Below are 72,089 nucleotides of genomic sequence, written 5' to 3'. Positions count from 1 at the left end.
GACTTAAAGGAAGCTAAAATTAAAGCTTTCTGCTTTAGAAGAGTGGAATGGAGTCTGTTCAGTTGAGAATATGTTCTTCAGAAAGCCAAAGGTGTGGCCATGTGAAAAAATGGAAAAGAAGCTCCAGTGATGGCTGTAGCACCACAAGAAGGCTGATGCCAATAGCACAGAAACCTGTTGGAAGCAGGAAGCATGGAACAGAGTTAATAATGTTTAGACGATCAAAGAAACACTTAGAAAGCATAGAGCTGCAGGAGAAAACTAAAAAATATATTAGACTCATGTTCACCTATTTGGGAACTGTTTTTTTTTCCTCAGATGATGCAGATGAGGTAAAAGAAGCATTTTGAAGTGAAGTAGCAATGGCTGAAACCACTTTAAAAATCAACAAAATGAACACTATGGGACCAGGGAGCATTTATGTAAGACTTCTTAGGAAATTTAGGATGAAATGTCTCAGCTATTGTAATATATAACCTGTGACTTAAAAGGAATAGATAAAGGAAACAAAGTCATTCAGCAATCTGAAAGGCTTTCCCAACAAGAAATATAGCCTAGGACTCTTACTGAAGACAAGATACCTGTCGGGGGATGTTACCGAAACCCATATAAGGTCATGAATGATATGCAGAACATGAACATGGAATGATTCTTTTTTTTTCTCTCAATAAAGAACAGAACACCAAACACAACTAGCAGGCAATGTGGTTCAGAAAAAGCAAAAGGATGTACTGTTACCTGCAACACACATTGAGATAGTTGAGCTCCCAGACACAGTAAGTCACGAATGACAAAGTTTTAAAGTGGTTCAAATGTGATTGGACTAACCACTCAATAAAACAGAGCAAGTAAAAATAAAATATCCATGAAAGGCATTCAAAACAAATATACTACTTCTAGCTTTGATAATCTCTGAGCTGTGAATGTCTAGGCATTATATGAGAAGGGAAACAGTTTTTTCCTCCCCTGCTCTCATAGTCTTAATATTATTATTATTATTTCATTATTATTATTAGAGAAGACAGGATACTGGACCTGCTGGAAACAGAATCAGAATCAGTGCATCCTTCTCTATATAACAGGAAAGAACATAGCAGTACTAAAACCTCTAAATATTCAAATTCCGTGAGTTGGCCTCACTTATCATGAGTTTTCAGTCTTTATCAATTAACTTGTTTGGCCTCACAGTTCCTTGAACCTATCTTAATTCACCAGAAACATCAGGTGCTTATGTGGTATGGGAGCTGCGGCTTTAAGAAATAAAGATTTGATATTATTACAAAAGCTTGCAGTGAGAGTACAACCATAGTACCTCCTGCAGTCTGAGATTGTGCAGACTGAACGACTTCAGAACTGAGGCATGGACTCTGCCTGACCCATGACTGTTCTTGGCTATGGCAGCTGTTACATGCAAAGAAATGAAATTACAGGTGCCACACAATAAGGAAGTCACAGCATTGCTCTCTTTCCACCTTTAATAAAATATATTAACTAATGTGTACACTATATGTAAGCTAAATGCATTTCTCAGACATGTTACATATTAAAATAATACATTATATTAATTATAACCCACCATTCACGTTTAAGAATAAAATCTAAATACAATTAAGTTTTATAGTATCTCTATATGTTAAATTTCATAATTATATTTTTATTTGTGATACACTTAATAAATCTCAAGATGTTATTAATAAACTTGAATATGAGCATAAGGAAACGGAAACAAAATACTTCTCTATCAGCATGTAAGATCTACAGCAGAGGCAGTTCCATACAAATTTGGTGTAATTTTGCATATTTTGTTTTGCTTTTTGAACAAAACAATATTTCAATATTTTTAGGGTGATAAATATAATTATCCATTGAAAATTTATTCATTCTTTTGCTATTGAGAGAAAGAGCATTTTGAATTGAAAGACACCTCCCACTGAGTTTGAACTTCCTATCTCTAAATCATATGGTGCTATCAGTGCAATTTTCTCATTTGATCTAAACCATTACAACGAGCCTCAATATTTTTCGAGTATCTATAATTGCTGAAGGGAGACAGAACACTTTAAAACATAATTTGAAATAAGCAGTTTTAAATAATGACTCTTATTTGTTACAAACTGATGGAAATTGGAAGACAAGTTAAGTTAAAGCAGATAAATCTCCCATTTCTCCTTTCTGTGCAACAAGAGGGATGGGAAAGCTTACATTTTGGTGGTGGTTTAAGGGGGGCATACAGTTCTTTTCTAATATCTTCACAAATTCACTTGGTCTGATTTTGACTAAGTTAGAGTGTGCGTATACCATGGGGTCTCTCTCTCCTTCGTTCCTCTGAAACATCTGGTCAGTGACAGGTTTCCAGACTAGATGGATAACAGCTCTGATCTGAGACTGCAATTTCTCTCTTCTAATCCCCAGCAGCCTACTTGATTGATCCTAGAGCTATGCTGCATAAAGATTAATATTCTATTTGTTGAGTATCAAACAGCAGTAACTGATATCCAGCAGGCATCGCAGATGAGTTGGGGAGAATCCTCAATCTCGAGTTGACAGTCACGCATGCGACACTCTTCTACAGAATGCTGAGAGGAAAACTGCAGGGGAAGAGAAGGGAAGAAATACACCCAAAGAGAATTGAGGCCCTGTGTAGAGGGTTGTCTTGGGGGATAGGCACCCCTTCAAAATGTCTTCTCATTTTGAAGCTGGATTTGCAAAATCCAGTGGTGGGAAAACTGCCTCGCACAATTATCACATTCCTAGCCCTACTAAGCATTTTTAACCTAGTGCTCCTTCTTTATTGCTCTGAGCCCACAAGACTCTGTCAGCCTAAATAAAGATTTATAATCTGTTGCTTTCTAATTAGGGCTGTTTGAGCAGATGTACTTGAAGAAAGTTACTCACCCTTAATACTGTACGTTGGACTGTGTCATTCTTTTGAGTGAAGTAATACAGTGGTAATGATAACACATTATTTTGTACTATAGCTGCATAAGCTGAACTAACAAATATCAAAAATGAAAGCTAGCAGCAGGTTCTTTATCTCTGAAGAATCTACAAAGTTTTGATCAGTGGATTTCTTTCAAGTGGTAAACAGCTTGTATAGTCATGTCTCAGTGACTGAGCAGCCCCTTTTATTCTGAAGGTAGTTCTGCTTTCTTTGCAAATGAAAGTCAGTTGATCTGAACTGTGCTTTTGTTGGTGTAGAATAGAGTTTCAGTGCAATAAACACTTTCACAGCACTCACAGAAAAGCTCCTCCTGGCATTAGAGACATTAATCCTCTATTAATTTTAATGATTCCCTACAATACTATTTATTTTAAAAATTAAAACTAAAAATGAGGGCATAATCTAAAGCAAAGTTTCTGCTGGAAAGCAGACTGCTCAAAAAATGTACTTACCCTCATTTATTTCAATATCTGAAAAACTAACTTTCTTCTTCTGAGGAAAAGGAATAAATGTTTCTAATCTTGCGGACTCAGGAAGGTTTGAAGGTAGAGGTTTGAGTGTCTCTTTTCGATCCAAGTTGACCATTGAGAATACTAATGTTAGGCAATTGCTTGGCATCCTTCAATTAGCTGCCCATGGAGTCCCTTGTGCTTCCAGTGGTCTCACCCTCTGTTCAAAGCCTTGAGACTACTACTGCTTTTGGTAGGCTGACTTTATTCTTCCTACCCCACACCTATTTCTTCCTTGCTTAGCCATTAAATATCTGGTCATTTGATAATGTTTAGATGAAACTGAGAAACGACTGTCAGCTAGGTGGTTAAAACAGATAATAAATATTTTCTGGAGATAGAAGGATGCCTCTCCTATGGGTATGTTTTGACAGTATTGTTACTACTCACAAAGAAAACTTTCAGATATTGTAATTTAAGTGACTGTAATCTTTTCTTTGGGATATGGTAAGCATTTGATCTTTCCAGCATAGCTACTATGAACTATACACTGAGCCCTTCACCTTGACATTTGTATCACACTTTGTTGTCTCTCTCAGATCTTGCCACCTTGCTCAGGTTCTCGCTGCAAAAAATCTGCATATACTTATTTCTGCCCTGTTTCTTACAGACATTCCTGTCACCCTCTTGTCTCAAACCCTGCTCTGTTCCCATGGCTCTTACTTGTGGGTCTTACTAGACACACGCACAAGCACACACACGCACATGCACACTCGTGCACACACACACATGTTTTTCTTGACCTGAAACCACCTGATTCTGCCTGTCCCTGGGTACACTGCGAGTCCTCGGCTTTCGAGACAGAAGGCTGATGGAGCAGTCGAGTCATTGACCTGGAACCTGCAGTAGACTGGAAAATACTCATGATTTACTCCCGAATTTCATTATGTTTGATACAGTCCAGGACAGACAACTGTTGGCGTTTTGTGGGTCTGTTTATTTAATGGAAAATAGTGTCACTCTAAAGAATTAAAATGTCCAACTCAAAACGCAGTCCTCTTGGGCAGATAAGAGCACAGGAGCTTGCTTGTTTAAAGTGCAACTTGTGTTACTTAGCAGATTTTGATTGTGTGAGTTTTCTGCTGTTTATTCATCCCTTCAAGGTAGTGTTCTGCAGGACTCATCCATGCTTATTCCGAATTGCCTCTTCTATGGGGCTGCTCTCTTTGATACAATGGCGGAAATGCATGTATATTTGCTCAGAGCAGTCTCCCTTTGCAGAGTATACGTGTGGTTTTCTTTTTTCTTTTGTGGCAGTAGATTTGTAGATTTGGCTTTTAGTATTTTCCTTTCCAACCTGGACAGCCATGTGTCTATCATAGACACACTTCCGCTGAATTAATTCATTTTGTCTGACTGAAAATTGCTTTTTAACACTTTCCTGAGTGAGCCATCATTTAATATGCAGATCAGAATTGATCACAATTTCCTTGGAGTACAGCTCTTTTACTTGGTTAGTGATTAATTCACACTGGTGACCTCCCTGAGCTCTTGGGGATACAGGTTTTGATTTTATCTTATTAGAGAATAAACACTATACAAATAACAGATTCAGATATATGAAGTATAGCAAGATTAATAGAGGACAGGCTGATCATCTGTGCTACGTGGCTTGCATTTGAAACATTCTCTTCTTCGCAAGTCATCTCTGTTTATTAACTTAGTTTATTGTTAAGAAAAGAAATGCAATCCCTCGCATAGGAAATGCCCTTGAACTTTTCACGTCCTACTAATAATACTCCAGATAGTAACACACATCAGTAAAATAATTGAACTATTAGACAGGAGGGAGTTTTTTGTTTAGATTGTTTTGTCGGTTTGTTTGGGGGTTTTTTTGTTTGGTTTTTTTTTTTTTTTTTCCTGGATGGTGAAGATGGTGCTGTCTTTAAATCCAGGTCCCTTTACTTTTTAGCTTTCTTAGGATGTCTACTGTTGTTCCTTCTGTATTATACGTTTCCGGTGCCCCTCTCACGGGTCAGAGTCCCCCGCCTCACAGTTTAGTTTCCCTGGACATACATGAGTGATGCTGCTGAGCAGAAGCTTTGGTTTTCATCCTGTTCATACAGTCCATACACTGGATTCTGAGGTATTGGACATTTCACTTTGAATTTCTCATATCGCACTCTGCTCTAAATACCCAAGCTGGTGCATCACTCACATATTACACTGTGTGCCAGAATTTTCTTTTCATCTAAAGTATGTGCTACATTCCCAGATTTTCACCTAGCTGAACTGGCAAGAGTTTCACATAGCACATCTGATAGCAATTAACCAGTGTAGCAGCCTCTGAAATGACTCTGCAATAATTGAGGCTTTGAGAAAATGGCAGGATTTCATGTAAACTTTAACCAACTTGTGTATGAGTTTCAACAGATGAGATACGAATCACATATTTTCATGGTAAACCCTTATCATTAAATCTCTCCCTCAGGCTCCACCTCTGGTGGTTTTTTCCCCCCTCAGACAGGCACCTGGCAAGATCACTAATTCCATTCACCTGCTCACAGTTGCTGTTACCACTGTGGGAAAACGATTCCACTATATTTTTAACCCTTCTGTCCCTGAACTGATTCCACCTTTCACTTCTGCAGATGCCTTGAGTCCCTGCTAAGCTTTCCTGCTGCAAAACCCATGTGGAAAATGAACAGAAGGCGGCTCTATTAAATGATGGTCAGAAACTAAAAGTGAAAGCATATGGGTATTAATTAAAGAAGCAATCAGGAATGTTTAAATTGCATATGCAACTTCCTGAAAATATTTTCTGACTGTACTTTCTGTTTGAAAAGTTTCTTAATTACAGAGTGTCATTTCTGGACTGATCTTGAGGAATACCCGCAGCCCTGTGGAGACCAAACCAGTGCTCACCTGTGTGTGCTGGGCTCAAGTTCCTGTTCTGCAGCTGGGACTCAAACCTGTGTATTTTATATTTTGGATGACTCCCATTCTCCCAAGGCTGTTGAATACACAACTCTTAGGGTGGTAGGTGCAATAACATGCCCACTTATCTGGTTTGCTTTGTTCTTTAATTACTAAAAAATACAGGAATTTTTGTTTTTTGATACAGAACTCACCATTTAAGCTTAGTCCTCTGTAAAGGGACTGCATGTGAGAACATCCAGCAAGAAAGTGTTATTAAGCATTGGAACAGGCTGCTCAGGGAAGGGGTTGAGGCACTTAAAAGACAGGTAGACATAGTGCTTAGAGATATAGTTTAGGGATGTTTTTTGTCAGAGTTAGGTTGATGGTTGGACTAGATGATCTGAAAGGTCCCTTCCAACCTAGGCAATTCTATGAGTCTAAGATGCACATCCTGTTAGGACAGTCTCCTACGCCTTCTGGATGCAGATAGATGTAGGATGCTAACTAGATCCTAAAAACCATGGAGTTTGCCAGACTGAGTGGTGGATTACAACTGAACGTAAAGGATTAGTTCAAGAAGTATTTTTGTCTCATCTTTTTAGTGGCATTTAGTTTCTGGCTTTAACTTGGCCCCTCCTTATCTTTCTGAAAAAGATTCTTATTTTTTTTTAATCTGCAATCCTACTTTGCAATGGGTGGAGGCAATTTTGGTGGGATGAAACAGCATGCTAAGCAAAGGCTTGGGCTTGTGCATACCCATTTGATGCAAGTTTGAAGTAAGTCATTAACAGTTCCCATTGGGTGATTCACTCAATTAATATTATAATACAGTATTAGTGGTGAACCCCTGCTGATCAAGGCAGGAGCGAGCAAATGCCTGTCTAGCCTGTCTCTGGCTGCGGCTCAGAGCAGCTGCTTTTGGAAAAAATGCCAGTGCAAAATGGTTCATTCCCTGATGCACTGTGCCAGCTAGCAGCATTCATCAGTTCAGGGACTTCTTCACTGAAGGTCGGCTATGCGCACCGTGTTTATATTGCTAATGAACCCATTCACCATGACTGCCTGTTCCCCTTTTTAAGCCATTTGTAATTTGCCTATTCCAGCTCCAGCATGTGGCATGCCAGGACATAGCTGGTAATGTCCTGATCTAGCCAAAAGCACTGCTAGAGATGGAGAGTGCAAATCTAGCATCATCAAGCCCACTGCTATTGTCTCAAAAAGGCATGCCCTAAGGACAATTTTCAACCTGTTCCTCCACGTATAACCCTTAGGTTAAGCATATTCTGACATGCTATAGCCAACATCTGCCCTTGGAGTTAAAATAATGTTTTAAATAAAATGATAGAACTAATCTAGACCTCTTCTTGTGTAGCACAAAAGTCTAGCAATTTAATTTTTTCCAAAGCGTATTTTGCTAGGGTGAATTTCCATTTTTTCCAGTTGAACTAAATATGCAACAGATAAATAACTGAACACTTTCTGATTTATTAATTAATTTTTTTTTCACTGGAGAAAAATATTTAAGTCACCTGAGGAATAAAACAATTATTTTACTATTTCATATTACTAGCACCCAAACAATAATCTCTTGTTCAATTAAATTCTCCATTACCTCATTAAGTATTTTTGAAGAGCAGAACAGAGGCAGAGGGAGGTCAGATAAAGAACAGTGCTTTATTTTGTGTTGCTTTTATACATATATATATATATTCTTTTTTTTTTTTTTAAATAAATAAATCTTTTTAAAAGAAGAGCTTTGGACCAAGAGTCTGGAAGTTTCTGTGGCTCATAAACCAGAGGGGGGCACCATACAGACTGATTTCCTGACAGAACTTTGGGATTATCTGCCAAAACCTGACATTTATCTTTGAAAAGCATTAATTTTAAAGGAAGTGATTATCCTATTGAGAAATTTTAATTTTTAAATGCCCAGCCTTTTCTATATTCTGTTTAGGACTTTAATCTAATTTTGTCTCTGTCCCAATCATTAACTGTAAACTTTTTTAATTGCAAAATTATTTCTGTATTAGGATTTCAATGGAAAAAAAAGTAATTATACTTACCTTGGAGTACGGACTCTCTGTCTATGATGGTCTCAAGGATTGATTTTCACTTGAGCTGAGATTAAGACTTCCCTTCAGGAGTGGTACTTGTCCACCCATATGTAGAAGGCCACATTCTCTGACCTAGTTAATCTGGACTCCCTCTGAGATCAGTAAATAGAAGCTCAATAATTGGAGACATGGTGGAAGATTAAGCATAGAAAATAGTCTTACTCCTTGTATTGAATTAATAGTTTGATTTTCTTTTTGCTTCTCCTTATGGGCACAATTTCTCACTTTTTTAACATTGTTTCATATTTAACAGTTGAAGACAATTTCACTTTCTTCTGCTGCTACTCCAGCTAACACAAGGTGGGGGAGTGGGGAAGGAAACAGAAGGGCAGAGAAAATAGCTCTCAAACTCAGGAGTTTAACATGGAGCTGAGCTGCAATTTCTTTGGGGTTTGATTTTATGCGCCCCATTACTCAGCTGCAACTCCAGTTCTGCACATTGCCCAGAACAAGGAGCTTCACAAATTCATAGATAGACAGAAAGCTGAGCAGTGGGCTGATCTTGCCCAGCCTACAGGAAGAGAAGTTACAAGTGGAAACAGTCACTAAAAGACAGAGCAATTTATATAGTCCTTGGCTTAATCTAGAAGTGATTGTATTCAACTGCAGGAGTGATATCAGACCATTTGTCAGAACCCTCTTGCGCTGCCACTAAAAGCCTACAAATATAAGACGTCATATCTTTCAGTTGTTTCTATAACAGTACAAAGTTTAGCAGACGTCTAAAGTGTTATCAGTTTTTACTGAGTAAATTATGAGGTACTAATATACTATCATTCAATGATGCTAAATATAAATTTAGGGGCTGATGCAACTACTTCCCATCTCTCAGTGAAATTCACCCTCATTTGCTGGACAACAGGAACTTCTTGGGCCAGCATAATTAACATTTGTTAAGATAAAGCAGTTGCCACCTCCTGCCTCCTTCCCCTGTCCTGAGGTTCTGGATCTGCCCAGCTGAAAGCTTTATTATTTTCCCTTTGCTTCTGTCCCCTCCCCTTCTGTGCTCCCTCCTTCTTCCTTGCTCTCTGCTTCAATCCCTCAATTTGTCAAAAATTTCATTCCAAGTATATATATGACTTTTTGGCCCAATATCTTTGCTTTAGCACAGTCATAAATATGTGAAACTTTGCCAGTATAAGAACTATTCTGACAGGTGTTAACTGGTTGTAGTTTAATGATAAACTATCACAATATGAGAAAACCTCCCACAAAAGGTGCGCGCCATGTAGCTGCACACAATACGAACCTAGCTTCACCTAGAAGAACTGAATTGTTTCCTCTCACCACTGAGTTTTCAATGAGAATTCATACTTGGCACAGCCTAAAAATGATGGATGGAATTAAAACTGGCATGAGACCACTGACATTAGCAGTATTATATCAGAGACTCATTTTGCCTCTTCTGTGGTTAAGAGTCTGGTAGTTTCTAGGTATATGTATAGATACCTCAAGAAGACCTGTGTTAGTTAACGTTATTTGGGTTTTTTTTAAAAAAAAAAAGTCAAAAAAAGCACCCAAGTCTAAGTAAGCAAACTTCAATATTAAACTTCAATATTAAGGATCATTATCCATCAAGGTAATTTGGTTGGCTCCATTCCCCTTAATGGAGCCATGCCAATCTATATCACTAAAACATTCCTTTCTGGATAGTGTTAGCAAGAATATAGTACGCAAGAGTGTGAATTATGGGCAAGGACTGCACTGTGCACAAAGGGAGAAGAAAAAAAGGGCCTTTTTGAAAGATCTTTAGAGTTTAAACAAACATCAGACAAAAGACAAAAAAATGATGCTGACAGGCAAGCAGAGAAAAAACCTCCCAGAAACAACAGCATAATAAATTAAAGAAAATATAAATCTATCAATTTTGACATGTCACAAAGACTTACTGTTTGTTTTAAAGTGATGGTAATATTCCTTTCTTTTTGAAATATCAGGAGTGAATTCCAGCCCCACTGATCTTATGGGAGACTTACCATTGGTTTCTGTAGGATCACAGTGGCAAGCAACTTCCCTGTGCTGTATGAAGCCTGAGCTACACTATCTCTGGATACAGCATAGCTATCATTAAATACCAATATATAAAAAAAAAAGTTAATTGCATATTTTTAGTGATTCCTTTTTCTCTCCTTATTTAAAAGAAGACTAATTTAAATAATAGCCTTATAAAAATGTATGCTTTCTTTTCTCTCCCTCTGGCTTTTCTATCCCCCTTCTTTGTTCAGAATAAGATGTTCATTATTTGTCCAGTAAATGAGTAATCTGTTAATTAACTGCACTTGTTATGTGATGAATATTCAATTACCATAATGGGAAGAGGAAGAAGATGTATCATACCTAAGTAAATTAATTTGTTGTTGAGCAATGAATTTCCATCCACCTGGTTGCAATTGCTCACTCAAAAAACTCTCCAGCTTTGCTATATTTGAGAATTAAAGGAGTGCACAGCCCATTTGCAGCCATATACGAAAGGTGAATACCTTTCTCTCTGTCTCTTTTAACAGTATTATTCAAACAAATTGAATTTGGAGATAACTTGTGTTCTGTGTAGTGATAAGAAAAAGAAATTACCAAGTAAATTACATTTATTTCCTGTCTTTGAAAAACGGTAGTCCTCTCATATCATGTTAACAATGAAATGAGAGGATTCCCTATGGAAAAACAGGCCAAACCCTACACGAACACTACAAAATATATTTAACATCCACGTCCCACTCTTCTTGGTGGTCTCTAAAACAGTACAAAAAGTATCCAGGGTGAAATGTTACAAAGTCAGCATAAGGGTCCTCACTCAAATCGCCAAAGGTTATCCAATTAACACAATGAAGGGTAAAGGGAACAAAGCTCAGTTCATAGCACAGAGTGGCCTAAGGATGAGACTGTCTCATGGTCCTGCCCATCCTTTTCCCTCAAATTTAGAGTGGAGTTATTATTTATGCAGCATGTCAAATTCCTCCTTTCAAGCTAACTGTGACCTGAAACCTTCCTGCTACAGCTCCACACTGCTGTTACACTGTATATTCATAGAACAGCTGCTTTCCAAGGATGACTGCTTTTTCTCTATTTACTGCCAATTAAGGATCATTGTGGTACTTAGTATGGCACACAACAGTAAGACTGGAAATGATCCAAATGTAATACATAACACTTCTCTAACCTGAAGAGAAAGAAAGAAGAAAAAACAAAACATCAAACCCCAACCAAAAACTATAGCAAAAAAATATGCGGCATTAGGGTATAGAATAGAATTACTGGTGCTATATATCATCAAGCTCTGCAGCCGAGTGCTGAGGAGGAAATAGCTCATCTGTTATTCGGGAGGGGGAGGAGAAGTCTAAACAAAACCAAACCTGCTGACATAGATTAATTTGCATGAAAATCCTATACATAAATCCTGGAGAATCTCTCCACAGGCTTAGATTTTGTGAGCAGTAACCAGCAAGTGTTAGAGGAGGAAAGGGAGTGAGGAAAGAGATTGAGTTTTATGACAAAAGTTTATTTCTTGACAGCTGGGGTTCAGTGCCATGGTTTTCAGCACTTATGACTTGGAAGAGGATGGGTTTGCTGCAACATGAAAAGGTGATGGAGGCTTATGCTATAAAATACAATGCAGAGGATGTCTGCAGACATTAGAGAGGATGCCTGGATGCCTACGAACACCCCTTGCATGCCCAATAGCTTCTCTACCAGGGTCAGTGTGGGGTGGCACAGGGATTAGTGGCAGCACCTCTGAACAGATCAGAAAATAGTTGTGGCAGGGTAAGAGATTTTGAGAGAACTTGTAAGGCACTCACCTCATCCAGGAGTGGAAATGGATGGGGGAGTTGTATTGTTCCCTGTGTTTATATCTTAATCTTGACATTTTATTTTGCCAGGTTCATGACTGTCGTTTCTTTCCACCTCCACTCACTGAAGAAATGGAATATGATTTGTCACTGCAGTTGCTTTCCCAGTCTCAAAGTCTGAGGTGCATTTTCCCGTACGGTGCCAGCAATGGTTGCAGGCGCTGTCTGTAGACACTCAGGCTGTGGCAGACACCAAACTTCCCCTGACCCTCTCTTCTGTAAAGGAAGGACAAGTGTGCTCAATGTGTGGCGGGCAACAAGTAGCAGTAGTGTCAATGTATGTCTTATCATTTCTTCTTCTTTCCAGAAAGTCTCTTCCTTCTTTGTCATCAATTGACTGCCATGCTCCTGCTCAATATTCTTTGGAAAACAAAAAAAGACACAGTCTGTAACCAGCACAAGGTCAGCAGAGAAATTTCTTTAGTCTGTGCCATTCTCCCTTCCTAGTGGCACATAGAGATGCAAGGCTGGTGAGAAAAAGCCAAGATTTGTCTGAAACTCACACTGGTGAGCACAGGGACAAACTGTCGGTGAGGTGGCAAAGGAAAAGGGAGCAAAGAGGGAGTTGTGTGGCCCGTGTTGTAAAGCTGTGCAAGTTACATAGAGGTGTACAACTACTAACTTCAGACTTACATAAGCAGATGGGAATCTAGAAATACTGTAAGTCTCCTTCGGGAGGGAGGATATCACAAATGGCAGGGATTCTCCACCTCATTGGTGCCTGGCAACTGTTAAGGACATACAAAGATTTGTTGTGGTTGTGTTGGACAGAAGTTTTTTGATTAAACATTTTGTTATTTTTTTTCTGATAATAGGATTCAGAATAAGGATCAGAGGAGCTGGTTGATCCTGATGCATTTCTGACATAAAGAAAAGTTGAAAGTTGTTTCAGTTGCTGATTAACTTTTTTGACTTTATTTCTCCAATGGAATGGGTTAGCAAAAAAATTTGAGCCTTTTTATACTCTGTTTATATTTTTACAAGTTTCCATTTGTGTTTGATTTAATTTCTGTTTTTTATAAAATAAAAAGCATCTAATGAAAAAATTACTTCTAACTTAAGCATTAGAAATCTTTTTTAGAATGCTGACAATTTTCCAAAACAAAGTCTTCTCAGGGAGGAGAAAAGGAATTGGAGAAGGGTCTTATATTCCTTTTTGTCTTTAAGGAAGCTTCTTTTATGCAGAAAAATGTCTGCCAGCTATAATAGCAATATATTCCCTTTTGTGTCATTGACTGAGAAGTATAAAAATCCCCTAGACAGTTCTGACTCTGCCTCATGATAGAGGTTAAGTTCTTTGTCAGGAAGTCATTGCATTTACGTGCTATTAAAGCAGCATGCTGCCCAGCCTCGCTCACCATATTTGGCTGCTTGAGTGTAGGTTACGTATGTTAGGATGAGGGTGATAAAGCAGTTGTAGACTGTAACATAAGGTGATTTTCTTTACTGCACAATTACGGTTTATGTTACCATAAAGCTCTTGCCAGGGATGAAAAGTTGGGGAGGATTAAAGAAAATGCTATAAAACATATCAAAGTGGATTGCATAAACAATTACCATGCTCTGGGAAATAGCTGATTAATTGACTGAAGTGAGGCATCTGCAGGATGTAGGCACTATGGATATATCAAAGGATCTCAACTGCCTCGTTTGTTTTAATAAAAGTGGCTCAATTTGTTCCAATAGTACAAAGCCTCCTGTTATACCTGGTTTTGTCATCCTCATTACTAATGGAAAGGGCACTACACCTCCAAGTACAAGAGTCTTCTCACCACCAGATCTACTTGCACATTCCCCAGTGCAGAGGCAAGAGAACAGGATTTTCTCATATCTCATAAACAGTGAAGCCAGATTTAAGGAATAAAATGGATATGCAGGGATGCTTGGAAAAACCTTTACCTGCTTCTTTGATCTCCATCTTCTCTTTGACCAATATTAGGAAAAGAAAGCTGTTATTGTCCTTTCAAGCTTATCTGGCCCTTGTGGCAGTAGTGCTTTGCAATCTTCGGTGAAAATTTTCAGCTAGATGCTGCTATCCCATTTCCTTGATAAGAAACTTAGCCACAGACAAAATGAGGCCCATATCGCAAAAGCAAGACAGTGATCTCCTGTGTAAGTGCCTAGCTCTTCCTGAAAACCATGCTAAGATTAGATACTTAAAAAATCTAGACCTAGATTGTTTGTCCATGTCACACAAGAAGCCTGTGGTAAGGCGGACAACTAAGCCAAGTTTTTTGACTCACTGTGTGTCTGACACCACAAGAAATCAAGACTTTCTGGTTCTCCTGGTTTGAGTCCATCCATTGTAGTGATAGCCCAAGAGAAGGTTTGACAGGACCACTGAACCTTCACCTACCACTGCTAAGCTCAGCTCACACTTGGTAGAAAACTGGGTGACTATTTCAGTAAATCTGGCTTATTCTTTAAAAGCTAAGAACAAAATACAACATATAAAGCACAGTAGCTCTTTCTCCTTCTTAGTCTGAACCAGAATTATACCTTCAGAATCATTGGTGTAATGAAAAAGTTACTCTTTTTTATCAGAATTCTCCTTATTTTGCCATCCTGATCTTCTTTTCAAGACAACCTTTTCTCTCTGATGGCTCCTGAGTGAATCTTTCTAGAGGAATTTGTGTCGAAAAGTAGATGTCTGCATGTCACACTTTAGGCAGTCAGCTGTGGGCTACTGAAAAAGGCATGATCACCTGAGGGGGCTTGTCTAAACCTGTAGTCTATCACTAAATGTCGCATCTAAAGCTCTGTGGAAGTATAAGTGTAGACAAATAAATATAAAAACAAAAATACAAGAGTAAACATGTTGATGACAATGCATAACTCTCTGTAGTAGTGATGTGCCACAATCTGCTGCTTTTGTCCTGTGTCGAATACTCTCACATTGCAAAAGAAAAATACATTTTTATCCTAACCTTTTACATGCTTTACTTGTTCCTAGTGCTAACTGTCCTTTGAACTTCTATTATAAAAGTTAAAAGTTAGAATTAACTCAAAATTAGCTTAGCATAATGAAATGTTTCTCTTCATCCCTTCACAATTTCTTTTCTTTATCTGTTATTCTTGCATGGTTCAGTCCTTCTGGTTCCCAACCTGGCACACTTCCCAACACCCTTGCCTGAACTATATAGTCTGCTCTTTCTAACACCTTTCCCTCATAACAGTATGTCAAATATCCACGGCTTGTTCAAATCCTCAGCCCAATGCTTAATAAGCACCTTTTAACCCAACCTAGCGATCAGTTTTGTTCCAGACATTATAGTTCTTGCCCACATAGCTAAATAACACCTATCTTGTCAGTAAGAAGTGGTCAGCATCAATTACTTGACACTTGTCTAATGAGTTGTTCAACTTGATCTCTTGCTTACACCAATTTACAGAAGAATCCTGCAGTCGAGCCTAAAAATTCAAAAAGTAAAACCAGAGATTTTATTACCAGGAAATCACATCTCTGCTTCCAAATAATAAATAAGATTTGAACATTTTATAACATCAACATTACTTTTTAATTACATCTACTTAAAAAGTAATAGATATTGTGGATAAACCAATGGCTTCTATTAGGGTTTCTTTTTTGTTCTACTAATGCATAAATTACTACACACACTGTGATAACAAATGGAAATTATTATATCTTTTTTCTTATTCTCATCACTGTTGCTGACGCAGTATGCATGTATATCACAGTAAGATGCATTCATGAGCTCACCACACCTCTGAGGGCTAAGCTCTCCAGAGTCCAAGTGCCAGAAAGAGTCTCTTCATGGTATAAGCATTTGGCTTAGTTTTCAAACATTACAATTTCATGTTTCAGCTGACCTCCAGTTGCTCAGATCCCCTTCCCCAAAGCTTCAACTACATTGCAGTTGCACCTTTCCTAGATATATGACAAATTAAACAAAAAATATGAGGGGTTGCACTGAGGTTATTCTTCCCCCAAAGAAAAAACACAGCGGACACAATTCTGCAGAGAACATGAACATGTGTATAACACCCCCACTAAACCCTTGACAGTCCATAGGATTGATCTAGTACCTTCACAAGATCAGGTCTCTTTCCCGATCCTTACTGCTTAAAAATGAATTGTCCTCTAGTTCTTCCATGGATTCAGACATTCTTATTCCTCACTTCTGCCCTTCATGGGATGGGTCTGTCCTAGATGGAAGCTGATTTTTCTGGTTTGCTTTGACCAGAAAATTATTCAGAAGAGATTGCTTTATATTGGAGACAAATGGTTGATTCTTTCTTCTTAAATCCCAAACGTCATAAGGCATGCATCTACATATGCATATGTATTTGTGTGTGTGTATATGTATTTGTGTATATAACCTATGGATCTCTGACTGTTTGGCAATTATTAAGTACATAGATTATGCAAAATCCAAAGAAGCTAAACCACCGCCATCTTGAAAGTGAAAAAGCTTGGTCCTAATCACAGTCCAAGGCTGAGTCTTACCAGGAGAGATGCTGGCCCTCTTCCACATTTTTATGTATTGATTTGTGTATAAACATGAGAGAGAGAAAGGGAATTGCACATGGATTTCCTACTGTGTTGCCATCACTAGGAAGGATATCAGGCTTGCTATGAGAGAGTTTAAATTGCAGTAAATGCTTCTGTTACTACCCTATTAAGAAAGGACAATGAAGATGAAAGTGTTGGGAATATTTTCCTGGCTAGGAAAAAAAATCTATATTCACTAGTTTTCTGGGGGATTATTGAATAAATAATTTTAAATAATGAAAAAAAAAACCCAAAACATAATAACAAAACAACCACGGAAAATGTTGAGTAACTTGAAGTGATTTGTATACATATATGGGAAGAGAGCAATTTGCTTACTCTTTCCAAGACCCTACTCGTTGCCAGGTTTTCATTTAGCTTTGTCCTTACAGCAACAGAATTCAGATTCTCTTTTGTTATTATCCCTGATATCTGTTGGAGGGACAATACAGAAGGACGTAAGCAATCCAGGAGATTCCTGCAATGCACCGATGATAACTTCCTTCTCCAAGTGACAGAGGAATCATCAAGGAGAGGTGTCAAGCTGGATCTTGTTCTCACCAACAAGGAGGGGCTGGTGGGGAATGTGAAGCTCAAGGGATGCCTTGGCTGCAATGACCGTAAGATGGTGGAGTTCAAGATCCTTAGGGCATCAAAGAGGGCACACAGTAAGCTCGCTACCCTGGAATTCAGGAGAGCAGACTTTGGCCTCTTCAGGGATCTGTTTGGTAGAGTACCATGGGATAAAGCCCTGGAGGGAAGAGGGGACCAAGAAAGCTGGTTAATATTCAAGGATCACCTCCTTCAACCTCAAGAGCGATGCATCCCAACAAAGAGAAATTTGGGCAAAAAAGCCAAGAGGACTGCATGGATGAACAAGGAGCTCCTGGACACACTCAAAATCAAAAAGGAAGCCTACAGAGGGTGGGAGAGAGGACAGGTGGCCTGGGAGGAATACAGAGAAATTGGATGAGCAGACAAGGATCAGGTTAGGAAAGATAAAGCCCTGATAGAATTAAATCTGGACAGAGACATCAAGGACAACAAACAGAGCTTCTAGAGGTATGTCAGTGATAAAAGGAAGACTAGAAAAAATGTGGGCCCTCTTGAGAAGGAAACAGGAGACTTGGTCATCCAGGCTATAGAGAAAGCTGAGGTACTCAATGACTTTTTTGCCTTGGTCTTCACCAGCAAGGGCTGTAGCCACATCGCCCAAGGTAGCCACAACACCTAAGATGCAAAAAGCAAAGGCAGAGACTGGAAGAATGAGGAACTGCCCACTGTAGGAGGGCCACAAAGATGATCAGAGGGCTGGAGTACCTCTCCTACAAAGGCAGGCTGAGAGTTGGGTTTACTCAGCCTGGAGAAGAGAAGGCTCTGGGGAGACCTTATAGTGGCCTTCCAGTACTTAAAGGGGCCTACAGGAAAGATGGGGAGGGACTCTTTATTGGGAAGTGTAGTGATAGGAGAAGGGGTAATGGTTTTAAACTCAGAGAGTGCAGATTTAGATTAGACATTAGGAAGAAATTCTTTACTGTGAGGGTGGTGAGGCACTGGAACAGGTTGCCCAGAGAAGCTGTGGATGCCCCATCCCTGGAAGTGTTCAAGGCCAGGTTGGATGTGTATTTGAGCAACCCGGTCTAGTGGGAGGTGTCCCTGCTGGTGGCAGGGGGTTTGAACTAGATGATCTTTAAGGTCCTTTCCAACCCAAACCATTCTATGTATCTATGATTTTTTGGGAAGGAATGAAGAAAAGGGACCCAGACTCTTCTCAGTGGTGCCCTCTACCATTCTACGTTTCTATGATTCTAATACTTTGTAAATTACTTAGGTTCAGCAAAATTTTGATTTCTGTAGTACTTCCCTTGTATCTTCTGCTATTTTTAAAACCTCTTTAAAATGCATATACAAATATATTTTCATAACGTAACTTGGTGCTAGAACGGTGTGACTGAAAATATTTCTAAATGTTTCATAAATCAAAGGAACTGTGAGGAATAGTTAAAAATTTAGGATGTCATCAGTGACTGTGACACATTGTAAATGATAATCAAGAAATTAAACCACTGACCCAGAAAACCAGCTCCTAATGATAGATATTGGAGTAGTACAGATTCCCCAGAGAGAAAGTAGAAAAAAAACTCCACCATCACAAACAAGAATTTATTTTACATTTTAGAAATGTGAAATGTTGTGGTTGCGAAGGGCAAATTTCAACTAGTCTTAAACAAGTATTCACAGTGGCTTAAGATATCCACAACTCTTTTTTCTACCACAATTAAATTCCATCAGCCACTGCACAAGATGCAGAACTTATATTGCAGATATATCTAGGCTAATATACCCACGCTGGTTTAGCTGTGGCAGCAGGATCCTTTTCTATAGAGGTAGAGTATGTTGACAGAAGGAGTTTTTCTGCCTCCATAGTTGTATAACTTCACTGAGCACCCAGAGGTCAGCCCATAAAGCTCTCTTTTGTCAGCGTAGCTCTGTCCACGTGGGTTTTTTGGCTGGCGCAGCTACTTTGGCAAAGAATATGTGATTTTTCACACTCTTTACTGACATAGCTGTGTGGGTAAAACATTATAGAGCAGAAGAAGCATGCACACAAAATATGTCTCTCCCTCCCCAGCCTGCCTTTTCTTTCACCTCACTACAAATTCATAACTTGAGGCATGGTTTGCTGAAGAAGGGAATAGACACAAGGAGTTTAAATTAGCACATCACTGTTACTCCCAGCTACTACTGGAAGATTATGGGATAGAGGAAATAGAAGAATGGGTGGTGCAAATAACATTTCAAGATATTTCCATGTTTCTTTTTTTGTTATGATGATGATAGACATTAATGCATTAATTAATTAATGTACAGACACGTCACTAGAAATTTTTGAGGATAGGCTCACTATGTCAAATATGCACGGGTAGGATAAAGAATCATTATCCTACTAATGGCCCACCAAAGTATGTTGGAGAGCACAGTTTTAAAGAAATGGGAGTCCCCCTACTGTGTTCATTAATCCTGGGCTCAGTTTGGGCTTCTCTGCCAGCTGTAACCAAAGGAGAAAAATAAATGTGTAGACTTTATGTCCAGGTTATCCATCCAGCCCCAGCTGGCTCCTAGGATCTGTAGCCAGGTTGGCACTCAAGGGAGAGATTTTCAAAGCACTGCTTCTTAGGACCAGGCCACTGAAATTTGATGCTTTCATGTAGAGCCAAGTAGATGTCACTACTCGTAACAGCAGGAGGGAAAACAGCAGTATCTTATTTTCAGCTCCCATTTACCCATGAGAAGCAGTAAAAATGTACTATTCCATCTTTTCCGATCCACACACCAAGTAAGCGTTCATGTGTCACTGAAGTACTATCCCAAGTGTTCAGCTGTTAAAAAATCTAGGTATTGTATTTGTCTTTTTTATGCTTGTCTGGTCCCTTGTATCTCCTGCTGAGAGCCCCTTTTTCCAGTGTATGTGGGCTGAGTCACAGTGAGCAGCTGAAATGATTCTACAGAGTGACAGAAAGTCATAGATACCAGTTTCTAGGACCAGCTATGCCTCTCTAGAGACACTTCGATTTTATCCAGCATGTTACTAAACAGCAAGTGCTAGGTAGAAATAAAATAGCTGTGCTACTTGTATGTTCCTAGACACACTCTTCTCCTCCCATTTTTTATTTCCTCTCTCATCCATTAATGCCATACTTGAACTTCTCTCAAGTGGGTCAACGAATCTCCTAAAGAAGTTACAATATCAATAAAAGGGGGCTGTACTTCAGATGAGGTTTTTCCTGATTCCTTAGCAAGACAATCCTTCATTTTGTTTCTACAAGAAATCCCTAAGAACAGGAATGTTCTGGTATGAATCAACTAGGGTGATTTACAAGAATACGAGTTTTCTGAAGAAGTTGAACAATAAGTATTTACATGAAATACATTTCTGTATAAACTGGGCAGCTAGGAAATCACTCAAATAAATTCCAACAGTTGTTCTGTGTAAATCTTTCTGTTTGGACTAGCTGACCAGCCTGGGGCGCAAGGAAGCAAGAACATCCTTTATCATATTTATTCATTAGAGTTAATTCACCTCCCAATAAAGGCCAGTTATAAATGTGTGTGTCATGAACAAAATAGGTTAAACAATAACGACTGGAAGGAAAAATAGAACATCATGAAACAGATTTCACAGTGTTTTATTTTGCATGTTATTTGCATCTTTTACCAAAAAAATCTAGTATAACATACCTGAAAAGACAACCCTAGAATTCAAAGATAATCTTTTACCATGATGGGATAAGTTCTAAGAGAGGAGTGGAGTAAAAAAACCAAAAAGAGCAACAAAGCAGGTCTACAAATACTGGAGTTAAAAAAAAAAAAGATAATTTTTTCAAGTTAGGACTGTTTGCATTCCTCTAGTCTTATTATGATAACTGAAGTCAAATTCCAGTGGATTACTGAGATTATACAAGTCTGCTGCAGTTGCTTTAACACTTGATAGCCATTGGATTGCACTTCAGCAATCCTGAAAAAAAAAAAAAAAAAGCTTGAGCTGTTTTCCATTTTGCCTCAACTGATCTGGTCAGACCAACTTGATTAAACAAGCAGCAGGGCTATTTGTCTTCTGGACTGTAGAAAGCAGGGTTTCAGTAGTATGGACTGGGGCTTATGGTATTGATCTCATCATCACGATTGACAGTGATTGCTTTCCAAGCTGGTAGCTGGATGGGAGAGAGAAAATAAAGGACAAATCCTTTGCTCAACTATAAAATGTCAGTTAACTGTCTTGGTGACAAAAACTGTTACCTACCTGGATTGTTTTACAATGAGACAGTGTAAAATGAGTAAGTAGTAGAAGACCGTTTGTTTCCTACCTTTTTAAAACCACAGTCAGTCTCTGCAGGTACTATTAAAACACATTTATTTAAGAATGGCAACCTGATAACTTTCCTAAGCATGAAGAAAAAAAAAAAAAAGCTACTAACCAGAGTGAGTTAGAATATTATTCAAATTGTAGTGAACTTTGGTCAGTGAAGAATCCAGAAGATGTGACATCATCTAGTACACTAGCACATGTTTGTATTTGAAAGTGCTCCTTTTCATTTAACTGCAACAGCAGTTGATTTATTTTGTACCCTGGCACACGACCTATAAAATACTTGATCTTGTGCTCACTCATTTTCAAAAAACATCTTCACAAGTTTTGATCATTTACTTCCACTATCTGGAGATTATTTCAGTCGAGGTCAGGAAAAGGTTGATGCCAACTATCAGGTTTTTTGTTTGTTCTTAATAATTGATGTCATGCACGGGAAAACCTCAGAGTGATAGCACTTGGCAAGAAGTATCTCTCTTTCTGCACACAAGGAAGGAACATGGGCATCTGGCATGCCTGCCTTGGTGTGCCTGGGGAGGACTGTCATAGTGCTTGGGGGGATTCTTCTGTGCCTCAGTCCTTTCCCTCTTTGGTTTCTTTCCTGATAATAAGAGCCCCAGTCAGTGCTGATTATATTGCCAATTTCACTTCATGGTAATATCACTGCTAGGTCTTATGCTAAAAACAACTGCCTCTTAGGCACAAGCATGAGGTGTATTTCACATGAACTAACAAACAAGCAGTAATGATCTTCAGGTACCTGCTACTGGTGTAGGCTGTGCCTAGACACTAACTTCATCCTGAAATGTTGTACACCAGCCCACTGCCTGTTCATACAACTTTCCAAGTCTTCCTTCACTCCTGGCATTATTACTTTATACTTCCTTTTCAGTTTCTAAGCCTGGTCCTTAATTTAGCATGCAAGATTCTTTTATATTTAAAGACTAACCATGTGCAATTTTTTTTTTTTTTTTATGTTACAGGTAGCATTTCCAAATTCTTCAAATGAAATGATTAGAAATAAGAAAATAGGTCACAACCTTGGCAACCATCTGATGTGAGACAATGTAATCTGCTAGCACACTGGTTGTCATGGAAACTGAAAATATTGGATTTTTCCTTCAATGCAACCTGTGTTTTATGCATAAATTATTAGCATATTAAATCTAAGGCGCTGACACTTCAAAGCAGACCACCCATGTGTTTTATATGTGTTCACAAGTAACTTAAACTCATTCCTATTGGCATTCAGGACAAGGTTCAGCAGCTGTTGACTCTGACAGAGGAAGGATTTTTTTAGATTGGACAGTACAGGCTTGTGCTTTTGAGCTGAAGGGATTTCAGGCTCTGTCTCCGTGGTGGTGTCCTCCCCCTCCCCAGGTACCAACCTGACCTTTATCTCCTGTAACCCTGCCCAAGCAATAACCACCCATGGTGGTCATAATGGGTGCATCTAGTCATGATGGTGGCATCCGGGGCTCAATGCGGCTTTGGGGAGACAGATAACAACACAGTAGCTAAGGGCTAACTTGGGCAATACTGGTACTGTGGTCAATATGCAAATAAGACTATAGGTCGATCATCTTACCTCTAGAAATATTGAACAGCCCAAGAGCCCTTTGAGCTCTCCTGAACAGCAACGGGCTGCACGCCAGGATCTCCCCTTGAGTAGGGATGCCCACTCAAGGTTACTTTTATTTCTCGAGATTGAGAGATTCTTTGGTGCCACAGATCCTCGGTAGGTGGCTAATAGCATGCTAAACTTTGAAGTCTTAGCTAAGTGATATAAAGAATTGATTGCTCTTATATAATCCTTTAGACATAAACTGTTGACCAAGTCTGTGACTAGGATTAGATCCAGCCACATTTAGACTTCTCTGTGAGAAGTTTAGAAAGCAAGGGGGTCCTTTCTCAACCTTTTGACTCAATGGGAGGGTCTCCCTGACCATTCTGCCTGACCCTGTCCTCTATGAAGTAAATAACCAAGTGTGGCTTGCCATCTTGAATCTTGTTAAAACACTGTCACATTTACCATCAAACTTTGTCAAATCCCTATTTTATATCAATAAATGTATTGCTGTATTGCTGCTTCTCTCTGCAAGTGAAGTGCATCACTCCACCCATGACAATCTCTTTTAGCTAATGACCCACCCAACTGTGCTCATTTCTTTTGCTTTTAGGGTCTGTACTGTCAATTATGTCATAGCTAAAAATTTGTCGGATGCAAAAACAACCTTGTGAGATATGTTGAAAATTTATGTATTGTTTGTTTTTCTTCTCATCCCCAGCTGGCATGAGAATAAGGTCTTCTGGATTCTTTGAGAGAAAGCAAACAATTATTTCACTCCTGCCCAGCCCCTTATTCCTCCCCCATCCCCCTTCCTGAACTGTCAGGAGTTAAATGCCTCTTTTAAGCTCAGGGACTAGTGCTTGTGTCTCTCTCCCATCTTGCTGAACTCCCAAATTACTAAACCATGGTCTCTCTTTCCATGTTGGCTTCCTTCAACTGTTCTGTATCTGTTTGCAGTACATATTGGTAGCAAAGAAATGGCATTTCTGAGTGGCAAAAGGTCACTTCATTTTTTTCAGTTTCCCCAGCCTGAAGCTGTGTGTGTAGTAACTTTCAATGTGGGAAGTACCCAGAGCTACAAAATGAGACCGTTAACCCATTGCCAAAGAACAACTGTCATACAGCACATAATCTGAGCTGACATCCATGTCTCTTTCTTCTGTAAAGAACATCTTGTCCTTCTCTGAAAAATTAAGAAGTCTGAAAGATGAGAACAAAGGACTGAAAAATGTTCCGAATTTCCTGTGTAGACTTTTGAAAAGAGACAGGGTGACAGCCCATCACTTTTTCCTTCCTGTAAACCTTTGGCATGGCGAAAAAAATCTCATGACCTGGAAGTTTTTTCTCATAGTGCTCACAACCCAGTTTGGCTTTCCAGTAAGAACCATCCTTCCCATTTTTCATGGGGTTCAGATTCGATCTGTAAGGGAAACATACTTGAAAGTGTATGTCAGGAGGCAGAGGAGGTGCCACACCAAGTCCCAAAATCCAACATGAATGTCCTTCTTGTGAGCAGAAGGGAATATTCATCCTAATTTATAGTGGATTCAGAAGTAATGCAAGTTATTGTTCTCAAGAAAGCCAGCAATTCTTGGCTATCTGGATCGCATTTCCATGTTTTCTATTAACAAATCATGCAAAGTGAGTAACAGAGACCAAAGAATGTCTATTTGCCTCAAATGTCTTCCCTCTCGTTCTGAAATATTTATGAAAGCTGCAAAATCAGCTCCACAAATTCTCTTCTTAAATTATATGCCCTTTGGACATGGCTAATTTACAAAAATTTCATTTACTGACATAGTGACAAATAATTCCTTAACTTACATGCTGTGTCTCTCCATGTCATCCATTTCTGACAGAGATGATCTCAAGCACTTGCTCTGAGCAGCTCCCATTGGCCTAGTCCTTATATTGCTGGTGTTAGGGGAAATATTCTGTATTCCTAAAGTTTCACCAAAACTTTCTCTTCCTCCACAGAATTTTGGTACAAAAATAGTCTATATTAACCTGAATAAATGCTTCTTGCTACAAGAACTATTTTTTTTTTTAAGAAAACACAGAAGACATATTCTTTTGCTATTCACCATAATGATTAAATAAGGTAAATGGATTTGGTTTTTAGCTCTGTCATTTTTCTGGAAACTTTTGCTGGTCTCTCTCCATAATATTAAATATTAAGGCTTGTGTAAATAAGATTCTTCTATCGAAAATAGAACGTCCCTTGAACGTATTGGATCTATTTCAACTGCAGATCAGGCCAGATACAGTTTTTTGTTGTGTTTTTGTTTGTTCCCTACCACCGCTCCCTGCCCCACCCCACCCCCCCCAAAAAAAAAAAAAAAAAAAAGCTAATGAGTAGCTGTTTAAAAGCTCCAGTTGTGGAGACTAAAGGCTTTTCACTTATTTTACTCAATGAGAAGACAAGAAGCATGCTTTCCTTTTTTCTGTTTTCTCTCCCAAGTGTTTTGGTCTGTGCAGATAGTACATGATTACGCTGTCTTCATTTCTAAAACTTTCAGTACCTTCCTGCAACTCAGTAACATGCAGAAGCAGCAATTCTGGATACTGCCTTAATGAGTGGAACAGGTTTTCCTATAATCTTTTGATATATCACTTTGGCTTTTTATGATACTGACATTTCCAATATAATTAACAGAGATGAAAAGAGTTTTACTGCAGAATCAACATAATGTCCAGATTCCATTTGTGATCCAGAAAGATGGGATTTTCTTCTCCATAGTGAGGTTTAGAAATGGCCAAGGAGAACAAGACTATGAAGTCAGACTTCAAACTATAGTTCTCTAAGTGTTTTAGGAACAAAAACACTGTTTACAAGAACATGTTTAAGTAAAAAATAGTCTTTCAACTACAGAAAAGTCAGAAATTATTTGGCTGAGACAGATTGCTTACACTATCAGCCCTGCAAGAGCCTATTCAAACATTCTGAGCACACACATAAAGCTTTCTGTGAAAGTCCACCTCATTGATGAATGATACCTACCACTTTTGTATTTGAATGACAGAACATGCAATACCTGATGTTGCTCAGATCTCTTTTTCACTTGAAAAATGTAGAATTCCTTCTGGTAATAACAAATCCTGAGTAAGCTTATGGTTTTGATAGCAGACATTTGCGTCCTGAAAGCAAGTTTGAAGTTCCTCTGGACTTCAAACCAAGATAAAAGGGCAACAAACATCAAATATGTCTTTTGTTAAATGATGATGGTTCTAGTTAATACAGTCTACTCACTTAAAATACCTGTGTTTGGCCTGCATCAGCCACTTAATAAAATTATTCAATTTGATAACTCAACCTACTGAGCAGATTTATTACCGATGATTGACATGAAACACTTTTAAATTCATTTGTATCTGTGCATAAATAACCTACAGCATGCACACACAAAACCTAAGGTGCTCAATGGTACTTGCATGCTTCCCATGGTGAAGTTGTTACTTTTCAGAGGCTCCTGAAAGTGTGAGTTGGAAGGAGCTGCCGTTACGTAAGGGCGGCTCAGTGCAATGGTGATCACACTTGGAGGTCTGCGGTGGGCTACTAGTTGCTCTGATCATCTCTACGGCAACTTGTTGATTTGAGACCAGGTACCTATGGAACTCTCACTAAGACAGCAATCTGCAACCTAGTTGTTCTTTGGGTTACACTGTCCTGGACTGATACCACAAATCTTAGCCTGCTGCATGCTTGGCAACTTCAGTGACTGTCACTCCTAATCAGTCCTGCAGAGCCACCATGCCTTGTAGCTATTCACCCTGCATCCCACGCTTGAGAGCCGGACAAACATCAGTGGGTGTTCACAGCTATCAGTTACATGTTTTGATCTCTCCCCTAGGTTCTGGGCAACATTCCCTTCAGGGCCCTGGATTTCTTAGGAACCAATGTGTAGTTTTCAAGCTCTGACCTTTTTTCTCAGTCATCCTGGAAACTACCTCATGGGGCAGCTTTTTTTAGCTGATAAAGAGGTTCTGGGGGCTTTATCATTTCCAGATCTCAATCTTGGCAAAGCAACCATAGGCATATTAACCAGGCTACTGTATTTTAGTATACTTGTTGATATGTCTCTTAGCTAGATTATTGTGTAGCGTCCCAAGTGTAACTCCCTTTAGATCTAATCTCCATAGCAAGTAATCCATCAGAAACAAACACACAGAGGCACAGGCCATAGTCATAACAATAGAATACAGTTTTGGTTTGGTTTGGTTTTTTTTTCCCCATAGTTCTCCACAGTAGCTTTCAAAACCTTCTTTATTGTTATTTTGTTTTATCAACATCGATCAGAGACCCTGGTGGCAAGCCAGAACAAAGAGGATTGATCTCAGGTTCAAATAAGAGAAAATTAGAAATGGGTAAAGCACAATGCATTAACAAGGATTTTGGCTAAATCCTATTTCCAAGTTTATTTCAGGCTACTTAACTGATTTTGGTATGTTACTGCAAATGGCTTTTCTTATGCATTTGGAGTGGGGGGGGATTTAGGTTTCATTTGTTTTTAATAATTTGAGAAGATGGTGTACTCCAGACAGAAGTATGTTTTCTTCCACACTGCTACGTACAAGTACTTACAGCTTTCTGAATTTTTATATGTATGCCTAACCCTGATTATAAATAGAAAGCAGAACAAGGAATGGGACAGTTGTTTGACAGCCAAATGCTGAAGCTTCTACACCTGAACTTCAGGGAGGAAAAAATCAAAGTATCATGAAAAGGCTGTATTGACAAGAGTAGAAAGATTCTTGGCACAGAAGTATTTCATAACACATAAAAATTTTCTGATCATTTGTATAATAAATTTTGTTTGTTTTGTTTTGTTTTGTTTTGTTTTGTTTTGTTTTGTTTTGTTTTGTTTTGTTTTGTTCTGGGGTCATCCTGATGTGTGTTCAATACTGAAGAAACCCAGGCAAACAGAAAATAACGACCCACTTTTAGCTGCTCAGAGTGGAGGGTGTAGACTGCTACTTGCGAGTTTAGCTTATTCTCAAGCTTCTCTTGCTCTAGAGAGACATCACAGACATTCATGTATAGGAAATTCTACTTGTCATATCTACGAGTGAGGTGACAGCTCTCAAACCTAATCAGTGCCTTTGGGCAAGGGCAGAGAGATGAGTTCTTGCCTGGCTTTCTGGTCCTAGAGTTGACATCTTTGATGAGCTCTTACTCACTTGAACTTCAGACCCTGTAACTAAAATATTGTCTTAGTCATCTGTCTCTTTTTATGCTATTGCATGTTTTTTCCACCAGATGGTAGGCAATAAAAGCAGGAAATGCAAGCTTATCTGATACTGTATACTTAAAAGAAATCAACCAAAATCAAATAAAGTGCAACTGTGAAGCAGTTCTCCATATGCTGGACTCCTGTTTATGCTTGCAACTAAAAGACAGCACTGGAAGAGCTCTGGTCAGTGCTTGCAGGTATTTGATTAATAGCACAAGTAAGGCCTACGTAAGCACATGGTACATACGTTATTATGTATTGAAAAGATGCTATTGTGCCTCCTATTCTGTTATTCGCTAGTTGTAAACAAAACTAATTATTATCAGGATATGCATTTTCTGTCAATTCCTTTAAGGAAAGCCATTTATTCCACTTATCCTGCTGTAACCAGATAAATGAAATTGTCTCCCCAATGTGTAAATTTCTTCTCCTGCCTTGTTAGTGCTGTCTTGTACATGAAGTACTCATTTAGTTGCAAAAACCAATTATCATCCCTGTCTGGATACATTAAGAATTTTCCTACAAGTCTTTTTCTCTCTATCACATTTTAAGCAACACTGTACATGAATTATTCATATTGCCCATCTTGCAGGCAGGTTTTTTTATTATTAAATTCGATCATAATAATAGTTATTACCACAGTCATGGCAGTTTTATGAGTATTCTTCAATGCCATTACCTGGAAAGATTTCAATCAAGACATATAAAAGATGCAAATCAATTTCCATAATAAAATTAAACTGTACCATCTACTCTTTCATCCTTGCAATAGAGTTGATTGACAACTTCTCCCTGATAGTTGCAGCTGATAACTTGTAGGTATGGTAATGGAGAATGGCAGTTTCTTTTGCTCTAGTATTCTAAGAAATTCAGTATTTTTCTTGCCTTGACAGTATTCAATGCTCATGTCTTCATGCAAACACAGTGTTTAAGATGCAAACATTCAGTTTACAAATATTCCTCCTGAACAAGACAATTATTTCTCTCTGGCTATATGAGATTTGCCTTTTACTAACCAAAGGCAGGGTAGAAAAAATGAAATTCTTTAATGAATGTTCTTATTTGTTATGCTCGGAGTAGTGCTGCTCTCCACAAAGGGATCTTTTTACAAGGAGGATGTTTTCCAGGCCATTCCCCTAACTTCATCCTGCACTTTCATTTCAAGTCTTTCTCTCTTCCTTGTTTTAGCACTGCTTTAGCACAGGTTTTAATTACCACCTGACGGTTCTTCTTTGCTTCTTTTCTATGCAAACACTTGATAACTTGTTCCTACTTCCTTGTTTGATTACCACTTCTGTTTCTCTGTATGCTCCCCATTTATCATTTCCTGGTGCTTTAGATCAAAGGTGCTGTCTAAATAAAACATAAAATGTAATGTCCACTGGTGCTGGGATTAACTTCCATATAATTTTGCCTTTACTCTGGAGGTAGATTGCATCTTGATGAAAGTTTCAAATCAGGACCCTTGACTTCAGATCCATTTACATCAATCGAAAGGCAGAGAAATGCATTCATCTTGAAGGAGTTATTCTGGAATGATGCTGGAGTAATTAAGATGAGACTATAAACAGCATTAATAGGGATAAATGGGTCTTTTCTCTTCAATTAAGCTTCAAGGAAGGCCAAACAATATGAACCATCAATCAACCCTAATACCTTGGGAAATAAAGTGATCACCATTTAGAATCAAAAGGAAATTTATTTTCATGATACAGAATCGGACAATTCTATGCATTATGTAAAGGTTAATGTTCCTATTGAAGTTTCTGGGTGGTAACTGTTCAAAATAGACTCCTGGAGTAGAGACACTCTTGCTCTGTTCTGGTTTAAAATCCTTACCCTCCTAAGAACTTCCTCTTTCATGTTCAAAAACACTTAAAAAGATAGATTACATCACACTTCAAGAAACTAAACCATGAAAGACTGAACTGATGTCTGTTATGTAATTCAATTTATTACAGTAAGGCTTCAGAATTAATGAGTGAATTACAATTTTTCCCATAAGCAATTTTTTATTCCTGCTAAGGTCATGTTAGGACTATTACTGTTATTTTTGAAGATGCATGATGAAAAATGAAATAACTGTACATTTTTCTATTTAAATTTTCTGTTTTCAAATGTATTTAGAGGTTGTCTAGATTGCCATTTAAAGTATTCACCAACCTTTAATGCTACTTGTGCATTACGGCATCTATCAAAACCACTTTCTCCTGAGAATTAATTTCTTTCTTCATCTGCAACAGACCCTGAAAAGTTTGTTGATTTTTTCCCAAATAGCTTATAGCTAAGTATTAGCCATCTGTAATAGAGCCTTAATTTCTATATTCATAACTGTCCTTCCCTAAGACCATTCTATTAGCTACGGTCATAGGTTATTCCATCGTGTTTTCAAATTTATTTTAACTCTGAATATAATGTTTGGGATTAATGGCAGTATGTAAAATATGCAGTTCATATGTACAATGAGACATTTAGAACAAATGCTGTCATCATCGCTTTGGGATAAACTGTGCCTTTTACACCACAGATCACTGGAAATTACAAGAGGTGTTAAACTGTATTTTCCAAAGGGTTGAACGTCCATTTGGATCTTGGTTGCCTTTGAAAGAAACAAGTCCCTGGCAAATGAGCTCTGGCTGATCTTGTGGTGTCAGTTTAAGATGTCTGCTAGAAGCAAGCATCTCTGTAGCAAAGCTGACAGAAGAAAAACAGATGTGCTAGACATTTCAGTCTAAAGGTTAGTGCATTAGTTTAGCAGTAAGTGGGAAATTGGGGAAAGTGCCAAGATGTATGCCTAACTGGTTGGAGTACTGGGGCACATTGCACTCCATGAAGTATGCCAGAGGAATGGTAACTGCAGGCAGACAGTTAACATTACAAATTTAGGCTACTAGTGTCTTAAACTGCTGCAGTGGTTTACTCAGACATTGAGCCAGAACCTTAGGGTTTAGGCGTTGGAAAGCCCCATAAACTACTAACAGGGAAAAAACTTCCTGTGTAAGCATGGAGGATCCATCATCAAGCTGCCACTGTGATGTAAAGCTATGCCTGCATTAGCAAACTTGACAGGTCTGAGACCGATTCTCTGTCCATGAGAGCAACTAGCACAGCATGGCCTGTGTCCACTCTTGCAGATATGAAGAGTTTCAGGTCTTAGGTACCCCTCAAACCACACCTAGGCTCTCTCTGAGAGAGATTCATGTCGCACAGACTGAAGTTGTCAGTCTATAAACCACTCAATCCCACTGTCCACACCGCCGACAATGATGTTAAACAGCATTGGTCTCAATACTCACCCCCAAGGTGCTCCACTCATCACTGGTCTCCACTTGGACAGTGAGCCATTTGCTACAAACCTTTGAGTGCAGCCAATTCCAGCCAATTCCTTATCCACCGAGTGGACCATCTGTCAATTCTATGTCTCTCCAATTTACATATTAGGATGTTGTGCAGGACAGTGTCAAATGCTTTGCACAAATGCAGGTAGATGATGTCTATTGTTCTTCTTTTATCCACCAATGCTGTAACCGCATCATAGAAGGTCACCAAATTTACCAGGCACGATTTGCCTTTAGTGAAGTCATGTTGACTGTCACCAATCACCTCCTTCTTTTCCATGTTTCTTAGCACAGTTTCCAGGAGGATCTGCTCCATGATCTTGCTGGGCACAGAGGTGAGACTGACTGGACGGTAGTTCCCCAGGGCTTCCTCTTTTTCCTTTTGAAAAACGAGGGTTGTGTTTCCCCTTTTCCAGTCAGGGGGAGCTTCACCGGACTGCTGTGACTTCTCAAATATGATGGACAGAGGCTTAGCAACTTCATCTGCCAGTTCCCTCAGGACCTGCAGATGTTTGTCATCAGGTCCCACAGACTTGTGGACCTTCAGGTTCCACAGATGGTCTCAAACCTGGTCTTCTCCCACAGTGGGCAGTTCCTCATTCTCCCAGTCCCTGCTTTTGCCTTCTGCAAAGTGGGTGATGTGGCTACAGCCCTGGCCGTTGAAGACCAAGGCAAAAAAGTCATTGAATACCTCAGTCTTCTCCATATCCTGGGTGACCAGGTCTCCCATTTCCTTCTCAAGAGGGCCCACATTTTCCCTAGTCTTCCTTTTACCACTGAGGCCTCTTCTGAATCTCACTTTTCACTCCATGGTTATTATTTATTACTCCTAGCATTGATTTTAGTGCCAATAGGTGACAATAAAAATTAATGAGGTCTTTGAATAAGATGTGTAGTATAGTACTGCACAGCGCAAAGACATGAGGCATGGTAAATAAATTGCAAGCAAGAAAGCTTTCTCCTGGACCACTACCGCAAGGCTAATGGTATTTGTATTGTGATATTGTCACATCACATGGTCAGGAACTCTGAGAAACACTCCTTGGGAGTTTCATGTGGTTTTAGACACCAGTATATGAAAGCACAAAATACTTATTTTTAACTGGATATTCATGTTCTAGAAAGAGAAGTCCATGGATGCTGTGTTTTTCAGGGATTACTTAGGTTTGGTTTTTCACGTAGTACAGGTAGAATCCCTGTACTACCACTACAGAGTGGACTGGAGGAGAAGAAATTATCTGAGTGACTATCAGATGAGGTTCCTATCCACTTCTTCAGATTTGCCTGAAATATTGAGGCAGGCATACAAAAGGAGTAGATATGTAGTACTGCACTGCGCATCCACAGAAGACTGGACAGTCCCTGGATGTTCCCTTCATTTGTTGGTGTTGCATATTAGTTGCCAAGTAATTTAGAGACATTACCTGATAAAGATATAATGGTACTTTCCAAGGTACGCAAGTTTCCCTTCCTTCTCCTCTTTAATTCTGCTAGATTTTCAGAATCAGACTGCTGAAGTCAGTTAAGCTGGAAGCCAAACGGCAAGTAAGGAATCAGAAAGGAAAATTGCTAATGAATGTTGTGGAGGAAAGCTTGCAGTAACCCTTAACTTCCTTCTTCAGCTAACAGTAGTAGTTTGACAGAACAAGATTGCAATCTACCTATTAGCAGCTTATTTTTCTCAAGTTTAAATTTTGAACCTATTCTCTTATGTTGCCTGAATGAAATATGTAATAGGAAGATTCAAGAGAGACCTCTTCACTCTGTCCATCACATGTGATGCACTCTGAGTTCTTTTTCAAACTGTGAAAGTACAGTACATCCAGCCTTCATTGCCTCATCTGGAACATGCAAACTCTCTCAGTTATGTCATGTTCCACCTAAAAGAGAGTTATCAATGGTAACTATTCACAGCTCAGTCAAACTCTTCTCTGTCCTTTTCCACATTATTGCAGCTCCATTGGAAATCTGTCAAGTTCACATTTGTTACTGAGAGCTGTATAAAAAAACCAGTCAGAAATCATTGGTAATTTACTTTTCTTCTTAAATGAATTTGTTAATTTCCTGCCAGGAAACTTAAATTTAAATAAAATTAATGATTTTCCCAACACTCATTCTTAACTGCATTGTCAGAGAAGAGAAAACTCCAGCTGAAGTCTGCATGGGGGATGGTGTTCCACTTGCCGAGGAGACCAGCTCCAGTGCAGGTAAGTCCGCACTGGGGAAGGGAATCATGGCAATAGAGGGTTGGCTAGGGCCTCATTTTTGAGGCTTTTCAAAGCCAGGAAAAGTGGCCAGCCTGGGCCAGTACCTCGCACTTCCAGGGGGCGGAGGCAGCTGAGGAGCTAAGGTTGGAGACAGCACCCCCAACGGCAGATCTGAACGAGGAGGGGATGGGACCACTCTCCCCTCATAAAAGAAGCCCTGCGGGAGCTCAGCGACCTGGTTGCTGGGCGCTGAGCAAACAAGCAGTGAGTGGGTGTTGCCTGGGCGTCACCCGCGGAACCACCCAGGAGCACCACCACAAGGGTGTACCTCCTGGGCTGGAGAAGAGGGTGGCCAAACAGGGCGTGACACACCAGTCCAGTCACAGCAGTCTACACGGCAGTTCACGTAGGATAGCGCTGAAAGACCACCAACCCGTCCAGGTAGCGATGGTAATTACTCGCAAGAAGACCGTGGCATCCATGAGCTCAACAGCCACCAGGTCTGATGCAGCCTCTCAGACGGAGCTCCTGTGGGAACATGCTACCCCACGGACATGAGGCTGTAGGGTGTGCCCTGCTTTTATGCTGGTGTCGTATGGCAGTGATGGGCACGCCTGTGGGAGAGGTGCCCAGGTAGAGGATCTCCTCTGATTAGTGACAGAGCTCAGGGAGAAGGTAAGCAGGTTGAGGAGCATCAGGGAATGCGAGAGGGAGATAGATGCTTGGAGTAGAATCCTGCATCCCACGACAGAAACCCAGCAGGCAGACAGAACCCCTGCAACAGAGAACTCCCTATCCTCTCTCACCTCAACTGAAGGTGGTGACCTGGAGGACAGGGGGCAATGGCAGGAAGTTCTTGCCCAGCGCAACGAGCACTGCACTCAGGACTGCCCAGCGACTACCCCATCTTCCCGAGTGCCATTATGCAACTGGTACAGTGCTCTGCAAAGGAACCCGGATGATGACAAGCATGATAGTTCTCCTACCTTGGAGGTGTCAGCGAGGTCTAGTGAGACCTCTCACCGCATAAACCTCTGCGGTAAAGAGGAATAGACAGGTCATCATCATAGGTGACTCCCTACTGAAGGGAGCGGAATCCCCAGTGTGCAGGCTGGACCCAGTACATAGGGAGGTCTGCTGCCTCCCTGGGGCCCGGGTCAAGGACATGAAGGGGATGCTTCCTTCCCTGGTACAGCCCTCAGACTATTACCTGCTTTTGATCTTTCAGGTGGGCAGCGACGAGGTGGCAAAAAGAAGTCCAAGAGCAATGAAAAAAGATTTCAAGACCCTGGGACAGCTGGTCAGGGGATCGGGAGCGCAAGTTGTGTTCTCCTCTATCCCCCAGTTGCGCGGAATGATGAGAGGGTAAATAGGAGGAGCCAGCAGATCAATGCCCGGCTTCAAGCCTGGTGCTGCCAGCAGGACTTTGGGTTCTTTGATCATGGCCTGATTTAGAAAACACCAGGCCTGCTGGGAACAGGTGGGAATACCTTGTCTCACAGGGGGAAAAGGGTTCTAGGACAAGAGTTATCAGGGCTTATTGATAGGGCTTTAAACTAGATTTGAAGCGGGGTGGGGACTGTACTGGGCTTGCTGGTGAGGTGCCAGGGCGTAGTCACTCAGCGCTTGTGGACCAGTGTGCCAGTATTTCTGAGAGCCAGAAGGCATAGCACATCTCAAAGCTCAAAACTTACACACACGACTACCTCTCTGAAATGCTTATACACCAATGCACGCAGCATAGGGAATAAGCAGGAAGAGCTGGAGATCTGTGTGAGGTCGCAGGGCCACGATCTCATTGCAATTACTGAGATGTGGAGGGACAGCTCACATGACTGGAATGCTATCATGGATGGCTACGTCCTTTTCAGGAAAGACAGACCAGCGAGGCGTGGTGGTGGAGTTGCACTCTATGTCAGAGAGCAACTGGAATGCATCACTAGGGGCGGATGAAGAGAGGGTTGAGAGTTTATGGGTAAGGATTAAGGGGCAGGCAAGTATGAGGGACACTGTTGTGGGTGTTTATTACAGGCCACCTGATGAGGATGGGGAAGCTGATGAGGCTTTCTACAGACAGCTGAACGTAGCCTCACAATCACAGGCCTTGGTTCTTATGGGGGACTTCAATCACCCTGATATCTGCTGGGAAGACCACACAGCCAGGCATGCCCAGTCCAGGAGGCTCCTCCAGTGCATTGATGATAACTTTTTGACACAGGTGGTGCAGGAGCCTACAAGGAGAGGAGCACTCCTGGACCTAGTACAGACAAACACAGAGGGACCAGTGGAGGATGTTAATGTTGGGGGCACCCTAGGTTGTAGTGATCATGAAATGATAGAGTTCAGGGTCATGGGTACTACGCACAAAACAACAAGAAATAAAATTACAACCTTGGATTTCAGGAGGGCTAATTTTGACCTCTTCAAGAAACTGCTTGGAGAGATCCTGTGGGCTAGGGCTCTGGAAGGCAAAGGGGCTCAAGAAAGCTGGTTGGTATTCAAAGACCACTTCGTCCAAGCTCAGGATCGGTGCATCCCTAAGAGAAAGAAATCAGCCAAGGGATGCAGGAGACCTGCATGGTTGAGCAGGGAGCTTCTGAAAAAGCTCAAGTGGAAGAAGGAAGTTTACAGCAAGTGGAAGAAGGGACTGACCCCTTGGGAGGATTACAAGAATGCCACCAGAGCATGCAGGGATGAAACACGGAAAGCCAAGGCTGCCTTGGAATTAAACCTGGCCAGGGATGTCAAGATCAACAGGAAGGGCTTCTGCAAGTATATTGGAGGCAAAAGGAAGACCAGAGAAGTTGTAAGCCCACTGTTGAATAAGACAGGAGCCGTGGTGATGGAGGATGCAGAGAAGATGGAGTTGCTGAATGCTGCCTTTGCTTCGGTCTTTACGGCTCGGCCCAGCCCTCAGGAGTCCCAGGCTTTGGAGAAAGTAACAGGGAAAGAGGAAGACTTCCCTTGGGTTAAGGAGGATCGAGTGAGGGATCAAGTAGGTCAATTAGATATTCACAAGTCCATGGGACCTGATGGGATGCACTCGAGAGTGCTGAGGGAGCTGGCAGAAGTCATTGCTGGGCCACTCTCCATCATCTTTGAAAGGTCCTGGAGAACAGGCGAGGTGCCTGAGGACTGGAGGAAAGCCAGTGTCACTCCAGTCTTCAAAAAAGGCAAGAAGGAGCAGACGGGGAACTACAGGACGGTCAGCCTCACCTCCATCCCTGGAAAGATGATGGAACAGCTTGTTCTGGGCATCACCTCAGGCCATGTGGAGGAAAAAAAGGCTATAAGAAGTACTCAACATGGATTCACCAAGGGGAAATCATGTCTGACTAATCTGATTGCCTTCTATGATGGCATGACTGGATGGATAGATGAGGGGAGGGCAGTAGATATGGTCTACCTTGACTTAAGCAAGGCGTTCGACACAGTGTCCCACAGCATTCTCATAGGGAAGCTTAGGAAGAGTGGGTTAGATGGATGGACAGTAAGGTGGATAGATAACTGCTTGAAAGACAGAGCTCAGAGGGTCGTGATTAGGGGCAAAGAGTCTGCTGGAGGTCAGTGACGAGTGGTGTTCCCCAGGAGTCAGTACTGGGTCCAGTCCTCTTCAATATATTCATCAATGACCTGGATGAGGGGATAGAGTGCACCCTCAGCAAGTTTGCCAATGATACAAAGCTGGGGGGGGTGGCTGACACACCGGAAGGCTGTGCCACCATACAGAGAGACCTGGACAGGTTGGAGAGTTGGGCAGAGAGGAACCTTATGAAGTTCAACAAGGGCAAGTGTAGGGTGCTGCACCTGGGGAGGAATAACCCCATGCACCAGTACAGGTTGGGGGCTGACCTGCTGGAGAGCAGCTCAATCGAAGGAGACCTGGGAGTCCTGGTGGACAACAGGATGACCATGAGCCAGCAACGTGCCCTTGTGGCCAAGAAGGCCAATGGCATCCTGGGGTGCATCAGGAAGAGTATGGCTGGCAGGCTGAGGGAGGTCACCCTCCCCCTCTACTCTGCCCTGGTGAGGCCGCATCTGGAGTACTGTGTCCAGTTCTGGGCTTCGTGGTCCAAGAAGGACAGGGAACTGCTGGAGAAGGTGCAGCAAAGGGCTACCAAGATGATTAGGGGATTGGAACACCTCCCTTATGAAGAAAGGCTGAGGGATTTGGGTCTCTTCAGTCTGGAAAAAAGACGTCTGAGGGGGGACCTTATCAACACTTATAAATACTTAAAGGGTGGGTGTCAGGAGGATGGGGCCAGGCTCTTCAGTGATGCCCGGCCACAGGGCAAGAGGTAATGGGCACAAACTTGAGCATAGGAAGTTCCACCTAAACATGAGGAGGAACTTCTTTCTTTGAGGGTGGCAGAGCACTGGAACAGGCTGCCCAGAGAGGTGGTGGAGTCTCCCTCTCTGGAGACATTCAAAACCCACCTGGACGCGTTCCTGTGCAACCTGCTCTAAGGTGACCCTGCTGTGGCAGGGGGGTTGGACTAGGTGATCTCCAAAGGTCCCTTCCAACCCTATGGTTCTATGATTCTATGATAAAAGGCAGTGACCTTAGCATCTGTCAAACTTACACATACTTATACCTACTTACACATACTTACATAATTTTAACAAGTCCAGTCCGTTACCCTGTTACATTTTGGTTCTCACGAGGACTTGACATGTTCACTTTCATCACATTGTGTGTCAGAGACCTGTCCATATCTATCTTTCTGTCTATCTATCCATCTATCTATCTTTGTACCTATCTGAGGCCTGATAGATGCCTAGAAAAGAAGCTAGGATTTGCTACCATCTAAAATTCAACACAGGAAAGATAATTTAATTCTTTTAAATTTATTTCTTTGGGAAAATAAAAAGTAGAAAGAAATTTACTGTATTTGTGACATTGTATTCTAATGAAATAGTTCAACTACCATCCTAAATTGTGCTAGCTTTGTTAAAAAATCATAATCAGAGAAAGACTGTTCTAAATGGAATTGCCTTGAGTTCAAAATTGGATTTTAAATTGTATTATTCTAATGTAACATTTTATTCATTGTTTGGTGAAAGATAACTTGAGATCACACATGTTTTCTGAGGTTCTGCCTTATCCTTTAATGCCAGCGCATCTTTTCCATGGCCTAATTTCTAACTACTGCCCTATAAAGTCTTCTTATATGCCAGCTAGCAAAAAAATGTAAGGAGGAGACTAAGTAGTCTGCTCAGGAGCTCATAACTGATTTGTGGTTTACCTACATGGGCATTTTCTCTCATATGTCATTGAATATATGCATATTGAGCTTCATGTTTGCAACTGAACTCCCTTTGCCTGACCTACTGTAATTGAGATTCCAAGCAGATAGAGACCTCCTGTGCTTGCATGTCTGAACCATTCCTTCTGATCCCGGTTCACCCTATTTCCAAATCATTATTTCACTATTTCTATTAAAACTTGACATGACTAACAATATCATTTTCAGAACTAGACTCATTTCTCATGAATGACGGATATCTCTTTATTTCTGCTGTGAATATTGTAAAAGAGGGAAAAATTAGAGATCTTAAAGTAGTTGCATGGTATCAAAAATTGCACTTTGCTTTATAATAGTAATGCTTTGTAGTTTTCCATCAGTCTTCAAACACTAATCAATTTTAAGTTATTACAAGGTTTATAATGGAATATATCATTTGTACTTCTCTTATCTTCACTGGAATTCATTCAAGTAGATTTTTTTTTTTTAATTTAAACTCTCTAACAGCTATTCTTTTGCTCTGACTTAATAACCAGAAAGGTCTGCCCTCATCTTAAAATAGAGTGACAATGGTTATGTCTTCCTGCTCTTACCATCCATTTCACTGTTCCATTTTAAAGCGGAATAGACCACACCTTTTGATAGATATCAGAGGACAGCCTCAGAGAAATATTTTTTAAAGGTTAAAGGGATGGAATTATAAATGAGTAAGTGCAGTTTGATTTAATAAACCTGGTCTGATGGCAAGATATAGGAATCCTAAGCAGTGACATATCCTAAGAAAAACCTTGCAACTGTCTGAGACAAAACAAAAGAAGGTGCTGAATTTAAGCTTTTGAATGTAAACATTCGGTTTTGAGGCTACGGCTCAAACCACTTTAGATCTAATATGGATCTTTTATTACTTTTTGGAAGTGAGAGATGTTCATCTAGGGAGAAAGGTTGGCATTAGGTTGTTGGTTGTGTGCTGTTCGGCTGTGTCAGGAGAAGCCAGAAGGAAAGAGTGAAGATCTGGGCAGAACAGTAAAACAGGGTATCTCAGTCTGCATACTGTGCTATGACATGCACGCCAGTTACATGGGGGACCAGCTGCACTTTAGCAAAGCTGTGAATTAGGGTTCTAATGTCACTTAAAGAAGTAATTTAATTATTTACTGTAACAAGCTGGCTTGTATATGTTTGGAAGAATAAATCTTGGTCTTATCAGCATGAAATTTTCTAATGTTACATGATCAGTTATGGTTCGAGCCACCCAGGGACTTCTGAATCTCAGCACTACATTGGATTGTCTCAGTCACTACTGCTTAAATACAGATCTTCAAAACCTACACTTGTATCTGCTCCTAAACTTAAAGCTGTCCGTGTTTCTGCTGCTAAAGTTGCTGAAGCCAGCTTGTAAGACTAAGCTAGTTGGCACCTGACCCCTGGCAGGGATCTTGCCCTTGCTGTTTCCACTTGGACATTGTCTGAGAGGTTTGGTCTAGTAGGAGCGATCAGGGTATAACAGCTAGATTTCATGTAGCAGCAAATAAAGCCAAGATGAGATGTTTCAGGGCTGGATGGTTTATAAACATAGAATCATAGAATGGTTAGAGTTGTAAGGGACCTTAAAGAACATGTTTTGTATAGGATAGATGGATAGATCACTTACACAAGGGGTGGCATTTGTTTCTAAATCTCTTGCTGCTTGATTTAAACTGTTTTCCTTAACTTCCAAGTGCTTCAGTCAGTTGTTTCTGGAGATGTTACAATCCCTTTTTGCCTGATAAACATTTAACTACCTAAAGTGAAGTGCAAGGGCTCTGGCAAGAGGAAATGGCAATGGCTGACAATGGAACTCTGCATGACCGGTTTTCTTGGGTTTTTCTCTCCTTTATAAGGGATGGAGTGGTGAAGATTTCCAGCTCTCACCCCAAAACAAACGTGTTTGAAAACGTTTCTCCTACCTCTGGCAGAAAAATTCTCTTCCATAACTATTAAGTGAAGTTATTCTTACAATGACTGCAATCATTTTTTCCCTTTTGCTGGGAAACAAATGGAGATCTTAAAGATTCTATTTAGTTAATGATTCTTTACTTTTTGTCTTCACTTATTAGTTCTGTCAGCAATCAAAGCACTATCAGGCCCACTTTAACGTAAATCCCTACCTGAACCAGTGAACCTGAGGCAAAGACTTATGAGCAAATTCCACTGACAGTACTTTTTGCATGTATTTTTCATTTTGTCAACCTTTACTTGAAGGAGGAAAGCAATTACTTTTTACTTCTTCGTTCATTTACTAAGAAAACTGGGTCATTTTGTGTGTTTGTGTGTATGCGTATGAGCAGAACATTTGGTTTCTAGAACAATTCAGTTAATAATAAAACCGGTCTTTTTTGAACCTTGAAATACTGAAAGCTTTGAAGTTTTTTGGGCTCTGAAACATTTTATTGCTGTGTTGACTAGGTCTTGGACTTGATCTCCTCACAGGCAAGCATATGATGATCTTACGGTATGTGTGGGAGATCTATGTTAAAAACGATTTGATCCTATTCTAATTAGAAAAATCAAAATTATGAAAATAGACTTAAACAATGCTATCAGTGTTACTGCAAAAATATATGAATCTTCCCTGGTTCTTTGAACACACCTGTACAGTAAAAGAATATCCGTCTTCAAATAAGAAAATAATTTCTTTTTATTTTATTTTTTGTATAAATTACTTCAAGACAATGTTAAAACTCTAAAACAGATTAAAGAGAGAAAGAAAAAAAAAGAGAAAATCTTGAAAGAATAAACTGGCAGTCATCATTAGAAAAGAATGAACTTTCCTAAATGCTCTCTGCATTTATGTTTAATTGTCTTGTAGAATATATGGAACAGATTTTACAGAAGAAGATTTGATAACAGAAGATTAACCTAGTCAATATGTGAGATATTTCACAATAGTCCTTATGCATTACAGCATTTTCCCATTTAATGACGTGCTTATCGGTTCCACTTGCACTGGTAGGAGGCTTGGGTTTGTGTTTCTTTCCCCCTGAGCAGTGGCATCCTCTGTGGGAATTTACAGTTCACAAGAAATGTGGTGCTGCTTTTCTGTCAGCCCTCTCACAGCATGAAGCTGTGCAGTGTTATAGTGGTTTCAGTTCTTCTAGACCAGCCAAATGCTGCAGAACCTTAAAGCTCAACATTGTAGAAAACACTGCAGCTGCTCTGAAGTATCAGTTGCCTTTCCCCTCACCTGAAAAAAGATGTGAGCAGTTCTGCTGCTCTCAGCAGAGACCAAAAAGAATGACGAAATACATACAACTCTCAAATGGTTCCAGGACAAATCATTTTCTATATTAATAAGAAAAGAAAGGATGACTAAGAGGATGACTAACGATGACTAAGAGGCAGACACTGTGCTATGAATCTCCATGTACTTTCTTGGAGGAGAGGATAGTGCACATCTCAGGTTGTATTTCCATAGTTATATCTCTCCTAAACCTAGATTAAAACCTTTCATCCCCCAAAATAGACCCTTTAATTCTTGCTTTAGTCAATTCCCACAAGACATGTGTCGGTTTTGTATTTTAGGTTTGGTTTGTTGTTTTTTTTTAATATTAATTGGGTTTTTACTAGAAAAGCCAGGTATGCTACAAATCTTGTAAGAGAGTGTATTCTCATGAGAACCCTATCCCACTTCTGTTAAATTCAGGTTTGTACTGTGTAAATACAAAATCCCATGTGTGTTCTATGAAATAGAATAAGCCTCTGGTACTCACAGTTTGTACTTTTGCAGGGAGGCTTTCAATGAGTACATCTCACAGTAACATGGGAATGCTCAGTCACTTCAGACTCTGTTTAGGTGGAAATTTCTGTTTACCTAGCATGACTGGTGAATGTTAAGGTGTTCTATTAAACACTTCTTAGTAACAAATCTGGAGTACTAATATCAACAATAATATTTTCAGTTCATTTTAGGCTTCAGATTTGGTGAATCTTGAGGAAAGCTCATAATTATACAGTGTTTGTTATGCTGAGAGATCATGACAAACTCTGGAATTAAAATTTTCTTATTTCAGTTATCCCACTGAAACCCCTTCACAGGTTAGTTCATTATCATTTCAGTTGTAAAATGTGTGTGCTTTGCCAATGAACCAAACTATAGATATTGCACAATGTATTTAAGATGTATAAAATTCTAAAGAATTTACTGAGCTTCATACAAAATTAGTTTGGGAACTCAGGATGGATTTTTTTTATCTTCATTGGGCTGTAAAATAAGTTGCAAATTTCTTGAGTTTACTTGGAATACAGTGTTGTAAAATCTTTCTTGTGACATTTTTGGATTTGTCTTTCTAGCAGGGAACACCGTAAGCTTCAGAATTCTAAGTGGGAAAAAAAATGATGGAAAACTATATAAACGTTCTTGGGGCTTGGGATAAAGAGGGTTTGCATGCTTTTTCATTTTTCTGTTCAGTTGTGATTCACTACTGCATCTTTTTTGGAATCTGGTTTAAGATTTAGCAAGGTTTGCATTTTTTATTTCTTTTGCATGTTACCCAGTTATTTAGAATTGGCTCTAGACTACTGAGATAAACAACTACTTAGCAAAGTCGTAATAACAATTGAAGAAAATGGAGTAAAATGAACCAGAAGTGTAACACACTCATAAATCAGAGTAGCTCAGCTCGGGCTCACAGGCAGTAAAATGGCCCAAGCTTGCCCCCTGCAGGAGGCTCTAGTCCATCCAGCCGCTGCTGCCCATTCCTCATCGCCACCAAGAGCATCCTCATTTTTAAAAGTAATAAAATTACCCTATCCATTATCAAATTGATTATTACACTTTATAATTTAGGTAATAATGAAACAAAAACATTTTCTGCCCAGCTACTGAAACATTCATATAGAAAACGATCATTCTTTGTCTAACCCTGTTTTTTTATTTCTATATTGATCTTAAACTTCCATAGATTTTACCGTTCTTTTTTTCTAGTCATTTTAATGTGTACTGCATTAGTTTTATATCTGCAGTAAAATATTAGTAAAATGTTCTATAAATTTTCATGAAGTGAGGACTTTCTTCATATGTTTTATTAGGTAATTTTAAGGAAATACGTTCTGCACCATCTGTGTCTTTAACTGCTCTCTGGTCATTTCACTGGAGTTGTAAGTGTCATCTTATGCATCTTGTCAAGTATGATCTGGAGAATTGTGGATTTGTTAAAGGAAGTTTTTTTAATTTTTCTACCTTTCTGAATCTCCCTGTCCTTCACCCTCACTTTTAGTGTATTATTTTAAGCTGTGAAGGACAGATAACTATGAAGTAATGGCAGAGTGTTTGTGCATTTTCCTAACATAGAAGGCAACCAATTCTCCATTAGCACATGGACTATTCCAGCTGTATGCAAATGCATGACTATCAAAATCAGTCACGCAATGTCACATTAGAACATGTTCATAGATTCTGCTTTCTAAATGCTTTTGTAATCACAGAAGAAAGCTGTAAGTCATTCCCATTTCCAACATCTTTTTTTTCTGAAATTAATTACTACACTTGCTATCTACACCTATAAAGTACACTACAGAAACACAAGTAACTGTAAAAGATGAAGCCATTGGGTCCCCTGAAGCAATGACGAGTTACTTGGCTTAACTGCATGAATGGACTTCTGCTGATTTGTTGGTGAAGCCCTCCAAAGCAATGGAGTAGCACAAATGCATGTATTCATATCTGATAGCAAATACTGGAGACATACCTCAAGTAATTGCTACATGCCTTCTCCTACCTAGGCTTCCTATTTGCTCTACAGTTAGGCCTGTTCTAGAGTTATCTAATTGTTTGGGAGTTTTGTTTTTGTGGTTGGTTGGGTTTGTTTTTTAAAATAGGATGTTAGATGGGAGGCCAGTAATGAGTTTTCAATACTATTCCAGTCCCCTCGTGAAAGTGCAATGGTAATTTTTGAGTGGATATATTGTCTCAGAAATAGTCCTTCTAAATATTGCAATCAGTGTTCATTGTATAAAATGGTTGTGCAGTATCTAACTATGTGGGTTTGCCTAATGTTCCACCTTGTACACTCCACTGCTCTCTCCTGAGCTGTGGCACCTTAAACAGAAGTGCTCCTATTCAGTACTGGGATACTAAAACACAAGGGAACCTCATGGAAGAATACATGATGATAAGATAGATGGCCATGCTCCTGCTGAAGTAGTGTCGGCCTTACAGTGCCCCAGCGCACTGTAAGGAAGAGTGTCACACTGACATAGCAAAACTGAAATACCAAAGTTCCCTTCTGCATGCTTTTCTGTGGTTTACACGCTTCTTCACTGATTTATCTTATAAACATAGAAATGTGTTTAATTGATACAGTCTTGCTAGCTTTCAGGTGCAGTAGTCTGTCTTCTGTCTATCCAAACCTTCTCTCTTCAGTTAGACAATTATTCTGCTTTATTTAAATCCTCTGCTGTCACTGTTGCTTGGTGAAGTGCAGTAAACTTCTGAACACACTCATCCACACCTTGAGGAATTAAATGACCCCTCTTGGTCACTTTGTTTCACTCGCATTGTTTAACCTGAGCCAAGCAAATATCTCAATGTGAATTTCTGGGAAGGTGGTACTGGACTCTTCTTCAATAGCGTTGGTTCTATGTCCCCCCCCAACATTGCACCATTCTGAGGGGGCTAAAGCACTGATGTCTTTTTCATCCAATCGTTGCTGCTCCATCTCTGAGGATAATATAAATTGCCTCTTTAAAAACTGTATTTAGTTGTCCTGCATTTCATCCATATAGTCTTTTACAAGAGATGTGTTGAGCCACTTAAAAAGCAGAGTCCTACCAAATTACTCTCCTATTAGTGAGACTTTTCTTACAGTATTAGCAGTACCAGTAGAAATGTTCTGCCACAGCCATTAGCATCCATTAATAAACCTCCCTTTTGTTTTTCAGATTGACTCAGTCCAGTCAGCACTGTAAAAATGAAATACTTTTTCTATGAAGATTTTCTCAGGTGCAATTGTGCTGCTGTTTTCTTTTTGGTCAATGTCATAAACACTCTGCTAGTGCTTGTGAAAACTAACACACACATAAACATGTACATGAACACACAAACACATCAGAGTGAATTGGATTGTGTTGACTTGCTGGCCTTTAATTCTGAGTATTGCATCAGGCCTCTTTTCTAGTAGTATTTCAGATTCCCTACAGTATTTACTATCGGAACACTTTCAGTCTTCATAAACTCGAGTCTGAATTCAACGACCTCCTTTTCTCGGTACAGTCTTACTAATTTGTCAGGATAAGCACTTGGTGTACCAGTAATATTCCTTTGAGTCACTTCTCCCAGAACATTAGTCCCTTAGTGGAGACCCACTTAACCGGCAAGATTTGTTCTTCCGCAAGGCACAAATCTGCCTATGTTTTCATCTTTCTTTTTTATTCCTACTGTCTGCTTAACAGTATAAATCTTACATATTAAATTTTTATGTTGGGTATTGAATGTCTTTGATAGCTGCCTAGTCAGCATCCTTTGACAAAATTAAGCAAGAAATCATAATTCATCAAGGACTCTGAACAAGCTGCTGTCAGTAATAGAATTACCTCATGGTGATCTGTCTTTCAGCTGAGTCTCCTAGTTGGGAATACAGGGTGAAATGTTTCAAACTTCCCTCTTTAATTTCAGCTGTTCCAGAGAGCTCCTAGAGAATCTATTCACTGTTTTGTTCTTCCCCTCGGAGGGTTGCCGCTGATGTATTTTATGCCAGATACCCCATGGGTTTCAAGTGTTTTTAAAGGCTTACAAAATCTGTAAAAGAACTGCTTCACAATGTGTGGAGTTAACCCTGTGCACATGGAGAAAAGCTGCTTCAGAAGCTTTGCCCTTGAACAGTCACTAGTTCAAGGAATGAGACTTGTTCAATGCTGGCTAATGACTGAATTACTCACTTTTGCTCTAAGATGTTCAACAGCATGATCTGCCTATCGATCTGCCTATCGTTTAATGGAAAATTAGGGTTTTAATTGTTAAAAAGGGTTTTAATTGTTTGCCAGAAGATTCCTTAACTGAACCTTTAGAAATAATATAATACAGCTGCGATCCCTTGTCGCTTTCTCTTCTGCGTGATCTGCATAATAAGGAATATTTGTTGTGCAGGAAAGAAATCTTTTTCATTTTTTATGTCGTATGGCTCCACGTTACACAGTTGAACATTTTCTCACCCTACATAATAGGAAAGTCTATCTAGAAAGTAATGGAACTTAGCATCACTGTGGCCGTAATAACCGAAGCACATGAAAATGAACTAATATTTACATTATAGTTTCCCAAATTCTGCTCATGAGAGTACGCACAAATTTAAGACACTCCAGCTTTAGTTCTCATGCCTGGTAAAATACAGTTTTATTAACATATATTTTCTTTATGAAAAAAATGTATGGTCTCATTTGCAATGTACTGCAACAGCCTCTTTATTGATACTGAAATACTGATAGTTACCTATTTTAAATTAGGGAATAATAATTATAGAATCATAGAATCATAGAATTGTTGAGGTTGGAAGGGACCTTTAAGATCATCGAGTCCAACCTTTAGCCTACCCTGACAAGAGCCACTTCTAAACCATGTCCCTCAGTGCCCCATCTACCCTTTTTTTAAACACCTCCAGAGATGGTGAATCCACCACCTCCCTGGGCAGCCCATTCCAATGTTTAATAACCCTTTCAGTGAAAAAATGTCTCCTAATATCTAATCTAAACCTCCCCTGACGTAACTTGAACCTGTTTCCCCTCGTCCTATCACTTGTCACCAGGGAGAAGAGGTCAGCCCCCATCTCTCTACAACCTCCTTTCAGGTAGTTGTAGAGGGTGATAAGGTCTCCCCTCAGCCTCCTCTTTTCCAGGCTAAACAACCCCAGCTCCCTCAGTCGTTCTTCATAAGGTTTGTCCTCCAGGCCCCTCACCAGCTTTGTAGCCCTTCTCTGGACACGCTCCAACACCTCAATGTCCCTCTTGTAGCGAGGGGCCCAAAACTGAACGCAGTACTCGAGGTGGGGCCTCACCAGTGCCGAGTACAGGGGGATGATCACTTCCCTAGTCCAGCTCACCACACTGTTCCTGATATAGGCTAGGATGCTGTTGGCCTTCTTGGCCACCTGGGCACACTGCTGGCTCATATTCAGCCGGCTGTCAACCAACACTCCCAAGTCCTTTTCTGTCGAGCTGCTTTCAAGCCATTCTGCCCCAATCCTGTAGCGCTGCATGGGGTTATTGTGACCCAAGTGCAGGACCCTTTCCTCTCTCTGATTCATGCCTTCCTTTATTTTTATATGTATCATAGTATAATATGTCTTTTTTTACCCTCCAAGAAACCTATTGTTTTTACATCTGAGAATATAGGATAGTAACTCTTATTAATGTAACCATTGGGTAACACTGGGCAGACAACTTTCCCATCATGTTAGGTGTGTATTCAAGAGTACATTACAGTTATAAACCACAAGATGGCTCAATAGGAGAGGGAAATGAAGCTTTTTTACGTCAGCAAAACCACTGTTTCTACATTTTAATACTGAACTGGAATCTTGGTTCTTCACACACTAGGATTAAATGCATTCAGTTCAATCCATTATTAAAACACAGAAACAATGTACTGTTAACCCAATTTAGATAAAACACAACCATTAGTTTTAATTTCCTTCACTATAAAGTTAAAAAGCTTGAGTTTTTTTCAGATCTGTGGGAAGACAGAAAAGAATGATGGAAGGAATCAAACTTTAAAGGCAAAACTTCTTTGAAAAACTGCTGCGTGTTTCACAGACTGACTAAGTCCTCACTTATGATTAATTAAATATTTTTAATTACTTTATATGAATCAGGCATATAGTTTACTAATGGGACATAACTTGCTAATTATCATACATGCAGTACAGACAATTTAGTTGCCAACATTGAAACGTAGACGATGCTTATTTCCCTCTCTCTCTTTTTTGTTAACTACTACATTGCCAGTTATCCGTGATTTTACTGCAGATGCAATTGCATGCGGAATCCCCAACTATTAATATCATGATACAAGAATCCGTTCTTCATTTATAGAATAGATGCTCAGAAACTCCTATTTTGGTAGAAAAGAGACTTGATGGGAAGGTTTCTGCACATTTCTTAATGGCTGGAGTAAAACCATCACAAAGAAAATAGATCCACCTTGTTTGAAGCACCATAGGCCTCTAAAACTGAGATATTCACAAGTATCAGCTCCTGCATGTTTACTCCATAGTAAGATTCTCATTCAAATCTTTATAGCCATTACTGTGCATTTAAACTTTATTTGTCTGTCAGGAATTTCCCTGATTCTAACTAAAAGTATAGGTTGCATTTCATGTTTCAGCTAAACTACTTCAATAAGTAGATCAGTAAAGCAAATAAAGAAAAAGAGCAAAATCCACTGTTTAAATAGTAACCACTGAGAGTCCCTACCACCACATGTGTCATGCTCCAATCTATTGGAGATTCTGGGCAGGAGACTATGTCAGATTAGTGGGAAAGCATATCTTCCTAGGGATAAAAGAAAAAAGAGTGAGACGGAAGGGTTGATGTGATAGTCTCCTCTCTTTAAGGTTTGCCTGCTTTCCTCCCCTCCCTCTTTTTGCAAAGTCCTTTCAAGGCAAGTGTGGTTACTCTCACCATGTCAAGTGGCCAGCAAGTTGAGGAAGGTGATTCTACCCCTTTACTCTGCTCTCATGAGACTCCATCTGGAGAACTGCGTCCAGCTTTGGAGTCCTCAGCACAGGAAGGACATGGACGTGTTGGATTGAGACCAGAGGAGGGCCATGAAGATGATCAGAGGGCTGGAGCACCTCTCCTATGAAGACAGGCTGAGAGAGTTGAGGGTGTTCAGCCTGGAGAAGAAAAGGCTCCAGGGAGACCTTATAGCCACCTTCCATTACCTGAAGGTGCCTACAGGAGAGAAGGGGAGGGACTCTTTATGAGGGAGTGTAGTGATAGGACAAGAGATAATGGTTTTAAACTGAAAGAAAGGAAATTTAGGTTAGATATTAGGAAGAAATTCTTTACTGTGAGGGTGGTGAGACACTGGAACAGGTCACCTAGAGAAGTTATGGATGCCCCGTCCCTGGAGGTGTTCAAGGCCAGGTTGGATGTGTCCAAGGCCAGGTTGGATGTGTCTTTGAGTAACCTGGTCTAGTGGGAGGTGTCCCTGCCCATGGCAGGGGGGTTGGAACTAGGTGATCTTTAAGGTCCCTTCCCACCCAAGCCATTCTATGATTCTAAGATTCCTCAGACTTTCAAAGCTCTCTGTATGCTGGCTGATGGCTTTGGCTGCTACCTGCACAGCCCTTGGGAAACAGTCCTTCTCCTGTAGTGCGCATACTGTTCTCATCCCAGGTAGTTAGCCTGGGAGAAGGCAGATGATGGGATGCTACATTCAGCTCACGAGAAAGGGGAGGAGGATGTGAGCTGAACATATTTGCTTGCTTTTCATTGAAGAGCTGCCAGGGAGTAAGGCAAAGGGAAGGAAGCTTCACAGGGACAACGTGAGCAGCAGCTGCAGCTCAAGAGGGGGAAAAATTGATAAAGGGTAGGGAGGCATCAAGCAGAGGAAAACATGGCTGATTAGACCCTGGAGTTATGGAAATTAACCCCTTCACATCTGGCTGAGTTTCTTCTTCCCCCTACATCTGTCTCACCAGCTGCTGCCTGGGAGCACAGTTTCGCAGCGCTAGAGAGGCTGAAGACCTCCAGCAAGCACTTTAGCAGCTCCCACCTCCCAAGAGCAATCCTGTGCCACTGTCAGTCTGCTTTTCAGACACCCAAACTCCTGTCAGCCCTGCAAGGTGCCCAGTGTCCTACTGCACTCCTCGCAGACCTCTCTACTCTCTCTCTTTTTTTTTTTTTTTTTTTTTACAGGGACATCTGTGTGCAAACAGACGGTGCTCAGCTCACTTGACTGACCAAGCCCTGTACCTGATCATCACAGTCTGTTCTATTTTTCTTATTAAACTCTATCTCTAATTATTTTTCTGTGTGATAGTCCTCATCACTCTGTGTGTGAGTGTGTGCCCATTTGTGATGCTTCAAGCCAGACTAGCTGGATAGTAGGACAAGATTTCTGGACCAGCTACTGGAGACACTCATTTTTGTGAAAGACACTAACAAACTTCAAGGTGAACTAGCTAGGAGTAGCTCAAGAGGTTTAGGAGCTGGACACTGAAGGGGCCATAAATTTGAGACAGCTGCCAGAGAGGCGCATGAGTAAAAATTGCTAGTGAGCCCTGAGTCTGGTCCGCCTGCAAGTTGCACTGTTCATTCTTATATGAGTGCTGTTTGTGTATATGCAAGGTCTGTACAAGAACTGTACTCCTGTCTGTGTTTATCTCTAAAGAGTAGATCATGCCTATGCATCAGAGACTGTATAGCAAAGAGGACACTCAGAGAGGGTTAAAGTCGGGAGCACTGCTACAGGGTGTTGCTGTTGTGGGCCAATGCAGGGAAGAGGTGCAAGACGTGGCTTTGCAGGCATCTTCTGCAGAAACAGTGCTGTGTACTCCTCTGATTTCTCGTATTTCGCAGCCCTGGCACCCCAGTGCAGGAGCATGAGTGAGCTGCTCTCTCCGAGTTATTCTTCCAGCCAAAGACCTCTCAAGTGCTCTTCAAGGAACAAGTACGTACCTCCAAAGCCTGATTTCAAGGACACTGCCATCATCGTACTGAGTTCTGTGCTGTGTACCTTGAAACAGTCATCTTTCACACACAGTGGCAGTACTGAGGTTAACAACCCCTGATACTGCCAAAGGTTCCTTCCTGAATTTTCTGAGTGGTGAAATGAATAAAGTCAACATGGCAGAAACATACGGAGAAAGTAGAAAATTAATCATTTGAAGTGTTACAAAAAGTTCATCTGAGAGGTTCAGTGAGATCAGGAGAGAAACAACAAAACAAAGTAGTTCAGATGGCAGCAGAAAAAGGGTCCTGAAAATGAGACCAGATGAGAGCAGATGAATGAGAAAGGAGCAACAGAGTCAGAAGAATGAGCTGAAGTCTGGCAGCAGAGGGCAAGCAGGACGACTTCCGAGGCATCTGTCCCCATATATTGCTTTAGAAACCTTCCAGGTCATTGTGCAGCATATAGCTGCATATATTCCTTCTGCCAGCGATGACTCACACCAGTACCCTGAGCGAGTGGTGCATGGGCTACCACTGTTCCCAGCAAAACAGAGATATTCAGGAGACTTTCTCAGTGAGTTTCAAGCCTCCTTGCCTTTATCGTCTGAGGATGGCCCCATGCATACTTTATCAGCTTGGATATTAGTTTTTCTAGCTAAGTAAACATAACTTGCAAACTCCAAGACAATGAAAAAGAAAAAGAGAAATCAATCCTGTTTAAATATATTTTCTTGCAGTCATTACTTGGATATTGATTTTTAGTGAGAGCTTCCAGACATCAGGTTTCGACCTGCATATGCTTAAGTGCTATCACTTAGAAAGGAGCAGGTCTAACGGATGTACAGTATGAAATAATTCTCCCAATTTTTCTTGCTGAAAGCCCAGATTTATCTCATTAAATGTGGTATATATGGTTTGTAGAGTGTGATCTCTTGAAGTTTCGTTGAAAGAGGTCACGCATTCAGAAAAAAAAGAGAGGAGCTTGTTTTATATATGCTTATGTCCAGATACTAGAACTTACAACTTAATAACTTAATAATATTAATAATAACAACAACTTAAATTTATATGAGAATATTTAACATAAAGATATTTGATATTTCAAACAGCTTCAGAAGTTCTTTAAAGAATCATCTTTTCTATTCTGGATGCTTGTAAATAAATTTCAACTTTGAACTATAACTTTTACTGAAATAAATGGTCTGGTTTTAGCTGTTAATGGAAATTTCTAAAACTTGTTTCCTCCAATTATATAAAAATACTCACTTCTCTTCCCTCAAAAGAAAAATCCCCATCTTTCAGATACTATTACAGTAATCAATAGGCAATACTCATGATATCTTATGCTTGAGACATCTATTGTTTTTAAAATGCATGTTTGTACTTGGAAATAATTGTCTTTAACAAGGGAAAATAAATATTTTAAATAAATAAATACATAAATAAACAAACCAACCAGAAAAGCAAAAAATCCACATTTCAGACTAAGGGTAACTTTAATTACATTGTGTTCAAAAGGAGGAATAAAGACATATTTGAATCAGTTGGCAAAAAAAACTTTGCTGGCTTTCCTAGGGCCATGATTTCAAGTAGTGGCTCAGGTCAAATTGAGAGTTAGAGCTCTACTCATGGAAATACCATAGCTGTTTTGTTTTTCATGCCCTCAAAGAAGCAAGACTTCATAGGTCATTAGGTACTTGAATGCATCCAGAGGAGGGCAACAAAGATGGTGAAAGAGTTGGAAAGAATATCCTATGAGGAGTGGCTAAGAACTCTGGGCTTGTCTAGTTTGGAGAAAAGGATGCTGAGGGGTGACCTCATTGCTCGCTACAGCTTCCTGAGGAGGGGAAGTGGAGAGGGAAGTTCTGATCTCTTCTCCCTGGGATCCAGTGATAAAACATACGGGAATGGTTCAAAGCTGCACCAGGGGAGCTTCCAGGCACTGGAATAACTGACACATGAGGAGAGGCTGCAAAGCTAGGGACTGCTCATCCTGGAGAACAGAAAGCTCAGGGACATCTCATCAATGCATATAGATACCCGATGGGAGGGAATGAAGGGGTCAGGCTCTTCTCAGTGGTGCCCAGTGACAGGACAAGAGTCAATGGGCACAAATTAGAACACAAGAAAATCCACCTGAACACAACAAAACACTATTTTACTGTGAGAGTGGTCAAACATGAGAACAGGTTGCCTGACTGGACATGATGCTGGGTGTCCTGCTCTAGCTGACCCTCCTTGAGCAGGAGGGTTCGACTAGATGTTCTCAAAAGGTCCCTTCCAATATAGAGGATTCTGTGATGCCATGATTCTGTGATATATTTCCCTCCATCTTTGAGAATTTGCTAGTACACAATTTGAAGGAAGTTATCTAGGAAGTTTTAAAAGAGAATTTTCAAATTTGAATAAGTCAGTGAGAACAACTCAGCCAACAATAAGCAGTTTAAAAAATTCAGTATCAGTGTATAAGCAGATACAGAATTGAGAACTGGATTTTATTGAAAACATTCAGAATTACTTACTGATTTATGATGATCAAAAGACAATAATTCATCCCTTCTGTAATTCAACTAGATGTCAATTCAAGAGAAAAATATTCATTTACTTATTTCTTCTGGGAAATTTATAATTTCTTATTCAGAAAAACAATATAATTCAAAGTTTACTTTGTACATATTCACCCTCAATTTTCTAGTGTTTGAATGGTTATAATTGTAAATGTTCAGAAGCATGTTTAAGCAGAAAATTTAATGCCTCACAGATGTTTAACTGTCAGTGGATTTTTTTCTTTTTGTTTTTTTTTTTTTTCTTTTTTCTTTTCGTTAAATAGTTCAGGTATTCGGCTTTATTCCTGATATCCTGAGTTGGCAAAACTCGTATGCATGGTGTACTGAGTATATTGTTTGGTTAAAATTTACTTGTAAAGCTCAAAGTGAGATGAATTTCAAATGATGCAAACAACTTTTCTATGATTCTACAGAAACTAATTTTGTTCTTTCTATTATAATACTTGCCATAACACCAGCAACATGATTAGTATATTCCCAGCTGAAATATAGTTATCAGTTAGAAGTGAATCGAGGTATATATTCCAGCCTAGTTTAACACAGTTACTGATTTTCAAGGACTATGAGCTAATCTCCAGCTCATTAAAATGTTGTAAAGCATGAGGAATAAATGAACTTCATTTGAAGTATTCATCCATGAATTCTTAATTGCTTTATCTTGCCTAAAGCCTGGCTGGTGTCTAACTGAGCTTAAGAACAGCCTTTTAACAAGATCTATCAGTCAGTGTTAATTTTTGGCTGTCTTCATTCCACAAGTCCGGAAATTTTGCTGAGAGATACTTGACTCTCTGCCCAACAGCTGATCAGCTGGGTCATGAACCAGGTTGATGTATCATAAATACGAGAAAGAGAATAAGCATCTTACGAGCAGTAGAAGCATACAGCCAAACAAAGCCTTTCAACTGCAGAGCCTGTTATCTTGGGAAGCTAATTTCAGGTCCAAGATATAAAAGGTGCAGAGCAGAAGATGAGTGCAAAAGGGTGGCTTGGAAAATTCTTTTTTCTGTATTTTGGATGGGAAAATACAGATTTCTCTTGTCAGATGAAAGGCTTCCAGCATGCAATGTCAGTATGCATAAAAAAGAATCTTTGGTATCAAGGATTCTACTTTGACATTCTCCGATTTTCATAGGATCTGGGGTTGATTACAGTTCAGATCTGGAAGCTAAAATAAAATCAACACAGTAAATAGTGAACTGGGTGTGAGCAGCAGGTCTCTGAGTCCTTGAGATTATGAGAGAAAAAAGAAAGATTGGAGATCAAATTGTTCTAAAAATTAACTAAAAAATTACATTAAAATGTCTGTAACTTCTTTAATGTACATCACTGGAGAGATGTAACCCTTATAGAAACCCTATCAGACAGAAGGTAAGACTAGCAGAATTCTTTCTATATAAAGAAGTGATGCAAGCTTCCTATAAAAAATTATCATAACGTCTACAGAAGCCAAGCTGCCTGCATGGTAAAATCACTACCAAATTAGAGCATTTGCAGTTTTGTGGAAGGGATATTAAAAAAGTTTTTCCATCACAGGAACAGTGAATGAAGCAGTAGGCTAGTTTAGTTCAGTAAACACATCTCTCTATCTGTAAAAACATTTCTATCTTCTGAAGATTAAGTAAAGAAACAAGGGGGAGTGTCCAGCATATATGTACGCCGTGGGGCCATGTGGCGCAATCAGAGCAGATATGAAGAGAGAAGCATTGGATACTGAGGACACACTGTCCACACCACACATTTTTCAAGGGTTTCACCAGGCTGGTCATAAGGTGGAGTAATCAGAAAAGTCACTTCAAAAGGCCTACCCTGATCCAAACTAAAACATCACATTTACCTATTCATGATATGGTAAGGAATCTGCCTCAAGAACATGAATACAAACGAGTTACTCTAGGAATTTTAAGATGGGAAGAGACTAAATAAAGCCCTGGAAACTCAATGAAGGTGAATTAATCTCTTGAGAGTGTGGAGGTTTCTCTGAGAAAAATGATAAATTGCTGCAGTGAGCTTAAGTCTTGAGGAGATATATTAAAATATAAGTCATAAAGAACCCAACATAAAAACCCTGCCCATGTCAGTTCTTTAATCTGCCACTTAGTGAATAGCTAGTAAAGGACATAACTCCACTGCTCTGGTCAGTAAAGGGGACAAAGCAGTGTTTCTTGGAAACGCTGGCTTCTGGTCCAGGACACGTTAAGTGCAGTGTCCAAATGAACTACGAATGGGTTTTAAGTAGGTGAAATGTTACCACAGACTAGCATTGACCCACTTTCAGCATCTTTCCAGTTACCTAAATTTCTTTATTAAGCATGTGTACCCTCAATGGAGATACAAGCTAGGATAACTTAACTGACCCCATTGGGCAACACAATCTGAAAGAACAAGATCCAGGATGTCGTCTTCATTGGTATAAACCGTTTGTCCTTAAGGTAAGCAAGTTTATGTGAAGCAAATACGCACTAATTGTTTTCTAAGGAAGGCATCATTGCCGCACTCACAATTTCTTCTTTCATTTATTTTATTTTTTATGTATTATTTATTTATTTATTTGTTATTTATTTATTATTGCTTCTTTCCTTTATTCAGCATGATTTCATGAGGAGCAGTTTTAAACAGAAAGTTCGTTTGTTCAAGTGGTCCCTTCTGCTTCAGCAGTATACTGCGCCACCAGAAGAGTAAAGAATATTCCAACCCAAGTTTAAATGTCATGGAAGAGGTAGTTGTACACTAGACATTAATGCGTTCCATACATGTTGGGAGTGTTGTTCAGGAGATTCTTATGCTAACCACATTCTGGAAATTTTAGTGTTACATTCTTAACTATCAAATACAAAAAATTATCCCATAATGCAGCTCACTGTCATTGGTTTACCTTGTCTGACTTCCAGGTGCCCATCAGGACACTCCCCATCTTCAGTGGGACAGGGGGAGAAAATAAGACGAAAAACTCATGGGTTGAGATAGAGGCAGTTTAATAAAGAAAAGCACAGGCTATGTGCCGAAGAAAAAAAGCAAAATGGTTTATTCTCTACTTTTCATCAGCAAGGCGTCCAGCAATTTTTTGGGAAGTAGCTCAGTATGCGTAGTCATTGCCTTGAAGACAGAAGCCTTAATAATGAATGCACCCACTTCACTCCACCCTTTCTCCTACTTTCTCTTAGCTTTAATTGTTGATCATGGTGTCATAAGGTATGGAATATCCCTTTGGTAATTTTGGGTCAGCAGTCCTGACTATGTCCCCTCCCAATCTCTTGCCCACCCACAGCCTACTGGCCTTTGGAGAGGAGTGGTGTTGGAGCGACAGCCTTGGTGCTGTGCAAGCACTGCTCAGCAGCAGCCAAAACACTGGTGTGTTATCAACGTCATTGTAGCTACAAATACAAAGTAGGGCACTGTGAGAGCTGCTGTGGGGAAACTTAACTCCATACCAGCCAGACACAACCGTTTCTACTCATTCCTGCAATTTCCCTGAAGAAACAGCAATTTTCTTCAGAAATCAGAATGGTGCTTTAATGTTACACGTTAAAGGCGAAATTGTAGGGTATTGATGACAGGAAAACAAAAAGATATTCGAGATGTTCTACAATTGTCCTGGATCCTCTAGAGCCTCTAAAATTACGTAAAATGACTGTGGCTAAGAGTTGAATTTACTCACTATTGGAAAGAAGACTTATCTGACATTGTTTCCAACTTATTCCATGTGAGTTTTCTGGTAGGGTTTGTCATGTTTAATTGTTGTTGTTGCTATTGTTTTCTCATTATTTACTATCTCAATCTTAATTTCTGGTTACTGAAAGTAACTTTCCTCACGTTGTATTTTGGCCATAGTAAAACATTTTTTAACAACATCTGTCACCAGATATGAAACAAGCAATCCCTGAAATATCCTTTAGCACATCTCCAGGTGAGCTTCTGCTGTGCATAATGAATTACAGACTTAAATACTAGAAATACAGTTTTAGTCATGACTCTCAGACCTCTTGCATTCAGTGCCTTGTACATTTTCAGGTTTTCCTTCACCTTTCAGTTTGCCTGTTATCTTTGCAAAAGAAATGGTTTCCTCAAGGAAAAGCATCTGATGCTGCTGAACTTGGTGAGATTTTTTTAATGATAAGATTTTCTGTACCTTCTTGCTGAACAAAAGTACACTTCATCTAAATAATTGTTATGGCTTTATTATTATTAAATATGCTGAATCCCTCATATTTCAAAAAAATCCATTGGGATAAAATAATTATAGACTATCTAAAATTAGATAAGTATTGAGTGATGGAAATGACTAGCAAATTATTTTGAAGTTAATAGATATAAGGGAGACATTAAGACCATAGCAGCTTTGTGATATTGACTGGGAGATGGGCAATGTTTCTTTTTTCTTCTTCTTTTGGAATATGAGTGAGTTCTGGGATTTCTTCTCTTGTTTTACACACTTACAATCTAATTGCTACGATAGTTCATTCGGGTCTTTTACTATTTGAATTATTTCTATTCTGCAGAGGAAGAACAAGTAACGGTAAGATGGAGTAAGTATTTGCACAACAGGAGCAGAAAATTGCCTAAAGCTGTGCCAGCTCCAGCTGTGAGAAGACGGCATCTGCTTGGCTAAGCAAGTAGAGTTAGATCAGTATTTAGATAAAAATTCTTTAAAGAACAAGACTTGGAAATTTGCATGGGGTAAGGACCAGCTGAGCTTGATGGTTAGGAATAGCTGGTGCCCTCACTTTGTAACCGGCTAACACTTTTGAAGGATAGCAAATCAAAAAATTTAAAAAACAGTATCAGTCTCTATCTAACCTCTTGTGTGCATTATGAACTTTTCCATCTACACCGTATGCTACAGAAACTCAGGTTTGTTTGCCTCCTTGTTTGTAGAAAGCAACTCTGATGACATCTGATCCATTTTTAACTCTATGAACATAAGAAATATTCACCAACTGGTCGTAATACAAAGTTACGAACAGCAAAACGAAATTAATTATACTGTAAATCGGTGGTTCGTAACTCTTAACCCATACAGAAGCTGAAAGTTGCTTCAACAAATACAACTTACTATGGCCTTCTGAAGAATATGAGTATTTGATAATTGCAGTCATTAAATTTATTAAATGATTTACATCTCCAATGTATTCAGTAGAGGAAAGAAAATTCTCCTAAAAAGACTGTTGGAAGACACAATTATCAGTGAAAATTGGCTCTGGGATCGAAGGGTTTTTAATAAATCTTTTCCTCAGTACAAATTGTTGATGTAGTTAATACTGATAGACAGCTGCTTTTTGAACACATTTCCTATCTCCATGTGGAACAGAATTAATCCATCTCAGCAGTTTAAATCAGTGCATAAAATCTATGCAAAATACCTTCTAGTTTGGCACCCAGTAAGGTCATATAAGGTAAGAAAAAAATAAATAAACGTGCAGCTCTATGAAGGAAAGAGCAGCTAACTTTAAAAAGGCGTGAAAGATTGCTTTATTAGAGAGGACACTCAAAGGCAGTGCTGGCTCACTGAAGATGAGCCAATGCGACATTTATTTCATTCTGGTTTTGAAAGAGCATAGCCCAAGTGCAGCAGAGAATTGGAGTGAACAGAGGAATGCAGCAGGTGATGCCTGCACAGAGATGAAAGTTGCTGCCATGTGCTTGCCCCAAAGTCACATTCAAGGTGGGTGTGAAAACAAACATAGAAGCAATTAGAAAAAATATATAAAGGATTAATTATCTTTAATCTTCCAAATAGCAACTGACATCAGTAAAATGAAAAGGCAGGGCAAGGGATTTAAATTGAATAAAAGGAAAACCATTCAAAATGGAGAGAAAGTAGAGTCAAAGTCTTAATAAATTCAAAGTTTTTATTTAGTTGTGTGATTTTATATGAGTTTACAGAAAGCAAATTATCTCTGCTGGAATTTATTTAGCACCTATTGCAAAAGTAGATAAGCACTGATGCACAAAATTTTCATGTTCCTAAAGTACAAGCCTAGGGTCCCCAACCCATGGCTGAAACTCAATGTGTCGCTTGCAAAGACTCTCTGATACTTCTCACAGTCTTACATTTCACTTCCCACTTCAATTCCTTTTTTTGGTTGCTTAAGAGGAACAAAGCATGATGTACAAGTGTCACACTGGTTTCCTACAGGTCCCACTCGGCCAGAAAAGGTGAGGACTTCTGAGTAAGCTTCCTGAGATGTCTGAATTAGTTAACAACCCTTATTTATTTATCCTTCAAGATTAATATGGAAGCCATTTAAAACCAGATGCCTGTAAACTGACTTTGAGTTACACTGGCAATATCATTACTCTAATGCCATCATGAGGGATAAAATTTATTCTCTTAGACCTCCTATAGTGAATAATTCACTATAGAAAGTTTTCAACATACTTCACTGTTTTTCCAGTTTAAAACTGAGCCCACTTTTGAATGTCTTGATGATTCATTCCTGTGGGTAAATCCTGTATTTTATGACCAGTTTTCAATAACTCACCTCTTGAAAGCTGATTTATTTTGAATAGACACAGGAATTTTTTAAAAGAGAGGGAGAAACATATTTTGTGCAGAGATTGAGCTGTTAGACCTTTACAGAGCAGACTTTCATGTGCAAACCTCTCATAACAAGTAGAGGAAAGAAGAATCCCAGTTTGCCCAAGTATAAAATAATACGTGAGATTATTAGGCCTTGTAAAGTCCGAGTGTTTCTGTTCATGCTGAACGGCAAGGTATACATTTATAGGAAGCCATATAGGCTAAGACAATGTGTATAGAGCTACGATTTCTTCAGGACTGAAAAATGACTGAGTATGAATTTTCAAGGCCTTTTAAAAATACCTATTTTCTATCCAGCTCCCATTTAAGAAATTAATTCTGAAAACGCTCAAATAATCACATAGTTATTTTTCTTCATTGACACTGTTTTAAATTTACATTTTCTTTTTTTATATAGCAGAGCTAAACTCTGCTAGATAGCACCTAATTCTCCCTACGTTACCTCTCTGAGGCCACATTTCAGTAATAAATGTTTTTTTTCATACAGATTCTCTTTACTGTCATTCTACCTCACATTTCACATATTATTTTCTTCAAACACATTTAAAGCAGTATATGGCAAAGAAAAGAAACCCAACTAAACAGTTACATTTACTGTGAGACACCACAATTCTCAAAGAAGCAAAGATGATCAACCTTTGACATGCAGACCAGATAGATGAATCATAGAATCATAGAATCATAGAATCATAGAATCATAGGGTTGGAAGGGACCTCTGGAGATCATCTAGTCCAACCCCCCTGCCAGAGCAGGGTCACCTAGAGCAGGTTACACAGGAACATGTCCAGGTGGGTTTTGAATGTCTCCAGAGATGGAGACTCCACCACCTCTCTGGGCAGCCTGTTCCAGTGCTCTGCCACCCTCAGGGTAAAGAAGTTCCTCCTCATGTTTAGGTGGAACTTCCTATGTTCCAGTTTGTGCCCATTGCCTCTTGTCCTGTCCCCGGGCACCACTGAAAAGAGCCTCGCCCCATCGTCCTGACACCCACCCTTTAAGTATTTATAAGCGTTGATAAGGTCACCCCTCATACGTCTTTTTTCCAGACTGAAGAGACCCAAATCCCTCAGCCTTTCCTCATAAGAGAGGTGTTCCAGTCCCCTAATCATCCTCGTAGCCCTCCGCTGCACCCTTTCCAGCAGTTCCCTGTCCCTCTTGAACCGGGGAGCCCAGAACTGGACACAGTACTCCAGGTGCGGTCTCACCAAGGCAGAGTAGAGGGGGAGGATGACCTCCCTTGACCTGCTGGCCACGCTCCTCTTGATGCACCCCAGGATGCCATTGGCCTTCTTGGCCACAAGGGCACATTGCTGACTCATGGTCATCCTGTTGTCCACCAGGACTCCCAGGTCTCTTTCCACAGAGCTGCTCTCCAGCAGGTCAGCACCCAACCTGTACTGGTGCATGGGGTTGTTCCTCCCCAGGTGCAGCACCCTACACTTGCCCTTGTTGAACTTCATAAGGTTTCTCTCTGCCCAGATCTCCAACCTGTCCAGGTCTCTCTGTATGGTGGCACAGCCTTCCGGTGTGTCAGCCACCCCACCCAGCTTGGTGTCATCAGCAAACTTGCTGAGGGTGCACTCTATCCCCTCATCCAGGTCATTGATGAATATGTTGAACAGGACTGGACCCAGTACTGACCCCTGGGGAACACCACTCGTCACTGGTCTCCAACTAGACTCTGTGCCCCTAATCACAACCCTCTGAGCTCTATCTTTCAACCAGTTTTCTATCCACCCCACTGTCCATTCATCTAACCCACACTTCCTAAGCTTCCCTATGAGGATGCTGTGCGAGACCGTGTCAAACGCCTTGCTTAAGTCAAGGTATACCACATCTACCGCCCTCCCCTCATCTATCCATCTAGTCATGCCATCGTAGAAGGCTATCAGGTTAGTCAGACATGATTTCCCCCTGGTGAATCCATGCTGAGTACTTCTGATAGCTTTCCTTTCCTCCACGCGCCTTGAGATGACACCCAGAACGAGCTGTTCCATCATCTTTCCAGGGATGGAGGTGAGGCTGACCGGCCTGTAGTTCCCCGGCTCCTCCTTCTTGCCTTTCTTGAAGACTGGAGTGACATTGGCTTTCCTCCAGTCCGCAGGCACCTCGCCTGTTCTCCAGGACTTTTCAAAGATGATGGAGAGCGGCCCAGCAATGACTTCCGCCAGCTCCCTCAGCACTCTCGGGTGCATCCCATCAGGGCCCATGGACTTGTGAATATCTAGATGATCTAATTGGTCCCTCACTCGCTCCTCCTCAACCCAAGGGAAGTCGTCTTCTTTCCCTGTTACTTTATTCAATGCCTGGGACTCCTGAGGGCTGGGCCGAGCAGAAAAGACCGAAGCAAAGAAGGCATTCAGTAACTCTGCCTTCTCCACATCCTCCGTCACCATGACTCCTGCCTCATTCAGCAGTGGGCCTACAACTTCCCTGGTCTTCCTTTTGCTTCCAATATACTTGTAGAAGCTCTTTTTGTTTTGCTTGATGTCCCTAGCCAGGTCTAATTCCAAGGCGGCCTTGGCTTTCCTTGTTTCATCCCTGCACGCTCTGGTGGCATTCTTGTAATCCTCCCAAGGGGTCAGTCCCTTCTTCCACTTATTATAAACTTCCTTCTTCCACTTGAGCTTTTTCTGAAGCTCCCTGCTCAACCATGCAGGTCTCCTGCGTCCCTTGGCCGATTTCTTTCTCTTAGGGATGCACCGATCCTGAGCTTGGAGGAAGTGGTCTTTGAATATCAACCAGCTTTCTTGAGCCCCTTTGCCTTCCAGAGCCCTAGCCCACGGGATCTCTCCAAGCAGTTTCTTAAAGAGGTCGAAGTTAGCCCTCCTGAAATCCAAGGTTGTAATTTTACTTCTTGTTGTTGTTTTGTGGATAGTACCCATGATCCTGAACTCAATCATTTCATGATCACTACAACCTAGGGTGCCCCCAACCTTAATGTCCTCCACCAATCCCTCTGTGTTTGTCAGTACCAGGTCCAGGAGTGCTCCTCTCCTTGTTGGCTCCTGTACCACCTGTGTCAAAAAGTTGTCATCAATGCACTGGAGGAGCCTCCTGGACTGTGCATGCCTGGCTGTGTGGTCTTCCCAGCAGATATCGGGGTGATTGAAGTCCCCCATGAGAACCAGGGCCTGCGCTTGCGAGGCTACCTTCAGTTGTCTGTAGAAAGCCTCATCAGTCTCCCCATCCTGATCAGGTGGCCTGTAATAAACACCCACAACAGTGTCCCTCATATTTGCCTGTCCCTTAATCCTCACCCATAAGCTCTCAACCCGCTCTTCATCCGCCCCTAGTGAGAGCTCGATGCATTCCAAATGCTCTCTCACATAGAGTGCAATTCCACCACCACGCCTCGCTGGTCTGTCTTTCCTGAAAAGGACATAGCCATCCATGACAGCATTCCAGTCATGCGAGTTGTCCCACCACGTCTCAGTAATTGCAATGAGATCATGGCCCCGCAACCGCACACAGACCTCCAGCTCTTCCTGCTTATTCCCCATGCTGCGTGCATTGGTGTATAAGCATTTCAGAGAGGGAGTTGTGTGTGTAGTTTTGACCCTTGAGATGTGGTGTGCCTTCTGGCTTTCAGAAATACTGGCACACTGGCCCACGAGCGCTGAGCAACTACACCCTGGCACCTCACCAGCAAGCCCAGTACCATCCCCACCCCCCTTCAGATCTAGTTTAAAGCCCTCTCAATGAGCCCCGATAACTCTTGTCCTAGAACCCTTTTTCCCCTGGAGGTCAAGGTATTCTTGACCTTGATTCTTGACTTGATTCAAGAATCATCTATGTTTGCTATCAGCTGGATACAATTGGATATTGTTTGTCAGTTGGTATTACTTGGGCTCGGTATGTTGAATATCAGTCAGGCACACACACATGCAGGATAACCGCTTAGAATTATAAGACGTGAGCTAAGTACTTGAAGCCAAGTGCCACCCATCACTTCCCTATCCAGTAATGCCTTTGTCTTCTCTCTATAGTATCAGAGAGCCAAACCAAAACAAAACCAAAAAAACCCCCCACAAATTCAAATAGATGATATTTTTTAATTAGCAATAAGACATTAACTCTGAAGTGCTGAATCCTAAATAATAATCTCTAGGATATTTTACACTATACTGCATGTCCTGAATGGAAACTTTCGTAGGATGGTCTACCTGGTATTTGTTTGCAATCCTTCTCACTTCTGGGGACTGAAAACAACTCAGGATTACTTATACTAAGTATTTTATATTTCCCCAGCTAGAAATATGTTACTTCAAGTATACCCAGCCTTTCAAAGCTTGTCTGACTAAGCAAAGGGAATGCCAATTGATTTTCTATAGGAACAGTGTCCAAAAAACACAAAGCAATAAAAGACAAGGTTTCACCTTCAACATGAACACAAAGATTGATCTATTCTTTTTCCTGCCATTAAACATGTTCCTCTAGGTCACTTCTAGGAAAAATAATGTGGGGGTACCTCATGTAGTTTCTGATACTGGGACTGTAAAGTGAATAAAATGAGGATTTTAGGCTTCACAGACATAAATCTGGTGTATCTGAAGAACACTGTATTCAATTCTAAAACTCAAAGAAATAAAATACTCCCATATTTCTTCACTCAAAGTGTACTTATGTAGCAGAAATGAATAAAAAAAGAGCAGTGAGCTTCAATAACTTCGATACAGATTTACTCTATGTCAGTTCCTCAAGAAATTTAGAAGAAAAAAGATTGTGAGTAGCACACTGCCATTTTATCCTCAGTTACAGATTATTTATGGTTAGTTTTCTTAACCTAGGAGTCAAAATATTCTTCCCCTACAATACGTCTTCTCTTTAACTGAAGTAAGCTTATATGACATATAAGTAGCCCATGAAAAAATGTTGGGATTTTTTTCTCTCACTGTCCTGCTCACAAGCAGAGCGATATGTTTGGCCCCGCAGGCGGCAAAGTGGGTACATATTTTGAATTCGCATCCAATCAGATGTGTTGTGTTTTCTTCCAGATGTGCTAAGAAATCCTTCTATACCTCCCTTTCCCACTCAGCCTGCTGTGTACAGTACATAAGGCTAAAAGAAAACATTTTCTTTTTCTTCTTTTTTTAGTATCTTTCACTCCTTTAATACTGTTATTTAAAAGTAATACTATGATTGAAGTGCAATAGTCTCACAATCTTCCCTAACAACTTTGTTACCCCTGCTGTAAACAACACGCTAAGACAAAATTTACAGATTTGTCTGTTTATGTTGACTGTAATGCAGTTGTAATTGAAATGCAAACTAGCAGGTATCCAAATTCAGAATACTGTTGCCAGAATCAAAGACTTCATCATAGATCTATGCATTATTTGCTGCTGCAAAGTAAAAAGTACTATAAATTAAATTGGATTTCAAAATAAAACAGACACTAGACCTAACTATAACTGTAGCACCATTTTTATATTTTATTGCCCTCCTTTTCAATGTCATGAACTTTATTTCACACGGGAAAAATATATTTTTCCCTTCTGTCTTGATCATGCATATTGAATTTGCTTTTTAGGTCAGTAGTCTCAAAATCACAATTCACTTAAGTTATATTTGCATGATATTCTCATATTTCATACCAGTTTAAATACGCCTCTGCAACTAAGAATATGAATAAAAAGATGTAAATCCCCTCCACTGTTGGCTCATACGGTGAGCTTATTCAGGCATTTTAATATTCTCTTGAATTCTATGAAAGTGTGTATGTCTGTACGTAAAATCTGTTAACTTGTTTAAAAAATGAGATTTAGTGCCAAAATAATATAGGTTATTAAAAATAGGTGAAACTAACTTTCGGTCTGAGGTTGTGACAGAATCCACTCCACCTGAGTGTAGATATTCCTTTCACCTTGGACACTTTTCCTTCTTTGTATTGCTTGTAAAAGAAATAGGTCCTTTTGTGAGAGTGCTACCTGCACAGACACTCTCTACTACCTTATTTCCTTGTTTCCCTCATCTTCTCTCCTATATATGGGTAAAAATGAAGGATGTCCTGACATTTTTTGATGAGCCTGGATAAAACTTGTCCCAGGAACTGACAGGCAACAGAAGGTTACTCAGTGCACTTCCAGTAAAAATATGTCCCCAGCATTTTTTAATGCTGAATAGTTCAAACTCATTTTAATGCTATTTTAATCCGAACTATTTTGCATAATTTCATTGGATCACATGCCAGATGTTTCTTGTTCATGCAACCAACTAATTACATGCAGACAACAAACATCCAAATTCAGAAAGAGCCAATGTGTATAAGTAAAAATCCAGTACTTACTACTTTAAATCACTGTGATGACTTTTGCAGTTAATGTTGTGTACATACTTAGAAGAATACATTCCGACACCAATAATTTTTTTTAAGCTATTTATATGTCACATGTTTTTCAGGCTGAGAAATTATTGGGGTCATTCTTTTTCCCAGAAGTCACCTGCAAATAAATGTACAAAGACATGCTCTGTTGAATGTATCTCCCGCGTTGATGTTCCATAATTCAACGTTATTGAATCATGATGATCAAAATGACACAGCGTTGATACCAATAACAGTAGAATAAGATAAAAATCCCTGTCAAAGGAAATAGAATTTTAATCTGGTTTTGGCCTGGTTTCATAAGGGAAATAAGTTTGTGCTATCATGTTGTTTGTCAAAAAAACAGCCAGAATAGTTTAAGTAATTTGAGTCATATTCAGTCAAATTATTCTTTCAAAGATTAGCAATTAGGTGGAGGAAAGATGTTAAATTATAGAAGGCAAGGCCAGGAGAGCTCAGTCATGACATTTTCAACCTGATAGCAGATGGACAGAGAACTGCTGTTGACATGCGGGTGACAGAGCTCCAGGACAGAGAAACCAAGCTCCCTGTTGTCCAGCTAGGGTGTTTTACAAGATCTGTGCAAAAGAGAACCTTGGAAAACTGGGCCATATTGGATGCATATCTGAAAGAAATGAAATTTTTCCTGGTCCAGCAGTGACTTAATGATCTGGGAGGATTAAAAATACCAAAAAATGTCTTCAGTGGAAGTAATCCTGTATGTTTAACATGTAGTTACTCTTGAAAAGATGCAAAAATCTTTGTTTGGCATTGGATTTCCTTTTAGACCTCTGAGCACACATAACTGAAGTGTTTATGTAAGACTTGCAAATATTAGGCTATAGCAATCCAAAAATACCTGTAGAATGGTTTAAATTCTTTTCTAAAGAGTTTTCTTTAATGTTCGTTTTGGATTAGAGAAAGAGACCTGCTAAGTACAACTGTTGTTATCAGTGTGAGAAAAAAGTTATTTGGTTACTGTAGCTAATGATTCCCAAAGTGTTTGCTTTGCACTGCAAATGTATCTACTAAATAATCTGGTGATTCAACTGATCATAGCATCACAGAATAGAATCATAGAATCATTTGGGTTGGAAGGGACCTTTAAAGGACATCTAGTCCAACCTCCTCTGCAAAGAGAAGTCACATCTTCAACTAGGTCAGGCTGCTCAGAGCCCCATCCAATATGACCTTGAATGTTTCCAGGGATGGGAAACTATCACCTCTCTAGGGCATCTACCACCTATCTAGGCAACATGTTCCCATGTTTTACCACCATCATTGTAAAAAATTTCTTCCTTATATCTACTCTAAATCTACCCTCTTTTAGTTTAGAACTGTTACGCCTTGCCCTGTTGCAACAGATCCTGCTAGAAAGTTTGCCCCCATCTTTCCTTTAGTTCCCCTTTAAGAACTGAAAAGCTGCAGCAAGGTATCCCCAAAGCCTTCTCTTGTCCAGGTTGAGCTAATCCAACTCAGCCTGTCCTTACTGGAGAGGTGTTCCAGCCCTCTGGTCATTTTTGTGGCCTTCCTCTGGACCTGATCCAACAGGTCCATGTCTTTCCTGTGCTGAGGGCTCCAGAGCTGGACACAGTACTCCAAGTGGTGTCTCATGAGAGCAGAGTAGAGGGGCAGAATCGCCTCCCTCAACCTGTTGGCCATGTTTCTGATGCAGCCCATGATACGGTTGGCCTTCTGCGCTGCAAGCACACATTGCTGGCTCATATCCAGCTTTTCATCCACCAATATCACCAAGTCCTTCTCAGCAGGGCTGCTCTCAACCCCTTCCTTCCCTAGCCTGTATTGATACTGGGGGTTGCCCCAACCAAGGTGCAGGACCCTGCATTTGCCCTTATTGAATCTCTTGAGGTTCACATGAGCCTTCTCAAGCCTCTTTAGGACCCCCTGGGTAGCATCCCATCCCTCAGGCGTATCAACCGCACCACTGAGCTTGGTGTTGTCTGCAGACTTGATGAGGGTGCACTCAATCCCACTGTCTATGTCATTGATGAAGATATTAAACACTACTGGTCCCAGCACAGACACCTGAGGGTCATCCCTTGTCACCAGTCTCCATCTGGACATTGAGCCGTTGACCACTACCCTCTGGATGTGACCATCCAACCAATTCCTCATCCACTGAACAGTCCACCCATTCAATCCATCCCTTTCCAAAATAGAAAGAAGGATGTTGTAGGGGACCATGGCCTTACAGAAGTCCAGATAGATGACATGCGTAGCTCTTTCCTTGACCACTGTTGTAGTCACTCCATCATAGAAAGCCACTAGGTTGGTCAGGCAGGACTTGTCCTTGGTGAAGCCATGCGGGCTGTCTTGAATCACCTCCCTGTTCTCCATGTGCCTTAGTACAGCTTCCCAGGCACAGAGGTGCAGCTGACAGGTCAGTAGTTCCCAGGGTCCTCCTTTCTACCATTATTAAAAATGTGTGCAACATTTCCCTTTTTTCCAGTCACTGGGGACTTCACCTGACTGCCATGACTTTTCAAATATCATGGAGAGTGGCTTGGTAACTACGTCAGACAATTCCCTGTCGCTGATGTAACTGGGCAGCATCCCTATACTCTTCCCAGGGTGCCCGTACCTGCTTCCACTGCCTGTGCATTTCCTTCTTGCCCTTTAGTTTGACCAGCAGGTCTTGACTCAGCCATGCTGGTCTCTTGCCCGCCTGTCCTGATTTCTTACACCTGGGGATCAAGGGCTCTTGTGCTCTAAGGAAAGCATCCTTAAAGATCTGACAGCTCTGTTCTGCTCCCTTGTCCCTGAGGGCAGTTTCCCAGGGGGTTCTGTTGACTAATTTCTTGGAAAGATGGAAGCTTGCTTTCATAAAATTTGGGGTCCTGACTTCACTCTTCACCTGACCCATATCACTCAGGACTGCGAACTCCACCAGCGCATGATCACTGCAGCCTAGGCTGCCTCCAGTCTTGACATCACCTATTAGCTAACTCACTTGTATTGGTGACCAACAGCTCCAGTATTGCATCTCCTCTGGTAGCACTGTCTTGCACTCCGGAAGTCTCCTGGATTGTCTACAGCTCGCCATGCTACCTTTCCAGCAGATGTCACCAATAAAGCTGGTGAGGGATCTAGAGAACAAGTCTTATGTGGAGCGTCTGAGGGAACTGGGGTTGTTTAGCCTGGAGAAAAGGAGGATGAAGGGAGACCTTGTCGCTCTCTACAACTACCTGAAAGGAGGTTGTAGTGAGGGGGGGATCGGTCTCTTCTCCCAAGTAACAGACAATAGGAAAAGAGGAAATGGCTTCAAGTTGCACCAGGGGAGGTTTAGATTTGGTGTAAGGAAATTTTCTTCACTGAAAGGGTTATCAAGCATTGGAACAGGTTGCCAAGGGAAGTGTTTGAGTCACCATCCCTGGAGGTATTTAAAAGATACATAGATGTAGTGCTGAGGGACATGGTTTAGTATTAACTTGGTAGTGGTAGGTTAACAGTTGGAATTGATGATCTTAAAGGTCTTTTCCCACCAAAACAATTCTATGTTCTATGATTCTGTGTCGGGGTGATTGAAGTACCCCATCAGGACAAGAGTCTGCAAGTGTGATGCGTCCTGTAGCTGGAGTAAGAAGGCTTCATTAATAGGCTCCCCTTGATCGGGCAGCCTGTAGTTGACACTAATCACAATGTTCCCCTTGTTGCCTCCATCTCTAATTCTTACCTATAAACTTTCAACCTGCTCATGGCTGTTCTTCAGAGACAGCTCTTCACACTCTATCCATTTCTTGATGTAGAGGGAAATGTCTCTTCTCCTCCTTCCTCGCCTGTCCCTTCTGAACAGCCTGTAGCCATCAATAGCTGCATGCCAGTCATGGAATACATCCCACCAAGTTTCAGTAATGGCAACTAGGTCATAGCTTTCTAGCAGCATGGTGGCTTCCAGCTTGTCCTGTTTTTTGCCCATGTTGCATTCATTCTGCCCATGTTGCAGAAGCACTTCAGCTGGGCTATTGGTCATGTCATTTTCTTAGAGGAACATGCCTTAATCCCTTTGAGGTATTTCTCTGGAGTTTCCTTGTTGGCTCCTATTACCTCAGGAGCCCCTGTCTCATATCTGCAAGACTTCAAGTATACTGCAGCGTAGCCAGCACATCTCAGAGCAACAGGCTAAGCGTCCTCACAAGCACCCCATCCCTTTAACCTTGCCATGTCATCCCACAGCTTGTCAAGGGCAGGAATATTATCCCCCTTCCCCTTCAAGCCTACTTTAAAGCTCTTTCAATGAGCCCCGCTAGCTTTTGAGCCAAGACGCTCTTCTGCCTTTCAGAAAGGTGAATCACGTCTGACACAGCAAGCCTGGTGCTGTGTAGGCCATCCCATTACAAAAAAAACCTCAAAATTATGTCAGTGACACCAGCCACAGAGTCATATATTAATAGACTGGACCCATCTATTTTTTCCAGTGTCACTGCCAGCAACTGGAAGGAGGGAGGAAAAAGTAACCTTGGCAACACCTCTGATGAAGATGGACCATCATCTACATCATCTGTTGACTGGCCTTCCACATCCAGAGCCTCATACCTGTTGTATAGAGGCACCTGTGAATGTGGGAAAGGCAAGCAGGGGCTTCAGCTGCCACCCTGAGCATGGACTTGCCTCCATTCACTCCTCTCCTTTAAGCTACTGCCTTCAGCCTGGCAGGAGAAGGTTACAGGATGCCCTTGATCTTGTTTTTCTTCTGGTGGTTGTTCCTGTTTCCGTCTCAGTGAGGGCAGAGCATGGTTCCAATGACACAACATT

Source organism: Chroicocephalus ridibundus, chromosome 3 (genome assembly GCF_963924245.1).
Source record: "Chroicocephalus ridibundus chromosome 3, bChrRid1.1, whole genome shotgun sequence".
Lineage (NCBI taxonomy): Eukaryota > Metazoa > Chordata > Aves > Charadriiformes > Laridae > Chroicocephalus > Chroicocephalus ridibundus.
The sequence above is the reverse complement of the archived record's forward strand: the minus strand, read 5'-3'. Positions refer to the sequence as shown.